This window comes from Triticum aestivum, chromosome 3A (assembly GCF_018294505.1).
Source record: "Triticum aestivum cultivar Chinese Spring chromosome 3A, IWGSC CS RefSeq v2.1, whole genome shotgun sequence".
Taxonomy (NCBI): domain Eukaryota; kingdom Viridiplantae; phylum Streptophyta; class Magnoliopsida; order Poales; family Poaceae; genus Triticum; species Triticum aestivum.
The window spans coordinates 1,509,253-1,581,341 of NC_057800.1; the positions used below are offsets into that span (position 1 = coordinate 1,509,253).

The 72,089-nt window shown below is 43.9% G+C and overlaps 2 protein-coding genes and 1 pseudogene across 2 annotated transcripts; 2 read left to right on the forward strand and 1 right to left on the reverse strand.

Moving 5' to 3' along the window:
- Positions 1 to 7,273: 7,273 nt before the first annotated feature.
- Positions 7,274 to 14,538, reverse strand: LOC123059753 (deoxynucleoside triphosphate triphosphohydrolase SAMHD1 homolog). The gene is made up of 19 exons (XM_044482243.1): positions 14,243 to 14,538; positions 12,619 to 12,656; positions 12,512 to 12,534; positions 11,981 to 12,087; positions 11,842 to 11,893; positions 11,690 to 11,774; positions 11,408 to 11,498; positions 11,095 to 11,133; positions 10,944 to 11,011; positions 10,779 to 10,841; positions 10,027 to 10,082; positions 9,847 to 9,920; positions 9,257 to 9,349; positions 9,067 to 9,168; positions 8,411 to 8,491; positions 8,212 to 8,303; positions 8,079 to 8,094; positions 7,880 to 7,990; positions 7,274 to 7,773 (listed from the first exon to the last, which is right to left on the reverse strand). The coding sequence occupies exons 1-19, from the start codon at positions 14,399 to 14,401 to the stop codon at positions 7,669 to 7,671; spliced, it is 1,455 nt and encodes a 484-aa protein (XP_044338178.1). The 5' UTR covers positions 14,402 to 14,538; the 3' UTR covers positions 7,274 to 7,668.
- A 7,571-nt stretch (positions 14,539 to 22,109) lies between these two features.
- LOC123057408 (zinc finger protein 2-like) lies at positions 22,110 to 22,537 on the forward strand (annotated as a pseudogene).
- Positions 22,538 to 33,083: 10,546 nt separating this feature from the next.
- Positions 33,084 to 33,802, forward strand: LOC123057409 (probable transcriptional regulator RABBIT EARS). The gene has a single exon (XM_044480402.1). The coding sequence runs from the start codon at positions 33,192 to 33,194 to the stop codon at positions 33,621 to 33,623; it is 432 nt and encodes a 143-aa protein (XP_044336337.1). The 5' UTR covers positions 33,084 to 33,191; the 3' UTR covers positions 33,624 to 33,802.
- The last annotated feature ends 38,287 nt before the right edge of the window (positions 33,803 to 72,089 follow it).

Sequence of the window (72,089 nt, forward strand, 5' to 3'; positions counted from 1 at the left end):
GGCAAAAAAGGACACGATGGTCGGAGACATGACCTTTGCCTAACAGTTCTGAACTCCTGCCAAAACTGAACACAACATATATATACCAAGCATCTTGCCAGCTAGTAGACCAGCTAGTAGACCATCATTTGTCAGGCCAAATTGAGGCCAAACAGAAAACCAATGTGGGCATGGCACAAAGTCCATGACCCAGAACAGGAGACATACCAAGCACTAAATGAGGACAGAAACAGAAAATAGTTAAACTGTTAGGCATTATGTGTCACAGGTACTGCTACAGTTTTAAATAAGAAGATAAAAAAGAAAGCTGATGTACAAAACCTCAAAACAATGCAAAGTGCTGTGGGCTAAAAAACAATTACAGTAGACTAAAAACAGGAATCATTATCTTCTATATGAAGCTGAACTAGGCAGACTGAACTGATTTTGATTTTCAAGTTCCAAAGTACCATCAAAACCATTGGTTTACGTATCAAGGTTCAGTATGGACTTTTTACTTATGAAATGATTCCCCACCCCTAGCAAACAACTATCTTCAGACAACCTTCTAGCATCTGTCCATAAACCCAACAGGCACAATGTTGTGCCTGTTAACCACGTACTGATTTAATCCAACAGCAGTTCATACTATTTCCTAGTCTTAACTCCTAACTGAAAGTCTGAAACAGATTATCAAAAGTTCGGAACAATTACAGTAGGCTAGAAAATAGGAACCTATGTGAAGCTGAACTAGGCAGACTGAACTGATTTGGGTTTTCAAATTCCAAAGTCTTCCACTAGCAGCATATCGTATTAAAGCACAGTAGCATCAAAACGAATAGTTCCCATATCAAGGTTTAGTGTGGATTTTAAATCTGTCCATAATAGCATCAAAGAACTGATTTGATTCAACAACTTTTACTGAAAGTCTGAAACACATTAGGAAAAGTTTCAGACCACATAAACTGTTTTTCAGACTAGTAGTTTCGAATACCCAAACTTTTACTAAATTTGGAATTTGGAGGTCACCGACCTCTTCATCCCTTTTACTGTCAAAAAACTACTAATAGCACAAGTGACATGAAAATTCAGGAGTACGAGATCACAAAGGCCATGTCATGCTTGGCAATATTTGTTTACTGAAACTAAATGAACATTTTACTGGTAGTGTACTGATAGTGTAATCTAGCTATTGTACTGATATTTCTGTTTCTTTGAACATTTTACTGTCAATAAAAATGATGTACTGCTGCTTTCAGTTAATTCAAATTAGCTAAACCTTTTACTGTCAAATAGTGCTAATGTTTACTCTATGAAATAAACTACTCCTCCTCTCTTCTCTTCTTCAGTTAATTAGGAATAGTTTTAGAGGTAACTAACTGAAACTATTTATCATGTTGACAAGAGTAGCATGTGGACCTATCATGGTGATTTCATATCAAAATAGAGGAGTACTCCTGTTCATTTGGAGAACTCATACAACAATTGTTATGCATCAAACTTGGGATCAACAGCAGCAAGAATCAAGCCCAATACAGAGAGGAGAGGAGCAGCAGAAGTGGACAACGCAACGCTGACCTCGAGCTCTTGATTGGAGTGGGGGGAGGCGGCCGGCGAGGGATCTGTGGCTCCGGCGATGGTGGTGTGGATGGGGCGGCGTCCGGGCGGCGGGGTCGCGTCGAGGCGGCGGGGCAGGGTCGAGGCGGGGTCGAGGCGGCGTCGGGGGCGGGCAGGTCGAGGCGGCGGGGCAGCGGCGTTGGGGCGGGGTCGAGGCGGCGTCGGGGCGGCGGGGCAGCGTCGAGGCGGCGGGGCAGCGGCGTCGGGGCGGGGTCGAGGCGGCGTCGGGGCGGCGTCGGGGCGGCGAGGCAGCATCGAGGCGGCGGGGCAGCGGCGTCGGGAGAGGAGAGGGGAAGGGGATCGAGGGCGAGGGCGAGGGAGAGAGAGGGGATAGGGAGGGGCCGGGGAGGGAATATGGATGGGGCACGACACAATACTAATGGCGCACCACCCCTCGGTGCGCCATAAGTACATCCATACTAATGGCGCACCTCACCCTGGTGCGCCATTAGTATTTTTTTCTTATAGCAATGGCACAATACTAATGGCGCACCACCCTTCGGTGCGCCATAAGTACATCCATACTAATGGCGCACCTCACCGTGGTGCGCCATAAGTAATATTTTTTTTATAAGATAGTAATAATTTTTTTAAAAATATCATCAAACAGTAATGCCGGTGGAGCGGGGGAGGGTGCGCGGGGTGCGGGGGGTCGGCGGCGGCGGTTGAGTAGGGGAGGGGTGCGGGGGGTCGGCGGCGGCGGTTGAGTAGGGGAATCGAGGGTGCGGGGGGTCGGCGGCGGCGGCCGGTGGACCGGGGGGTGCTCGGCGGCGAGGGGGACCGGATCTGGCGAGGTGGGATAGCGATCGAGATGGAGGGGGATCGAGATCCAGTGTCCATGAAATTTAAAAATATTCATGATAGTTCAAAAAGTGCCCATAAAATACAATCGAGAAATGAAGGCTACGATTTAAATACAATCGATCTTAGCTAGCTATCTGTTCATAATCTTCTTGCCCTTCTTTTTCGCAAATGGAGTTCTTCTGTGGAACGGACGTCCTTTAGGTAGGGTGGTCCTGCTTCTTCTTGTGGTGTATGCTGCTACTTCATCATCGTCGTCATGTTCGATCCTCGGGTCGCCGTACTTGTCGAAGTCTTGCTCATTGGCTACTCCATCCATTCCGATGATCTTCCTTTTGCCTCTCCTCATGACAACACGACTGGGCTTTGACGGGTCGGTAATGAAGAAGCATTGGTCCACTTGGGAAGCCAGTACCCATGGCTCATTTTTCACGGTGACGTTTGCGCCCGCGGTTTTGGATTTGGCTTCGGGTATAACCATGGTGGTGAAATACCGGTCTTCTTTTAGGACGCTCTTGGCCCATCTGACACGGAACATCGGGACCTTCTCTCCAGCGTAGCTCAGCTCCCAGATCTCCTCGATCCTTCCGTAGTATCTGTCCTTGTCGTTACCGGTGTAGGATTCCATCGTTACCCCGGAGTTCTGATAACCATCGCTCTTCATGTCCTTGGCCTCGGTGTAGAATGTGTAGCCGTTGATATCGTACGCCTCATAGGTCATCAGGTTGTGCTCGGCGCCCTGTGACAAGGCGAATATGAGTTGTTCTTCCGCGGAAGAATCCTCATGTAAAGGGTACGACAGAAGCTTCTGCTTGAACCAACGCGTGAAACATGAGTTGTGCTCTTTGAGTATATCTCCGTCCGTCCTCTGTTGGCCTCGGTCATTGTACGTCTTCTTAATAAAGGTTTTGTGCTGTACCACCCAAGGATCGACCACGTCTATGTGTTGTAGCGCGACTAGGTTTGCTCTTTCAAAGTCGGCGAGTCGACCCTCGAAGTCGACATGCATTTCGCGACGACCCTCACGGTGACCCCATCCAGCGAGCCTGCCGAGGTGCCTGTTGACGGGCAGACCAACGGGGTTCTCGATGCCTAGATAATTCGTGCAGTAGGAGATGCACTCTTCGGTCAGAAAGCCCCTGGCTATGCTTCCCTCTGGACGTGACATGTTGCGAACGTATCCTTTGATGACACCATTCATCCTTTCGAACGGCATCATGCTGTGCAGGAACGTCGGCCCGAGTTGGATGATATCGTCCACGATATGGACCAGCAGATGCACCATAACGTCGAAGAATGCGGGCGGGAAGTACATCTCAAGCTCGCATAGTATCACCACGATCTCTTCCTGTAGCCTTCTGAGTTGCCTCACGCCAACAGACTTCCGAGAGATGACGTCGAAAAAGTTGCATAGGCCAAATAGGGTTTCACGAACGTGCGCGTCCATGATCCCACGGATTGCAACTGGAAGTATCTGCGTCATCAGCACGTGACAGTCGTGAGACTTCATCCCGCTGAACTTCAGCTTCGCTGGGTCTAGGTATCTGCTTATCTTCCCCGCGTAACCGTAAGGAAGTTTTACTCCTACGAGGCAGGTGAAAAACTGCTCGATCTCCTCCTGACTTAGAGTGAAGCACGCGGGAGGGTAGTCATTTCCGGTCTTCTTGGCCTTCTTGCCTTTGCGATGACTTTCCGTGTCCTGCTTCGCCTCATCATCATCATCATGATCATCATATATAGCGTGAAGCTTCTGCCTGATGCCCATTGATTTCAAGTCTGCCCTTGCTTTCGGCCCATCTTTGGTCCTCTCTGGCATGTTGAGCAGGGTACCAAGCAGACTCTCGCACACGTTCTTCGTGATATGCATGACATCAAGGCTGTGAGGCACACGGTGGATCTTCCAGTACGGCAAGTCCCAGAAAACAGACCTCGTTTTCCATACCTTCAGCAGCGGCTCTGGCGCCTTTCGCTTCTTTCCCGGCTCTGGCGCCTTTTGCTTCTTTCCCGGCAGTGGGCAGTCTTTCCAATTTTTCAACAGCTCGTCTATTTCCTCGCCGCTCCTCGTACGCGGGCGTCCTCGGGGTTCGGTTTCACCATCGAACAGATCCTTGCGTTTTCTCCACGGGTCATCGTCGCGAAGCCACCTTCGATGTCCCATGAACACGGTTTTCGAAGACCCGGGATCTCTATCTAGCTGGCGATACGTTGTGTCATCCATGCACCTGACGCATCCAGAAAATCCGTGGACCACCTGCCCCGCGACATATCCGTAACCGAGATAGTCGTGCACCGTCGTGAGCAGCGCGGCTCTCATAGGGAAATATTCTTTTTCTGCGGCGTCCCACGTATTGGCTGGCGTTTTCCACAGCATGTCAAGCTCCTCTTTCAGCAGCCCCAGATACAGATTGATGTCGTTCCCTGGTTGTTTCGGTCCTTCAATTAGCATACTCATGTGAATGTACTTCCTCTTCATGCACAACCAGGGGGGAAGGTTGTACATCCACACAAACACAGGCCAGGTGCTATGTGTGCTTCTCTGGCTGCCAAACGGATTGGCTCCATCGGTGCTCGCGCCCAGCGCGATGTTCCTTGGATCGTTCCCAAATTCTGGGTCTTCGAAGTTCAACGCTTGCCACTGGCTCGCATCCTTAGGGTGACTCAGCATCTTGTCCTTTTTATCTATCTTCGGATTATTTGCGTCATCTTCTCGCTTCTTCTCCTCCCTATCCGCGTGCCAACGCAGGAGCTTTGCTACCTTAGGGTCCGCGAAATACCGCTGCAGACGAGGAGTGATCGGAAAGTACCACACCACTTTTCGAGGAGCTTTCTTCCTCTTCTTGTATCGAGTGACGCCGCACACCGGACATATGGTAGACTCCGCGTGCTCGTCCGATAAATGATGCAATTGTTCATGCACACATGGTATTTCACGTGCGGTAAATCCAGAGGACACACGATTTTCTTCGCCTCCTCCAAACTGGTCGGGCACTTGTTCCCCTCGGGAAGACGTTCGTGCCAGAATGACATGTTCTCGTCGAAGCATGCGTCGGTCATTTTGTGTTTTACCTTCATCTCCAGAGCCATGAGCGTTACTTTCAGGCGGGTATCCTCGGGCCTGCATCCTTCATACAATGGAGTAACCGCGTCTAACTCAAGTTGATCCATCTTGGCTTTCTCTCGGGCGGCAGCTCTTGCGTTATCCGTCTGCTTGAGAAGCAGCTCTTGAATATGAGGGTCCTGCACCCAGCCCATCGATGGTCCAGCGTCGTCTGCTCCGCCGGCATCATCATCTTCATGATCATGCCCGTCGACTGCTCCGGCATCTTCCTCATCATCATGTCCTGCATCTTCTACATGATGACTGTGTACAGCATCACCGTCGTGATCATCTCCTGGGGATTCTTCGTCTTCTCGCCCGCCCGAGCCGCGGTGGTTGTCTTGCTGCCCTTCCTCATTTCTTGCCCGGCCCCCATGGACGACTTCGTAGTCATCTTCATCACCTTGCCACCGATAGCCATCCATGAAACCACGCAAGAGCAGGTGGTCCCGCACCTGCCCGGATTCCGGGTCCGCAATAAGGCTCTTCAGCTTGCATCTTCGACACGGACATCTTATCTCTGTCTCGTTCTTTTGAAGCATCTCGGCCTTCGCGGACCTCAAAAACCTATTCACGATGCCTTCGGTCATCATGCGGACCATGGTCGCCTGCGGGGTAGAGCAAAACGATATTTTAGAACCAAGAAAAAATTTGGCATGACTTTCCCTAAAAATAGGACCAAAAAGAATGCTTAATGCCAAAATTCTCGCCGAAACGGAAATGAATCAACATTCCAGTAAAATATTGGCAACTATCGAATTTCAAATACCGGTACACCTCCAAACACAAACACATATGCAACACCACAAACATATGCAACACCATGAACATACATAGATCTAGCTAGGCCATAAAAAGTGCATGTGCACATTGTTGTAGGGAGAACAACATAAATATAGCTTCCCCCTTACTTACCTATCAAAACAAGGTAATTTAACCACTTAAATTGAATGAATCTATGGTGGAAATGAGGTGAAAAAGAGGAGGCACCCGAGACAAGGAGGAGGTGGAGAGAATGAAGTGGGGAGAAAGTGAGTGTGGGTAGGAGAGGCTGTCCAAAATATCTTGTTGCTGCCCATTTACTAATGGCGCACCAACTCTAAATGCGCCATTAGTAATCCAGGTTACTAATGGCGCACCTCCTGGTGGTGTGCCATTAGTAGTTTTGCAAAAAAAAACTAATGGCGCACTGTCCCACAGTGCGCCATTAGTAGTTTTGCAAAAAAAGGAATAAAAAATATAATAAAAAAACAACATTAGTGGCGCACTTTCCGCAAGTGCGCCATTACTAGTTACAACTAGTAATGGCGCACTGTGTTTGGATGCGCCATTAGTATGTTTGAACAGGCGCACTAGTTAAAAAAAATTGATACTAATGGCGCACCCTGGGCCAGGTGCGCCATTAGTAGTTTCAACTCTAATAGCGTATTAGAAGGTGGTGCGCCATTATTATATACTAATGGCGCACCGCTTGTCTGGTGCGTCATTAGTGTCAATCCCATCTATAGCCCTTTTTCTAGTAGTGTTCCACAGACAGTGTATAGTATAAATTATCCTCGAATCTCAAAAGGAGAAATGTTAGCGGGTAGCGTTGCATGACCGACTCCCGCATGCGTATACACGGACTGCCCCTTCCACAGACAGTGTATAGTATAAATTATCCTCGAATCTCGAAAGGAGAATTGTAAGGGTGAGATGAAACTTTGTACAGACTGATAGATGGCAGAGGATCAAATTTCTTTTAAATTCAAACAGAAGAACAAAAATAAGCCTCTTAGCTGAAAGAGATTCTATGTGTGTGATATATATTCACCATTGTGTAACTGGTAGCAATGTCGTCATCATCATCATGCATATAGGTGGTAAGGGTAAGCATAGGGTAACAGGGGAGGGAGTGCATGCCAAAATCACAATGCACCTGGTAGCCATCCTGTGTCAGTCAGCACCTACATATGCCGCCCAGAGTAAAATTCCCCCCCTTTTCCGTGCATCAAAACTGTACAATTCACCAGTGAGTGTGTCGTCCTTCCCTTGCCTACGCAGACCGACTTCCTAGCTAAAACCAACTGACTCTAGTAAGTAGTAGTAGTAGTATATATGTATATGTCCACCCTCCATGTCGTTTGTTTCGTTTCCTACTCTGCCTGCCTGCCTGTGGTATGCCGCAGCTAGAGCTAGTTGAACCTGCGCTTCTTCTTGGTGGGCGTGTCATGCACCTGCGTCTTCTCCCCGTACATCCTCATCTGCAGGTTCTCAAACGCCTCCGACACCGCGTCCACCTGCCACCCACCACCAAGGTTTTCAGGTTATTCAACCAAAATGGAACCAGTGTGTCTGTGTACGCGCGCTAGTAGCAACTGCCTGCATGTCTTCTTCTTCACTTACCAGCTCCGGCTTCTTGGCGTACACCCTCACGATCCTGTCCTGGTTGCACACAGGCAGCAGGTGGCTGACGCGTTCGTCCGTGATCGGGAACTTCTCTTCGCATCCGAAATCCTGGCGTCACCACAATTCTACTTAGACCATTGCCAAGGCATAATAACAACCATACATATCCAAGATAGGAAGGAGGTTTTGTACATACCTTGAAGAACTTGATGCTGTGGAACGGCCGCCATTATGCGTTTATAAAAGGGGGAAAAGGGGCGACTAGTTAGAAGTAGAGCTTGGAAGATAAATAACAGGCTGGGACTCATGGATGTAAAAGCATCAAAAACCTTTCCAGCGGGTTGTCCTTCCCACGCGTCAAGTCAATCTTCACATTGCTGACCGCCACGTCTTCCTCCTTAAGCAGCACCTTTGAAGTTATCTGAAGACACACAGGGAAAATTAGAAACAGAGAGCTTGCATAGTTAGTTTCAGGGAGGTCAGATAGTAGCAACCGACGCAAAATGAGTCAAGAGGGGAGACATGAACCTGTGAGCAAACTATGTCCTGTGCAGTTATATTCTTGAAATGGTCCAGTTTATCCTTTGGAACAGAATATTGATTGCAGAACTGCAACTCAAAAGAAAATTTAACTGAATCAACACATGCAAGACCACATCATAACATGAGATGCTGCTCATAACGTAAGTATGGTACAGAACAATATTAGAATCGCCTTGGCGTGAAAAGTCAAGTAATCTAGTGCAATATTGCAAAATTATCACACCCCAAAAATGTTCCTAAAAGAAAAATAGTAATAACATGTATGGACGTTACTATAGTCATCCAGCGCTACACTCACCTAAACACCTTCCCATTATTAATTTTAAGAGGCACCAACTCACTTATAAAGCCAAACCAGTCACTGTATCTGCCAACTCAACGCAAGACACACAAATAACACTATAAGCAAAACCTTGACTGAATCGACACGCAGAAACCGGTAACAGTTGCTCGAAACATTCAACAGGATACCGAGTTACCTGTCATATCGAGCTACACATTGAAAAACATTCAAATAATATTGCACGTGCATAACCGTAAGATCCACAGTTTGAGCACAAATAGCTGTGAGAACTGAGAAGCATGTAACAGAAGAGGAGACAAAATAATAGAACAGTATTACGACTGGAAAGAACTGCTACCTTGTAGAGCTCCCTTCGGCGGATACGTTGAATGATTTCCTTTGCTTTCTTCAGTTCATCGTTGGGAGCAGTTTCGATGCTTTTGACGATTGTGTCATCTAACTGGAAATCCCAGAGTTGTACAAGTAAGAGGGATAGACCAACAAAAGAAACATTAATGTAACAAAAATAACATTATCTGACACCAAACCTTCCAAAAGTCCTCTGGATCATCTGCATGCAAAGATATTCCCAAGTATTCATTAGCTTCAACAAGTGCATCCACAAGCATCAGTTCAACAGCCTATAACGATTGAAGACTGTTAGAAACAGTTCCATTTATATAGAAAGAAAGCAATGCACAGGAGACTGCAGATAACTGGAACTGGCAACGTGTTTTTGCAGGCATAATAGCTAACATTATAATTGGTGATGCAACTTAAAGGACATACATAAAGAAGAGGCAATATACAGGAGTGCAGATTTTTGGTGCATACACATTTATCAGTATAAATTGGTGAAGCAACTTAAGTACATCCAAAAATGAGATCACGACAGCACAATCATTTCATTTAAACATGAGACCTTTGAGAGCTTCATCTAAAAACCCTACTATGATTATCTTCTACAATACCCTATACGACAACAGTTAACACTGTTGACAGGAAGTCTCAGTGTAATGTAACACAGTCGTATGGACTTACTTATGGGTTTTCTCTTGATGTAACCATGATATTTTGTAATGTAAATAAGGCAATACTGTGCTGGAGTTGGAAAACCCTGAGTATAAAGAACATGTACCTTTACTTTGGCATGGGTATAGACAGTCCGATGCAGATCAGCACGTGTTGTGAACAATTTATGGATGCTCAGATCTGTAATTCCAAGTGGAGTATACCAGGTCACGTATTAGATACTTACAGAAAAAAAATGGCAATGGAGAAAAAATGGCAATAGATGTCTGTTATATAGTAGACCTACAGTCTTTGGCAGGGTAGCATATTTCATCACCCATCACTCGCATACCTTCTAAAAGCCTGCATGAAAAATGGCAATGAACCACATGGTATGATAATTATCATGGTAATAAATGTTAAAAAGACCTCAAGTGAATTTCCCCAAAGAAGACAAGACAGCAATTAGCTTGAGTTTGGTGGCAAGTCGCAAATTTAACACCTTCACAGCGCAACTATTTCAAACGTTCAGCCACAATGATTAATGCATGTCTCACATAAAAGCTTGAAAAGATAATGTTTGTTTGATCTTAGAAGGCCCTGTATGAACCAGCTAATTATATGAAAACACACTTTTACCTACTGAAAAGCAATACCAAGACAGCGCTATCTTATCAAAGGGAAAGTAAAACATCGTGAAAGAACAGGGTCTAAGTTTTCCGTGTTACTTTTCTGTATTTTATTATCTTCTAAGAGATCAACGTCTAGCCAAAGATATGGACAAGTTCTCTCCAAATACTCATGATCACAAAATCACATTGGCATTCTTGTCAGGACATAAATGTTGCCAACAGTGTATCTGACATTCTTTCATCATCATAATCATATCCTCAATTATGTTAACATTCCTAAACTTCCATTGCGGATCTACGTAATTATCTGGCATTGTCAGTTTGCCCAACAGTGCAGATCTTGGAATGCCTGTGTTCATATTCTCAACTAGGTCATAGGGGCACAATTGGGCAAAAGAAATTTGGCACGTTTGATGGCAAAATATACCTCCAGTGCTGGAAATTGCTGCCAATACCACATGCTCTGCAATCACGGTCAATGTAGTCGAACCTGCATCATTACTCTAGGTTATGCCATAACCAGATGATGGTAGAGAGATAATGGTAGACTTATAGACGAAATTTGGAAGCACGATACAAAGAAGGCCCTTACTTGTCAACATCTATACCGTTGCGCCCATTAGCAACAATGTCGTAAAGGAAACGCTTCTCCTTCACACCCTGTGAAGAACCAATCTACATTTAATCAATCTATTTCAATCGAAATGGGTGATTAAAATAGCAGGAGAGAACAATATACATACTTCTGCTGTGGAGACGTCAGAGCTTGCAACTATCATTTCCTGTAGAAATTTTTGAAGGAGAAGGGTAAGAATTTAATAACTTAGAACAGCAGACTGTGCTGTACTATTACAAGCTATGCAGGATACCCTACAAATGAACATCATGCCTGACTGCTCCAGGTTTTTCATTTCATATTTTTATAACAGTACTACCTAGAGATGGCAGGTTGCACAATGAACTGAATTCTGTATGACACGTAAGTAAAATCGCTTCAAAATTGGAATGATAACTAAGTTGGTGCCACCACAAGTTCTTATATGAAATGCAGTTTACCTTGATAACTTTCAGATAATCAGGTTCAATATCTATTGCGTGTTTATCAACAATGCTGTCCAGAAGCAGTGCAGACATATGTTCATGGGACCTGAATAAGCAAGTGAGATTTTATTTATTAAAATGTTAAAGCAAAATCTCCAGATAACTTTAAAAGATTAACAGGCATATGGAAAGACAGACAAGTGGATGAATAATCATTAACCATGCAATGTTAATATGCTCACACGCGTGGCACCTTGACAACTAAAACAAAATGTTGGAGTTGGAAAAGAGAATCACCATGTTGATCCTGGATGAACACGAGGAAGAAACTCATGCTCAAACAGATGACTGAAGGGGCCATGTCCAATGTCATGTAAGAGACCTGAACAGAATTATCACAAAGATCATTAACAAGCAAAACTTGTTGAGACACGGTTGAGAACACCAACCTGCAAGTTTCACAGTTTGCACATCAATGCGGTCAATGCCAAGCTCGTTTCCCTGTTGAGTGAAAAAAATGCATAAGCTTCTGCATTATAAGTAAACTGTCACTTGCCAGTATATAAGACAGTGCTCCATGGTACAAACCTGGTACTTCTGAAGATTGTTCATAGCCTCCCCAGCAAGTCTATAAACACCTAATGAATGTTCAAAACGTGTGTGGACAGCCCCGGGAAACACCAGATATGTAAGGCCTGAAAAGCATACAGAGCATGTTACACAAACATCAATGAACTGTAAATTTCATCAGAGTTGGATTACCCATAAAAGAAGCTCACAGCACTCTTCATTTTAGATTTTTTTTTTAAGATCATCTAAATCGTACTCCCTCCGTCCGGAATTACTTGTCGCAGAAATGGATGCATCTAGAACTAAAATACGTCTAGATACATCCATTTCCGCGACAAGTAAATCGAGACGGAGGGAGTATACAGTAAACACTGTTGCACAAAGAAGTCCATGGTCGCCTGACAAATTTGAAGTAGCAATGCACTTTCACTGTTCACTAGCACACAAAAAAACATAGGATATGGGACTCCATTTAGATTTCTGACACTCCCAGCAAGATAGAATGCAAAGTTCCCAATATGGTTTCTCTAGCAAGGGAAGAAAACTCACCAAGCTGTTTCAGATCCCGCAACCTGGATGAAATGAAAACATAATTAGGCCATCTAGAAAGTTAAATAGGCAAATGTGCAGCAATAATTTGGGAAAACTCAAGTCACCTCTGAAATTCCTCTGTATCCACAAATTCACGGGCCAACTGCACATCAGAGGAAGTAATTGTTATTGAAGAAAAGTGAATAGCTTAAGGAACAGAAACTATCAGAGAAAGTGACTCTTATTACAGATGATGAATAGTTGGGAGTAGAAATTATGTAAAGCTTCTATTTCTCAGTAGACATACAGAAAATTAAATTAGTAATAAAAGTTGAACTATTTTTCCATATATATGAAATAGACAATTAGTGTGATCATTATATACTGACTGATGACTGACCACGCATCCAAGTTACACAAAGCAATTATTCATTCATAAAAAGAAACAGCAGGTGCAGTGTTCTACTTGTAACGCATGGCAGAGCACTGAAGCTCAAAATGGAAAACCACTTGGCCAACAGCAAGAAGACGAGGGCAGTTATGAATGATCATTTAATACTGTAGGACACAAGAGAACTCCCAACAGAATCCTCAGTGGTTGAACACATTTAAGTTTGAAATAAAAGGAATATACATATATGCAGCATGAGATCCTGTTACTAATTGGTTGCAAGACTGAAGATGGTCCAATGCTAGTGCCATCAGAACTGAGTTACTCAAATTCAGGATACTGGAATGTGAAAACGGTATGCAGATTACTACTATCCAATATTATGTAACTTGAATACGACCTAGTTAGTGGAGACACATTAGGACGGACGTTACGAATTGCCATAAGCAGAGCAGCAGCTACACCAGGCAGCAGTAACTGTAGTGAGGTAGAATAAACGAGTACAAAGAGTAGCCAAGCCAAAAATAGCCATGAAGTGCAATGCTGAAACAGTCCTTTTGGTGCATCATCACTAAACTGGTAGTAGCATGCTCCATGTTCCATTACTTGGGGGACGCACGTTACAGCCCAAGCACTAATAATGGATAAACAGGCCAATCAAAGCATAATACGTTTATTTAATTATTAACCCCATAATAACTATTATAATACCCATCGCTCTCTCAAGGTTGACCCCGGTCATACTCAGGTCAGGCAACAACAATATTCCCATTCTCCGGTGGAGGAAACAGAAACAGGTCATACATTAGCACAAGCAAGCGTGGAAAAGGTCCAGCCACCGAATTTTAAACACTGCCGGGCACATGGCGCAGGCACCGAATTTTAAAACGGAAGGGCACATGGGCAGTAGTACTTCCTGGCTAGTAATAAGCAGTTGATACGCCACAACAACACAAACATACAGCCGAAAATCTGAAGAGGAAAAACAGCAGGTAATCAGGTGGACGGGGACTTGCGCCGTCGTTGCTGTTTGGTCCCGTGGTGGAGCACCATTTCCACGGGACTGAAATCGGACTGAATCGCAGCGCCCGACGATGACAAACAGACAGACATAAGGAAACGCATACTCGTCGGGGGAAAAAAAAACTCGGACCGCTCGCGGGCGCGGAGGAGCGAGCGGTGCGATGAAGGCCCGAAACGAATCGAATCGCCGACCAACCCGAAACCGACGGATTGCTCGCCCAAACCACCGGAGCGAACCCCACAACCACAACCAACCAATCGATAAGGCAGCCAGCCGAGCCGCCGCAACAAAACAAGAGCGAGCAGGAGGAAGGGGAAGCAGTGGAATCGCTCACGGGGTCGAGGGAGATGTTGCCGTGGAGGTTGTCGAAGACCTGCTTGGTGGAGCCGCGGTCGTAGTCGCCGTACAGGTACCTGCCCGCCGCCGCCACCGGCAGCACGGACACCGCCACCGGCCGCTCCCCCTCCGCCGCCGGGGCGCAGTACTCGCCCATCTCCTCCGCGGTTCGCGGAACCCCCGCCGCTTGGCTCGCGGAAGGAAGGTTCGAGGCGGCGTTTGGTTGTGGGGTTGGAGGAGGGGATGGGAGAAAGGCAAACTGCAAAGACGATTGATTGATTAATATTTAATAGCAGCAGCGCTGGCCAGAGATTGGGAGGTTTACATTAGTAGATATGGAAGGTTTACATTAGTAGATCGGATTAGATTATGAGCGGGTCGCGCTGGCTGGGACGTGGGCCCGGCGCGCGTCCGGCCCCACGCGTCGGCGGGTGGCCAGGTGTGAGGACGCGTGACGCCGTCGCACGGGGAACGCACCGGCGTACACTCCACTCCCAAGGGAATGCCTTATTAGCCTAGGCGTAACGCCAAGAATATTCCACTCTCTTTTTTTTTTTTTTTGCGAGGAAGAATATTCCACTTCCTGTTGATGATGCTACTACTCAGGTACTACTTCCTGTTGTAGGTTATGAATGCTGGGCAATGCTAACTCGCAACCGTTTGGGATAGCAAACAAACGCCATTTTCCACGCAGTTTTAGTTGGACGTGAGATCAAATGGTGGCGGTTTCTGAAGAAAAAATGTCATGCGTCGCCATCCATATTAGGGTGCATGGATGTTTGGTCCCTAGCCCCGTCGGTCCTTTCTTCATCTCCTCGTTGCGACAAAACTAATGGTCGGGCTAAACCTGTGCACTGGTGAATGAAGGCGGCATTGAGGAGGTCTCTTCTCTAATAGGCCTTCGCTCTGGCACCTGCCGGCGATGAGATGTGATCTACATGTGATTTTTTCCAAAGTTATGCGATTTTTTACATTGCATTATTTTTTTTAATATCACCAACATACTTTTTAAATGTGTGTACATTTTATAATACAATCAATTTTTTTAATCAAATGAAGATTATTTACAAATTACATGAACAATTATGTACATTATGTGGCCTATTTTAATGCACAGTCAGCCTTTTTTTTTGAAAACTTAGTAAAGTAATTACAAAAATATGTATATTGATAACATTCTGAAAAATAATAAAATATCAAAATGAAAAAAGGACAAAGCAAACCAGTCACTTCCAACTATGGCAGGCCATTTAGGCTGGCCCTAAGTCGAGCGGTTCTACCATCTCACAACAGGCGAGACATAGGCGCTCCCAAGCCAAGTGTTTGTTAGCATTTATTTCTTGGAGGGTCTATTTATCACTTGTAGCGAGATATACAGGGTTGGTCGATTAGTGTCTTCTTATTTGCTTCTACGCTAGGCTCATTATTTTCTTTATGTTTTTACATTTTAATTTTTTTGATTTCTCATGTACTAAAAATGTTCTGATTTTTGGGTCAGTTTTCTCTCATTTCCGCGAGAGTGTTTTTTTTTCACATTTTAAATGTATATCTACATAGGAATTTACTTTACATAATTTTGAAAAATGTTCACGGTGCATTAAAAAGATATTAATGGAATGCGAAAGTTTGTTCATGCAGTTTACTAAAATGTTCATACAATTAAAAAGAATTCTCATGGAACTTCAAAAATACTCAAATATTTCAAAATATGTTCATAACATTTCTTAAAAAAATGATCATAAATGTAAAAGAGGACACTTCTAGAAAACCAACCATAGCACACGCAGTTCATTCAAACATTTTGAAATATGTTCATGACATTTCTAAAAAAGACTTGAAAATATAAAAAATGACAACGTTTTCACATTCTACGCTCTCCTTTTATTATGAGCGGATAATTGAGAGCATCATCTATATCAAGACCCTCACAACCTGGATTGGACCTGAAGGGATTCCAAGGAATAACTTCACATGCGACCTCACTAGAATTGATATGCCTCCTTCAGATTCAAGAGCCTTTATGAACCAACCATAGCATATGACCCTTATTTACCTCCAGATATTCCATGGACAAGAAGCTCTCAAACCCAATTTTTCTGATAAAACTTATTTGCTTGTCACTTAGAAGCTTCATAATTGGCGGAAGGAGGTTAACAATTTTTCAACACGCATGAAGCATTTTTCAAAAAAGCCGTGAATACTTCAAAAAATATGTGATGTTTTTGAAGTGTTATGAGCGTTTTTGAAATGTCAAAAACTTTATTTGACTGCTGTGAAACATTTTTTTTTGAAATTATGCGAGCAAACTTTTATGATATATAAACATTTAAAAAAATCACAAACATACTTTTGAGACGCATGTACATTTTTAGAATATGATGAATGATTTTTTGCATAAAATTAAATTTATTTAGAAATTACTTGAACAATTACTTACATTATGTGAAAATTTTGTATTACACAGTCAGCCTTTTTTTCTTCCAAAACTTAGTAAAGTAATTTAAAGACATTTATATTTATAATATTTTTAAAAAAACCTATAAAAATGGACGAAATAAACAAACGAAGCCACCCAACCGCTTCCAACTTGGTTGGGCCATTTAGAGCGTCCCGAATTCGAGCTGTTCTACCATCCCGCAGCAGTCGAGCTGTTCTACCATCTCTGTTTAGAAAAAAAGTATATAGTTCACGAACAAACAAACAAATAGACAATCACTCAAAAAAGCGGGCCGTAAACACCTGTCAGTAAATATAATACTCCCTCCGTCCCAGAAACTACACTAGTGTCAAAAAGGTTCTTATATTATGGAACAGAGGGAGTAGAAATCAACTTACACTGCACATGGGTAGTGAAGCACGTGAGAAGAAGCACCGACAGTATGATTGGTGCAAGGGAACGGCTCCCAGATATAGGAAGCGGTAGGATTCCATTCACGCATCCATCCATCAAGCAGTGCAGTGACTGGCGCAACGTCAATCTAGCTGCCTGCCATGAGCCATCACTGTATGCAGATACTCCTTGAACCATCATGCACTCAGGTCGGACATGACATGCACCACTCAGGCTTGCATGGATCACTACCAAACTGTTGCAGCGGTACTGGAACATCTGTAGCCACGATCGATCCATGTTCACCAATGGATCTACGTGCAGCTGGCTATAAACCTCCCGCGCCGCACCTCAGCTCAGCTCGCTATGTCTATGCTAGAGTGAAAGCCATACACCGTGGCACCGAGCAACCAAGCTTCCCCTAGCTTCTTCTTCGGCAGACTGATGGAGGCTCAAGCTGCCCCTGCTTCTCTAGACCTGTCTCTGGCACTGGGCACCATGCCACAACCGTTACCACCACCAGCAGCTCCATCTCGCTCTCTTCACGCTGCTGGAGATGCCGTTTCTAGCCCTCCTGCTGGCGCCGGTTGGAAGGTCTTCTCCTGCCTCTTCTGCGAGAAGAAGTTCCTCAAGTCGCAGGCGCTGGGCGGCCACCAAAACGCGCACAGGAAGGACAGGGGCGCCAGCCTCTACCTCCCAGCTGCTGACCACCCCTGGCCGCCGAACACCGCAACGGCTCATCCTGAGATCGGCGACGAGAAGCAGCTTGATCTCAGTCTTAAGCTTTAGCTAGCGCGTACGTACGTTTTCTCCTATTTAACTAGCTAGTGTGTGTGCATGTGTTTATATGCACTAGACATCTCTGGTATGTACTGTACGTATGTATATATGAGAGAATGCTGCCCAGTTTGCAAATGTGAATGTACCCATGGGAAAAACCTTCCGTTCACTGTTATAAAATATCTTGGATATTTCAATACAAAGTACATATGGACAAAAATGAGTGAACAAACACACTAAAACCTGTGTACATACATCTAATTTACAAAAAAGTTAGAACATCTTTATAGTAAATGGAGGGAGTATATGTCATGTAACAAACCCCCATTTAAGAAAAACAAATCTCAGACCATGTTTGTGATTACTACGTTAGTTATTAAAATGAAAATATACTACTTTGCAGTAAAAACCCATTATACACATGAAAAAAAGTGCTCCCTCTAATCATTATTTTCACCTATAAAACGGCGCTTATCGAAAAAGGCAAGGTGATACGAAACTAATAATTAGGCCAGGATGTAGGTGACGTGCTGACACAATGTTTTCTTTTCATATATTAAACAATCAAGAATTAACCCTTTGCCCATATTTCCTTGCAAACATCATCATTACTTGTCACAACTAAGGCATCTAGAGTGCTAGGTTGGCAACCTACTCTTAGCTCTGCCTGTGATTTAGAATTGCCAACAGAAACATGTTATACAGTGAAGAGCAAGCACTCTCCACATTATATCATGGATGCAACATAATCTTTTTCTTTTGTAGCTAGAACCTCTTTTCACATGTAATTTATCGAATCATATGCCCCACTACATTAAGATCCTTTTCTATTGTTTTCCCGTGTAAAAAGTGACGTTATTTTTAGTGTTATCTCTAGAAGTAAAATATTCACATTCCTCCAGTCATGCAACGATTAAATTCAAAAGGTTTGCTTAATCTATGTTGTCTAAGATTTGTTACGTCTAAGTTGATGCCTTGAGCCATGTTGAGATTCACGAGGGATGGCGAGAATATTTTCTTTTCTTTCTATGAGAAAGGGTGTGATGAGTTAAGAATATTAGCTTAGAGGGATACGGACGTTGATATGTACTTAAAATAATTCAGTCAACTTACACATACCCGGACCAAAATTCTAACTAGAAAACATATAAGAGATGATGATATCTAAGTACAATAAGAAAACTATTTTATGTTTACCGTCATCGGACCATCTCCTCGTAGAAAAGAAGGCAAAACTCTTTCTTTTTATTTCCCTGCCTTCAAAATTTCGTTTTATTATTGTTGAGTATCGTCAAATCAAATCAAGCAACTATCATTAATATTTTTGCTTCGTTTAGAAAGGACCGAGGCCATCTTGCACTATTGTGCATGTCATAAAACACAGTAGGTAGATCAAATATAATAGCCGATTCATGCCCCCCCCACCCCCCCGCGCGCGCGACTTGTTTCCCTCGGGCATTCAGACCATTTTCTCTACTCTGATGCCATTTTAGATGCGGTACCCCTGAGATGTGTTCTTGTCTGACAGAGGACACTTATATATGACCTCTCTTTCCTAGATGAACCATAAAGCAACAACGAGTAAAACAAACAGTTAATCGGAGTTAAACTACAATAAAAAATTAAGCTAACACCCATAAAATAACCCAAATTCCATCATGTTATTCCTACATAACTAAATTCATAATCCCTACCAACTTATTTCTGCCAACATGCAACAATCATCTCAACATGCAACCATGCATGGAAATTTTCGTTCTATTAGACTACTTATATTTACCATACAACAATTAAATACAATAAACAAACTATATTTCTAGTTTCGGTATTCATACTATCAATCCAAATATTAGTATTCCAACAACCAAATTAGTTGAGATATAATGGAATCAATTTCCACATCCACACGCATGTATCGTCTGATAACATGATCCTTGAACATTTGCCGGGGTCAATAAAGAATAAACTACTCCCTCTGTTTACAAATATAAGACGTTTTTTGGGGTCTAAAAAGTCTTATATTTTGAGATAGAGGTACACTATGGAATGAGCCAGCATTGTCGTATGTCCAGGAGGGCAAGATCCAGCGAGCACTGCACGCACAATGGACGGATGCTGGTAGTTTCTCTTAGAGAAAGTACGATGTACACTATTGACGGAGACTTGAGCAGATCTATAGGTATATATGCCAGCTGAAGTGAAGTGTCTGTCATGGCCTGCATGCCCACACAGGCCGGGCCATAAAATAATATTGAGAGCTCGCCAGGACGTATGAACTGACGAGGACACGTCTGATCAGTGCATCTGGTTTTGGCCATGTATAGCCTTGCTTGTTATGTGCCGACATAGGTACATGAATAAACGGTTGTGCCCTTGGCCCCAAGAGGACAAAGGCAATGAACCATGTTGGTACTTTTTTTATTTGGTTAATAAGATGGCCGTATGCATCGTTCTGATGCAGAGGCCGGGGAATCCCCATTTTCAAAAAAAAGAGGACAAAGGCAATATCACCTATATGACACTGATGTTGAAGAAGATCCTAATCTGATGGTGACCTCTGTGTGGTCTACAATTTGAAAAGTACAAGTGGTATGTATGTCCGCCTGCGTGTCAACAATTCGTGTACTTGGGGGAGGTTAATTAGTCATGCGTCGTGTAGCTAGGATCATGTTGCCTGTTGTATGTTGTATGCATAATTAGTTTTCCTTATCAAAAAAGCATAATTAGTTTTGTCTGCACTCGCACATGTTTAGGTTTTCTTGTTATGTGCCGACATGTCGCACATGTAGCTAGCTTCGGTCCATGCCCCCTCGATTCCCCTAGCTAGATTGAAGAGGACAAAGAGAAGAACGTTTTTATGCTACTTATTAAGGTGAACATCCTAATCCAATGGGGTACTTTGTTGGGCTACAACTAGGTTTGTTTCCTTGGTGTGTGCCGGCATGTGCCGACTAGATTGAGGAGGACAAATAGAAGAGAGTTATTATGGTAGTGATGATGAAGATGGTGCGGCCGTATAACCGGCCTAGACGTGCGTGTGAATGTATTTCTGATTCATCACGGTAATGGCGCTACGGTACATTACTATAGACCCACTGATCGATATTTCACCGGCAAATTTTTTTTGTACTAAGTTTGCCAAAAGGAATCTTGATTCGGTGGAATTTATTTGGTCAAGCGACACCCATTTAAAGTTAGATGTGGCTATACTTTTAGGACTGATTACCTTGTCATAGATCACAACTAGTAGCGATTCATGCAACCTCCATGAACGGCCACCGTACCCTCCCCCTCCCCTCCAAAGCTTCGTCGTGTTTACCAATGTTTTCTCAAGGATTTGGAAGAACCACATCACGGAAGTATTTCACAGTTACCACCTCCCTCGCCACCGTTGACCCTGAAACATTGACGACAACGAGGTTAAATTTGACACTGTTGCTACTCCCGCTATCTTAATGAACCTATCCTCTGTTGGAATAGCCTAGTTTTGGGTGCCATGGAAGCGTTTCTGGTTTAGCTGCCATGGAGCCGTTATCGTTGCCGTGGCAGCACTTTAATTCAGTTAGCGTTTCCTTTGGTTCTGTGTGTAGTCAAGCCCACGAGACGCGCTGTGTGCGATCCGCGGACTATTTGTAGGGAGTCGTTGGCTAAGTACTTGGTCATGTGGGATGGCACGAACCGGAACGAGTGCGTAGGCCGTGGCATGATTTAGTTCTGTTGAGAAATAAAAGGAGCAAAACAGAAAAGACAGCAACACTTTGCGCCGCAAAAATTCCTCTCTCATGAGCTGAAATCCATGGTTGAGAGGCGAAAATCGACATCCTCAAGAGCAGGATCCAAGTTTCGTCGTGAGTCGATCGGCCTCGCAAACCTAGACCATGTTTTAAAAGATTGTATTCGCTTGATCCGGCCTTAATATTTGGTCTAGTGGAAACATAGTTCAGGTTTGCCACACTTCTGACCTGTCGACAAAAGAATAAGGATCAACAACCCACGATGATCGATAGACAAGAATCACCAACAAACTGTTACTACCTCTGTAGCCATGATCTGCCTCGACGTCCCTCTCATGGGCTGGTGTTCCTCTGTGGTTGGCTATGGCTGGTGCCCCTCGCAATAGTGCGGCTCCCAGATTTAGCAAGTGGCACGCTTCCATCTATAAACTCCTCACTCCACACCATGACTAGCCGTAGGCTAGAGAGTGAAAGAAAGCCACACGAGAAGCTGGGCTGGCCTCCTGCAAATATCTCTCTCAATGGAGGCTGCCCATGGCGCAGCAGCATCTATGGACCTGTCCCTGACGCTGGCCCCCATGCCACCACCAGCACCTCCATCCTCCTCTGCTTCGGCTGCAGCAGACGCCGCTGCCGGCGACAGCGGCTACGGCCATGGCCATGGTGGTGGCGGCCGCGAAGAGAGATCATCGAGGCGGCTGTTCTCGTGCCTTTTCTGCGAGAAGAAGTTCCTCAAGTCGCAGGCGCTGGGCGGCCACCAGAACGCGGCAACGCGCATAGGAAGCAGAGGATCGGCAGCTGGAACGCACACCTCTACCTCCAATCCGACCACGACGACCGGCCGGCCACCACGGTGGCAATGGCGCCAGCGAGATGGCCAAAGGCGCGCCTTGACGACGACGTCGAGAAGCAGATGCAGCAGCAGCTTGATCTCAACCTTAAACTTTAATTAGCTAACTCGTGTGTATCCCTTATCTTTGGCATCCATTTATGTATCAAGATCCGTGCAAACACATTTGTCTTTTTTGTTTCTCCCAAATGACACAACATATGAACTTCAAATTTTGCAAAACAACAACACATTCTAACTACAATATAGGAAAAAAACTTTCAGATTTTTTCATGCATTTCAAATACTTGAAATAATATTTTTATTTAAAGAAAATCTCATTTTGTATATTTATATCAGATCAAAAAATCTGAAAGTTTTTTCACACATTGATGTTCTAATGTTTGTTCGGTCTGCAAAGTTTGAAGTTCATATGTTGTTTCATTTTCGAGAAACAAACAAAAAAAATCTTCTTGTTGTTAGTTAGTTGGAGAGTACGGATCTCAAAGTAAGGCTGGAGGGTTGAGGATAAGAGGTTCCATGTAGCCTGAGCTACGAAGAAACTTTGTGTTACTACTATCTTACTTTCAATCTTCTTATCCTGTGGGAACCAGCTACCCAATCTTCGTACTGTACTGTATATATACTTTAGTTTGTACTACCACGGTCTTCCCCTAAGTCTAAGGTTAGATATTTATAACCACGATGGGCTAATTTCATTCCTATACGTCCGCTGATGCGTATCCGAGAGTCTGAGGGCTCATTTGTTAGTGTACATTTTTTTTTGCAACTCAGTTAGTGTACATAGTCGTATCCCTCAAATAGTATGCATGAAATCTCAAGACTTTTCTTGAATTTTTTAAAGTAAAATTTGTTAGTGTACATAGTCTTTGTCTCAGAAAAGGAAAGATTTTCTTCACCCCAGGCCATGATAAGGGCAACTTCAATGCCGTGCTTCAAAACGCCTCTAAACATTCAGACATTAAGGTCCAAACACTTGTTATCCAACATCGTGCATCAAATGTCCGCAAATTGGTTCAAATGTCTGAATTCCTACAAATCAAAAACAACCTTGTGGGAGGTTTGGGGGAGTCTAGATGCCCGCTACGAAAGACTCCGACACACCATGCCCACTCAAAACCCCTTTTCCAGATCCCTTTTCCCCACTCGGTCCCTTCCCCTTGCTTTGTATCCATACACACCAAGATCGCCGCTGCCGCTATACCACTCTGGCCGCTAGCCAGTTCTTGCCGGACCTCCAGTTCTCCACCCAGTTGCCTTGTACTTCGCCGTTGTTCCACCCTGGATCTGGCCGCAACCCAGGTATCCCCTGCCTTGCGGACGCCATCCATGACTGACACTACCTAGTCAGTGGTCAACTCGATCAAAACCACCTGACTTAGTGAAAACCGTGAGGAGGGTTGATTTTTAGACCGCGTGATTAGTTCAGGGTCAAAAGCACGGTGTAGGATGACCGGTTTTGAAATTTGGGGTTTAATTCTAAAACAAGCTTATAGTTCAGGGTTGTAATGTGGATTTTTAGTAGTGGAAACATATATAGTTGAGATGTGGTTTTGCCATGCTTTTGACCTTTCCATAACAGAATAAGGATCAACAAATGCATGATATCGACAAGAATGACCACCAAGCTGTCACCACCTCTGTAGGCATGATGTACCTCGACGTCCTTCTGGGATCGTGTTCCGCGTGATTTGCTATATCGGTGGGTGGACCTTAGCAAGTGGTTCGCTTCCATCTATAAACATCTCACCCATGGCCAGCAGTAGGCTAGAGAGTGAAAGCCACAGTGGAAGCCGAGCTGACCTGCAAATATCTCCCCATCTTCTCCAACGGAGGATCCCCATGACGCATCATCTTGTTTAGAGCATCTCAAGCCGTTCGCCCCTCCAGGGGCTAGAAAAAAGCACCGTCTGGGGGTGAATCGGCGGTAACTTCGGCGTGGGGGCGATCGGGTACCCAGCCGCTGCCCCAGGTCGCCCCAGAAGCCCTTTTTTGAAAATGAAATCGGCCAAACACGACACAAAATTCGTCCAAACTCGAGGGTTTCTATTCATATTTAGACAAAAACTTAAAAACATAAACTAAAACTAACTAAAAACGACATTACTACACCGCCGCCCGCCTTCTACAAGCCGAGGAGCTTATAGAACCGGGTGTAGTTGACGCCGCCGCCGTCGTCGTCGTTGTTATCGTCGCCACCGCCGTCCCTGCTGCACCCCTGACCAGCGTTGCCGATTCCCGAGGGGTTGGACGGCCCGTGCGCCCCTCGTCGTCGCTGTCGAGGATGACGACGCCGCCCTCCTCGCGTTCGGGGCGCCGAGCTTTGATCTCCTCGAAGGCCCGATGCTGGCCGCTCCATCTGCTCACGGACGTATTCCGCCTTCGCCCACTTGAGGGCGGTCTCGTCCTCGGCAGCCATGGCCTTGTGCTCCTTCACGGAGAGCAAACCCGGCTCGGTCTTCGGCCTGACGAGGCAGTAGGAAGAAGGAGAGGGGCGGCCGCCCTCGTTGATGACGAGGGCGCCGCCGCGGGTGCAGTGCCCAAGTGGCGTCTCCTGCGGCTCTGGCTTGATGGGGTGGAGCGTCGATGAACCGGAGGAAAGAAAGCCCAAGCCCGATGATGAGGAGGTCGCCGTCTCCATTCGCCGCGGCTTCGAGGAACTACCGCGGCGGCGAGAGAAGGACATGAGTGTTGGGTACTCCAGGCGTGGCGTATTGCCGGCCTTGATGTGCTCGTGGACGGCTTCGAGGGTGCGGCCGGGCATGCCCCACCGTTCGCGCCGCTCGTCAGAGTTGAGGCGGCCGCGGGGCAGGACGGCGTTTGTGGAGACGACCTGGTTGGCGTGGCGGCGGTGGAAGTACATCGTCCACAGCGTGTGGCAGTCGGCGGCGTACCTCGCCTCGTTCCGCTTCTTCTCCGACAACGACAACTAGATGCGCGCTATCTTGGCGCGCTGTTCAGCACTGGTGGGCGCTGGGGCGCCACTGGCGCTCAGCCTCCACGAGCCCGGCCTGCCGCATGTCCGGGGCGCCGGTTAGTCGGCCTCGTAGAGGAGGCACGCCTCGTCCTCATCCGTTGCCTGGGAAGCACTCGGCCATTGCCTATCGACGGTGGAGAGAGGGAGAGAGAGGGGCATCGAAGAAGTTGGCGGCGCGAGGGGGCGCGAGGGGTGTCGGTGGCGAGGGCTTGTGCGTTCAATGGCAAGGGAGGTCGGCTTTTATAGCCGTGGGTGGGCGGTGAGAGGGCTGCTGCCATGTGCCGCATGGCGGGAGAGGGCGGGACGTGTGTCATCGCGGCTTCACTGCGCAGCCCGTGAGGCATCAATGGAAGGCTGACCGGCGCGATAGCGCGGCAGCCTTGGCATTGATTCCTGCAGGAATCGAGGCGATGAGGACGACGCAGATGGCGAGTCGCTGACTCGGCGGGCCCATTTCATTTCGCGCAAAAAAATGTTTCTCCCGGCGCCTCTGGGCGGCCCCAGCGCGCCGGGTTCGGCCTGGGTCCGCCAGCGCCAAAATCGGCCCGAGACGATGAAATGGGGGCTTCTAGGGACGCGACTGGGCCGAATTTTCGATGCTGGCGACAAAAATGGGCCTGGGGGAGGGGGGGGGGGGGGCTTGTCGGGGGCGTGGCTGGAGATGCTCTTAGACCATTCCCTTACGCTGGCCTCCATGCCTCCACCATCACCAGCAGCGCCGCCTCCTTCCTCCTCTATTTGGACTTCAACAGACATCGCTGCTGGCGACAACGACTATGGCCATGATCATGGTGGTGGCGACGGTGGTGAAGCGAGAACATCGAGGCAACTGTTCTCATGCCTCTTTTGCGAGAAGAAGTTCCTCGAGTCGCAGGCCATAAGAAGGAGAGGGTCGGAAGCTGGAACACCCAACTCTATCAATAAGTCGACCATGACTACCTGCCGGCCACCGTAACGACTAGGGCGCTGGCCAAATGGCCAAACAAGCGCATTCACGACAACGGCGAGAAGCATATGATGTTGCTGCTGCAGTTTGATCTTAACCTTGGCCTCGATAGCTGGTGTGTAAGTGTTTTTTTAAAAAGGAGGATAGCCCTGGCCTCGGCATCAGGATAATGCAGGCAGCCATATATTACTAAAAGTGCAAAATCCAGCAGCCGAACACTATCAACCCGGAAATAAATCGAAAAACAAACCCTGAGACCGTATACCTCGCGATAGTACCTCCCCCAGATAGCCACTAATCCCTATGATACAAGACACAACATAAATGAAAATATACAACTCCTAGGCTACGCCTTCAAGAAGGAATCACCGCACGTGCGCCGACGATGGCGAGTCCACCACAAGGTTGAACTCCGGATTCTCATCCCTAAAGCCAAGCTTCAGTCCACCACCTTCAGCAAGGATACGACACAGCGCGCGACGACATAGTTTGATCAGAGATCTTTTGTTTCCACCGGAGTGCATAAACTCATCGCTGAAACCGTCTGTATCATCCGCCCTTATCTGTCTACCAACATCTTGGTAGCCGGATACCTCTGGAGGAGATAACAGAAGACAAAGACGTCTCATACCACCTGCCTCCCGCTACAGTCGCACTACCTTCGATCCGACAGCAACAGGCTAAACATGACACCTCCGCTAGAGCCACGGTGCATCAGCTGCCGGTAGCAGGCATGACTTGATGTCTCCATATAAGACACCGTGCGTAGCACCCGCCGGTAGCGCATCCACCCAACGACAGGCACCGTCCGACGACTCCGAAAGAGGCACATGTGTCACCCGTCGAGCAGCATCTAACCCGATCTGTTGATGGAAGAGACATCCCATACAACCACCAGCCACAGAAGGCCGTCACCACCTCAAGATCCAGACTCCCCCAAACGACCCCGGAGTCTGCTGTGGTTGAAGAGGGGCTGCCGCCCCGATTTCGGACGCTACAGGGAGCACCCACCGTCGCGCCCGCCGTTGTCATCACCCATACAACATAAACCACAACTGCGATCCCGCATCATGCGCTGTCGACGCCGGAGGAAGCTCCAGCCGCCATGAGCGTCCTGCAACATCCCCGGGTGCGGGATCCCAAGATCCGCTGCCACAGGCGCCGCCAGGAGGACCCACAATCTGGCCCGTCATCCCAGGCAGAGGAGACTCCACCACCGCCATGTTCGGATCCAGGCCGAAGTCGCTGCCGCGTCCGGCAAGACCGCATCCGGGCCGGACGCTGCTGCCGCCACCGGGAACGCCCAGCCCCACCTCCATCCTCTCGCTATCTCACCCCGCATCACTACAAACGCCTCCAGCAGGAGCCACCGCGCCGCCATGGATCGAGGAAGAGGTCGTACCTCCGCGGATCTGACGCCCTTGTCACCGTACATTCCGGAAAGGAGGAGCAGCCCTCAGCCGCCGCTGTCGAATACATGGGCTCTGCTCGGCGCTGTCCCCTGACAGCGGTGGAGGGGAAGGAGGGATGGGATCGAGGCGGCTGGGGGTTGCCCCCCCCTCCCCCCCTCCCCGATCGCCCTGGAGGGGCGAGCGGCGAAGGTGTACGGGTGATATCGTAAAGAAAAGGCCGTGTAAGTGTTTACTATCGTCCTTTTAATCTTCTTATTACTTATTCTCCTTGAACTACTTAGCTAGTGTGTGTGTGTGAGAGAGAGAGAGCACTAGACCTACAAACCTACTCCACTTAGCTACTCACTACTCACATGCATACGTAAGTATATACGCGGATCCGGATGGAGGTACATACGCATGTTTGTACTGCACTGTACATATACTTTGGTCTGTACCACCTACGGTCTTCCCCTAATTCCAAGGTTATACCATGGTCAACAAAAGTATAGTGTTTTTGTCTCATTAATCTGTTGGATATATGTTCGCAAAAAGAAAGAAAAATCCGTGCTCAAGTTTTGCATCTTTTGCTTCCATGGTCATCATGAAGCTGCTCGTTTAATTGTGTAGTGTTTTTGTCATTGGTTGCTGAGTTTTTAGGGACCTGCAATTCCCCTTTTCCCATCCTGCGCGAGGTTGGGCTTTCTATACTACTGTTCTGTTTGAGGGTGGAATTGTCAGCTAGTAGTGATGCGGTCTGATCCTGGTTTAGATGGCTTTCCTTGTCGATGTATGAACTATTTATCAATTTCAATCAAATTGGGAGCCAGGCTTTTTCATAGAAGAAAAATGTTTTTGCGCCTATCTGTAAGTCTTTTTTTCAGCACTTTCACGCACCATAATGTTTTTCTTCAAATGTTAGTTTATACAGAAAGCCTATAGCTCGTAAAGAAGAGCAATTTTAACATGTTCCCTTTTATCTCTCTTTTGACATGGCATGTAAGAGGGAGCATGTTAAAAAAACCTCCCCAAACAACAGAACGAGGCCACCTACGGACGGGCATGTATTTTTACTATCCTAGGTGGCTTCCTTTAGAAAAGAACCAGGCTACCTTCTACAGGATAGCATCCTAAACTCTCCTCAAACAGCCGAGCAACCCGCCCGATCACTGATCGGTCACGAAATTTCGTCCCGGTTGGGTGTCGCTTACATGCCTCAAACGTCCGGGCAGACCGGCACCCCTCATATCCAGCCCAAATATGGGGCGGATATGCGAGCGCCTGGGTGCACCCGCTATGTCGGACCCGGCCCACGCTGGCCCACCCGACCTCACATATATTCCCCCTCATCCGCTCACCGGATCACACCTAGCCACTTTACTTCAATCCCCCCCTCCCCCACTCCCCCCCGCCACCCAAGCTCATCTCCAGCGGTCTCCGGTGTCTCTGGCATGGCGGGCAGGGGATCTGAATCCTTCACCTCTAGATCCATCGACTCCGAGCTCATCCCACGTGGTCCCAAGGAGGAGATGGCTGTCCGGCTTGCACTCCGCCGCTCCCGGGAGGAGGCCCGCGCCCGGCAGCGCTTGGACTCCTTCATCGGGAATCCATTGCATCCACCCAAATGGCGCATGGCGCTATGTGTGTCGTAGCAGCCTCGCCGAAGGCGGTGCGATCGGTTTGGCGTCCAAACACGGCAGTAGACGCGCAACCCCTCCGTTGGAGCGCCGAGCATCGGGACGCACCATGGGCCTCATCTGACGAGAACATGGCACAACATGCACGCTATGCGAGGCAGCAGGCGTGGGAGGTGGCGGCAGCCCTCGCGGCGGTGGACGTCGGCGAGGCGGAGTCACATTCTTCTGCATCGTGGTGGATGTCGCCGGCTCGTCCCAGGACGAATCCATCATCGATCTAATGTCCACCGGCACCGTTCAGGTTTCGTGCTCCGACGAGGAAGAGTAGGGCATGGGAGACGCCGACGCCTTGAGTCCTGTGAGCCGGCTCATGTTCCATGCCCTACTCTACCTTGCCGGCGACCGGATCAGCACTCTAAGGAGCGCAACCGGCTGCCGGACATGGCCACAGCAGAACCGGGCGAGCTTCGGTTAGATTAGATTTCATGTTGCATGTAATAATATGAATTTGAGATTTCTAATTTGAGATGTCCGATTGTAAAATCAAATATTTAAGGCGTGACCAGTCACTGTGCGTAGATGTGCCCGATCGCGTCCGCGGGATTTTGAGGGGTGGGATTTAAGGCGCCTGGTTGTCGATGCTGTCAAAAGGACTTAGAGCATCTCTAGTGGTTAGTGTATCCCATAGTCTAAGCCAGATATAGACCATCAGAGGCCAACAAACGTCTCCAGCGGCTGGTGTATGGCGTGGTCTAAATTTTAGACATCCATCAGACTAGCTACACATCGTCTATATTTGGACTACCGAGCGAGGATGTCCAAACGAGAGATGCTCCTCGTGAGCTCTCTCCCGTGCCAATCCGGAGCTGTTGGAGACGAGAAGGACACCCGCGCCACGTTCAAAATGTAGCCGTTGGAAATATAAACTACCAAATTTAGACAATCCACTGAAAAACCGAAGTTGTCTAAAATGAATTTTTTTACACCATTGTGTATGTGAAGATATAAACTACCAAATTTAGACAAGCCACTAGAGATGCTGTTATATTTTGGGAGGGAGTAGTATCATGCATGAATCCATTGCTAGCGCTGATAAAATAAGTAGATGAGCCAGCAGTGCTGCCGTACGTCCAGCGGTCCAGGAGGCCAAGATCGAGCACTGTATGCATAGTTGATGCATAGTACTTTTCTTAGAAAGGACGATGTATACTGTAGACTGAGACTTGAGCTAGCTGAAGTTGAGTGTGTGTCTTGGCATGCATGACGGGACAGGCCGAGTCATAATTCAGACCTTGTCAGGACGTACGAACCGACGACGACACAACTGATCACTACGTTTGTGGAGGCGCGCCTTTTGGCCATGTATAGATTGAACGAAGAGAACAAAAAGAGAAGACTTATATATTGCTAATGATGTTGATGAAGATCCTATTACAGTGGTGCGATTTTGTCCGGACTACAATTTGAAAAGTATAAGCAACCTAGTCATACGTGTCGAGATTTTGATGGTACCTCACAATCTTTTTTCTGTTCGGAAAAGGCTCGGGTCTATTATAAAGTTCACCAACACTACAATGCATCCCAAACATTATAAAGATTGCATTGAGGTCCTTGGATCTGAGCGACCACTATTGCTGCTAGAACGAGTCGCTGCCATGTTCTTGTCGATGCTTTCTTACTAGAGCCGGTTTCTCCTTTTCAATGACAGTCGAGAAGTTTTTGTGCACGTGCGCCTAAGGTCCAACACCTCGGTGTCATACTTGTCGCCATTGAATCCTTGAGTTGATCCGAAGCGTCTGACACATTGTTGTCAGAGTAATGACTCCACCATGTCATGTTACTACCAACGTGATCCACGTCCCATAGCTATATTTTTTATTATAAGTCTGCTAAAATAAAAAATCAGATGTGAGTAGCTTCTCAGTAAAAAAAATATTTTAGACAAGCAACACATAGCAAAGCTTGGCTAGCTAGATAAGCATGTTAGTTCAAATTTTAATGTAAGATCAGGTTGTATGTTCTAACAATCTGATACTGCTTTACTAACTATAAAAAAAATGAATAACTGGCAGTTATTGGCAAATATTTCCTGTTTCAAATCAGACTAGATTTTTGTGATATAATGTAATCTATAATTGTTCGGAGGTGGATTTGAACCACTCACTCCCTTTTGATTTCAAGTCCAAGAGGCCCGGAGAAAGAGGATTCGTAATTCCATGCACACTGCTACACAAAATGGATTGATCCGCTAAACACCCACACAATCTCGATTTGGCACAACTACACTTTCCACCTCTACTCCTTCCTTTGGATCAGATATGAAATTCAAACATAATTAAATTTGTCGAAATGCATCACTTACATCATGTCATGTTCATTTTTCTTCTTGTAACTTTGGACGTGTTCGTTCTATTTGCATCTTGTTATGCACATGCCAAGTATGTACTCAATCTTTTTAGTATCGTCTCAACGCGGTGTTTGAATCAACAAAATCTTTTTCAGAAAAAGTGCATCGCTTGAATCAAACATCTGCCCAAGTTATTGATGTGGTGATGCCACCCCAAGTATGAGGGTGAAAGCAAGTGCGGTGAAATACGAGTCATATGTGATAACCCGGAGGACATAACAAGATACGTGTAAGTGCGCCTCAGAGGAGGAAACAGTGGGAGAAATGTATATAGCATACCATCATTAAGTATGCTCTTAGATAGCTAAAATGATTGTGTGTATATAGATCGTTCTTGAATCGTGTATGAACGAAACTAGAGTATGTGTTGCTGCGAGAATTGGCTGCAATATATTTTACTGAGATTTAGTTGCATGATCTGAAAATATATATGATTATATTGTACTGATTATGGTATATTGGTAAACAAATGAATCGATGAAAATAATTAGCCTTTTCCCATGCTCGATGTTGCATATTGAGGTGTGTCTCTTCCTATGCATGGTAGCTTGTTGAGGTTCATGTTTGCAATTATGTTATTGGGATGCAATGCTAGTTGTTGCAGAAGTTCAAAGGTCGTCGACCAAGAACTCCAATAACTAAATAAAAAGGTGCACGACCACCATCGACCCCCAACCTGCAAGCAATTGTAGTTCTGGTCTATGTCATGCACAGAGTTATGACCGGTGCATACAACCTTCGTCGAGAGCTCCAGGAACTCACCGTCACGCCTCCAGCCCTACCCCTCCAATATTCGGCACCACCATGATCACCGGCACCATCTAGAGCATCTGGAACATCCATCACAGCAATGTTAATTCTTAGAGGTGAACACCGCCTCGCCATCGTGGCCCGGAAACATCGAGCCAACGTTATGATTTGTTGCTACTCCCAATATCTTTGTCAATCTATCCTCGAGACTTGGATTTGAAGTTTCGGCACGACTAACCCAACCCCCTTTTTTGGTAAATCAGCAAGCTCTTGATCAGGCCATAATCATTGGTGTAGCGGAAACATAGTTCAGGTGAGGTTTTGACCTTTCAACAATTGAATAAGGATCAACAAAGCACTATGGTGATAGACAAGAATCACAACCAAACTGTTACCACCTCTGTAGCCATGATCTGCCTCGACGTCCTTCTCATGGGCTGGTGTTCCTCTGTGGTTGGCTATAGCCGGTAGGCTCCTCTGCAATAATGCGGCTCCCAGATTTAGCAAGTGGTACGCTTCCATCTATAAACTCCTCATTCATTCTACACGCAGGCAGCTAGCTAGTCTAGAGAGTGAAAGCCAATAGTACAGGAGAAGCAGAGCTGGCCGGCAAATATCTTCCACCGGCCGGCCCTCTCTTCTCCGATGGATCAGGCTCCCCATGGGGCAGCCGCTTCACTAGACCTGTCCCTGACCCTGGCCCCCGTGACACCGCCATCACCAGCAGCACCCCCATCCTCCTCCTTTTGGGCTGAAGGAGACGCCGCTGCCGGCCACGGCGGCCATGGTGGCCATGCCGGCGAAGGGAGATCGAGGCGGCTGTTCTCGTGCCTCTTCTGCGACAAGAAGTTCCTCAAGTCTCAGGCGTTGGGGGGCCACCAGAATGTGCACAAGAAGGAGCGGGCCGGCAGCTGGAACCCCCACCTCTACCTCCAATCCGACCACGGCGACCGGCCGGCCACCGCGGCAGCACAGGCGCCTGCGAGATGGCCAAACACGCGCCTTGACGACGGCGAGAAGCAGTTGCAGCAGCAGCAGCAGCTTGATCTCAAGTTCTCAACCTCAAGCTTTAATTAGCTAACTCGTGTGTACGTTTTTACTTTTTTTTTGCGGGGTGTATGTACGTTTTTACTATCTTCCTTTCCATCTTCTTATCCACCTTAAACTAGCTAGTGTGTGCGCGCGCGCACTGAACGTATTCGGATGTTCGTTCTGTACTGTACATATACTTTGGTTCTTAGTATTACCTATGGTCTTCCCTTGTCTCCGAGTTTTCTCTCTCGGAAAGGATTCACATGTATTACTCCCTTCGATCCGTATTAATTTTCATTAATTTAGTATGAATTGTTGCTGATTTCGTACAAAGTTGTACTAAATTAACAACGATTAATACGGATCTGAGAGACTATAAAAGTTCATTATAAAAACAAAGTACCTGTAACATAAGAAAAATTACATCAAGGTTGTTTTGACATCAACCCCGAGGTTACTCACAACAAAATCTGTCTCCTTGATTTCTCGTATATATGTTCGCAAAAAGAAAGAGAAAAGAAAACCCGTGATCAAGTTTCGCAGCTTTTATTTCCATGGTCATTGTGATTTTTTTTTTGTGAAGTTATGGTCATTGTGAAACTGGACGTTGTGTTGTGTTCTTGTCATTTATTGCTGGTTTGTGTGTCGAGTAAGCTGCGTGTGGTTGGTTGTGTAGCTATCAGGCAGTTTGGTGATGTTTGAGGATGAGACTGTCACCTGGTAGTGCCGTGGTCCGAACCAGATTTAGATGCTCCTAGGACTTCCATGTTGATGTGGATGAACTATTTATCATTTTCAATGGAATTGGGAGCTGCCTTCCTTTTAACAAAAAAAAATTGCACCTTTTATCCGTATTTTGGCGCTTTTCCCCACCTTAATTACATTATGAATTTATATACATGCATTCAGGTAGTACTCCCTCTGTAAAATAAAATAAAATATAGAAGCGCCTTTAGTGATCTACTAATCTAAACGTTCTTATATGCCTTTACGGAGGGATTACGTCAGTTCTTCAGGTTGTCTCAGCCGCAATAAAAATAATTAGCAAGAAGAAATCTAACATGATCTAGCACCCCTCTCTAATTTTATCTAGCAACCGCCCCGAGGTTACAAGCAGAATCACGAGTGTAACAATCAAATGAAATGCATGAAGCCTCAAGACTATTCTCATTGACTCGGAAATGAAAGACTTTTCTTCACCAAAGGCTGCTTGAACATCATGCCTGCATGGACCGTGCATGCAAAGCCGTACGACATGTCTGTAGCTCCTATGGACTGCTGGACCGCAAGATGCTTGATGTCTACTAGTGGTTGGGGCGCGCCGCTTGAGAGGGAGTTGTGCGCACATTTTCATTTAAAAGAACTAGATGACACCTCGCGCGTTGCTGCGGGAATTTATAGCACTGCATATGGATAAAATTTGTAATGAAAATTAGTGTATGAGAACCTTTAATTGAATTTGCACTACTAAATTGACTTTTTAAACCTTTATGGAATGATATGATTAGCCAGATTCCAAAGAAAATTCAAGACAATTTGTGTACTACCATAGTATCTCTCCACATTTCCTTAATTGGAATGCACCGCTAACACGGAACAGAATAATTTGAGAGAATAACACGGAACAGAATAATTTGAGAGAATAGTCTATTAGAAGTGCATCACAGTAAAAAAAACAAAGAAATTTCATCTTAATTTGTGAGTCTTCAGATGTAATGCACCCAAATGGGTATTTGGTTGCAACATATGTCCATCATGATCCATTTTTGAGAGAATAACCAAAGGTGTACAAAATGGCATAGGTCCTGAGTAGGACAGCATTTTTTTTTTGAAACGGAGTAGGACAGCATATACACTTCATTTTGTCACACCTTTTTCAATAGGCTGCTAGCCATCATAGAACAATTAAACCAAATGATGATCATAACGGGTCATATTTGATACTCTCAGCAAGGACAAACCTTTTAGGCTATGCGCGTCATTAAACCAGAACAATCATGTATTGATAGGTAACCACATATCAAGAGATGCTACAGGTTTGGAGACATAATATCCTAAGTGTTTAGCCCTACAGAAGATTATTTGATTGTAGTTATACATGCACATGCTTGAAACTAAACATCAGTTACTATTCCAGCATCTATCTCCAAACAAAATAATTAGAGCTCCCTTGCCTCATTCTTTTGGATGCAATGCATGTGCCCCCAAATGCCTATCAGCAAACAAACAAAACATTCCATTTTGAACACCTGCAATAGAAGGACAATGTTAGTCACATGCATAATGGTACCACTAGAGTACATACTGAAATAATAGTGCCACCGAAATAATAGTGCCACGAAAGAACATACTGACGATGAACTACACTATGCCATATGCTCTAATTCTACAAATCAATCAAAGGATGCAATAAAAATATCAATATGATTTATACTAATATGCGTGTGAGAGAGATGCAGACTATAGTTGCAGGTAGTACATGGTACTCCCTCCGTCCTTTAAAGAGTGTACTTCCAAGTTTCTTGGAAAGTCAAACTTTTTTATATTTGACCGTGTTTATATAATAATACATCAACATTTATGCCATCAAATTAGTAGCATTAGATTCGTGATAAAATATACTTTCATTATATACCTATTTGATTTCACAAACATTGATATATTTTTGCACAAACTCGGTCAAACTTTGAGATAGTTTGACCCTCCAATAAAGTTGGAAGTACACTCTTTAAAGGACGGAGGGAGTAAGTTTCATCTGTTTATTCCTTCAAGAACGGTAAAAACAAAAATGATTTTTTCACCATCTATTGCTTCTAAGCAAGATCAGGGAGATGAACAAGATCCATCGTATTTTGACACATGCTTGCCAGCAGTGCTCGAGTTAGAGAGGATTATAGGTGAGAGAGAAATACCGGACTTGCTGACGTGGAGGATGTGGCCGAAGATGGGACAAAGCTTTCTTCTAGAAATAAGGTTTCATAGTAGTTCGCCCGATACACAAACAGATCTTCAAACTGAAGCAAACTCAATTTTTTTGTTCATATCTAAGGAGATACGGAGTAGATATGAAGGAGAGCCCCACCCTTGGTGCAGCAGATGATGGAGGAGGATGCCGATGGTGGTACGTCTGGCCTACCTGGATCTCTGGTCGACGCCGGAGTGCGTGGCTTGAGGCAACGGAGCCAATGGGGCTTGATTCATTGGCAACGCGGTGCAGGGCTCGGTTCAACTACGAAGATTACAGGGGCTTGGGTCGGCAACAACGCGCGGGTCTCCGCCACTCCGGCGGCGACGACTCACAAAGAATTGGCCGGCAGCGACACCTCCCCAGCAACGCCACCATCGCTCCTAAAGGTGAGGTGTTTCAATTTGGTTGATCTACAATGGATGGCTATATATTTTTGAAGTGAATCCAGACCGAGGGGTTGATTTATTTTTGGGAGTGGAGCAGGACGCAGAAGATGAAGAGAAAGAGAAAATAGGGAGGAAAGGACACGGAATGCAAGGAAAGTGGGATGGAGATGATAATACAATCAGAAATAAATGTTACGGGTGAGATTGGGAAGGCATGATCCAATTCAGCCATAATTAACTGCATGCATGGGTTTAGGCAATAGTAATTCACAGCCATAATTCATGCGCTTGGATGTATTGCGTGCTCGCTTGGCACTAATGGCGGCTGTGTGGCCCGTGCCTGGCCGAGAGATAGAGAGAAATCGTTTTTATATGTGAGGATCTATTTGATGACATGGACAACTTGCAACGACGTGGCACATTGCTGATGTGGATAGTGTGCATGGTGAGAGAGTAGAAAGTAGTGGGGAGCAACTTCTTAAGAATGGTAGATATATGGAGTCCTCACCCCTATGTAGAAAAATAAGTAAAAAAAGAAAAGAAAAAAATCACCAATGCAACCTACCAGCGAGCGCCACTTTGCGTAGCCCTTCATTAAAAAATATGTGGGATCATCATCTCCATATAAAAAGAAAAAATATTTAAAATTTTTCTCTCTTCATTTAAAAATAATATCACAAAAGCTTTTTCACCGCGGCCAACCAGCTTGCGCCACGTGGCATAGCTGGTTGGCCGCCTTTCACGCGACACTTAATGGGTTTAATTAATATGACTGACATGTGTGCGGTTGATGACCCACAAGTATAGGGGATCTATCGTAATCCTTTCGATAAGTAAGAGTGTCGAACCCAACAAGGAGCAGAAGGAAATGATAAGTGGTTTTCAGCAAGGTATTCTCTGCAAGTACTGAAATAAGTGGTAACGGATAGTTTTGTGATAAGATAATTTGTAACGAGCAACAAGTAACAAAAGTAAATAAAGTGCAGCAAGGTGGCCCAATCCTTTTTGTAGCAAAGGACACGCCTGGACAAACTCTTATATAAGGAAAAGTCCTCCCGAGGACACATGGGAATATCTTAAGCTAGTTTTCATCACGTTCATATGATTCGCGTTCGGTACTTTGATAATTTGACATGTGGGTGGACCGGTGCTTGGGTGCTGTTCTTACTTGAACAAGCATCCCACTTATGATTAACCTCTATTGCAAGCATCCGCAACTACAACAAAAGTATTAAGGTAAAGCTAACCATAGCATGAAACATATGGATCCCAATCAGCCCCTTACGAAGTAACGCATAAACTAGGGTTTAAGCTTCTGTCACTCTAGCAACCCATCATCTAATTATTACTTCTCAATGCCTTCCTCTAGGCCCAAATAATGGTGAAGTGTTATGTAGTCGACGTTCACATAACACCACTAGAAGCTGGACAACATACATCTCATCAAAATATCGAATGAATACCAAATTCACATGACTACTAATAGCAAGACTTCTCTCTTGTCCTCAGGAACAAACGTAACTACTCACAAAGCATATTCATGTTCATAATCAGAGGGGTAATAATATGCATAAAGGATCTGAACATATGATCTTCCACCAATTAAACCAACTAGCATCAACTACAAGGAGTAATTAACACTACTAGCAACCTACTAGCACCAATCCCGGACTTGGAGACAAGAATTGGATACAAGAGATGAGCTAGGGTTTTGAGATGAGATGGTGCTGATGAAGATGTTGATGGAGATTGCCCTCTTCCGATGAGAGGAGCGTTGGTGATGACGATGGCGATGATCTCCCCCTCCGGGAGGGAAGTTTCCCCGGCAGAACAGCTCTGCCGGAGCCCTAGATTGGTTCCGCCAAGGTTCCGCCTCGTGGCGGCGGAGTTTCGTCCCGAAAGGTTGCTTCTTATTTTTTTTCTTGACGCATATAGCAGAACATGGTCATCAGAGAGCCACCAGGGGGCCCACGAGGTTGGGGGGCGCGCCCTAGGGGGGGGCGCTCCACACCCTCGTGGAAAGGGTGTGGCCCCCGTCTTCATCTTTGGCGAAGATTTTTCATTATTTATTATAAGGTATTCCGTGGAGTTTCAGGACTTTTGGAGTTGTGCAGAATAGGTCTTTAATATTTGCTTCTTTTCCAGCTCAGAATTCCAGCTGCCGGCATTCTCCCACCTTATGTAAACCTTGTAAAATAAGAGAGAATAGCCATAAGTATTGTGACATAATGTGAAATAACAACCCATAATGCAATAAATATCGATATAAAAGCATGATGCAAAATGGACGTATCAACTCCCCCAAGGTTAGACCTCGCTTGTCCTCAAGCGAAAGCCGATAACAATAAATATGTCCCCGTGTTTAGAGGTAGAGGCGTCGATAAAAATAAAATACGGACATGATGGCATCATGATTATTCTCATAACAGCAACATATATAGATATTGTCATATGATTACTTATGTTCAAGTGATGATCTATTCACAATGCAAAAGTATGAATCAGAAACCTTATTGAGAACCAACAAACTATAACCTCAATCATTGAAGCAATTGCAATTTATCATAACATCAGAAAGAGTCTATGTCAGAGCTAAAAAGCAAGCCCACATACTCAACTATCATCTAGTCCTTCATAGTTTCTAACACTCACGCAATACTTGTGGTTACAGAGTTCTAATCGGACACAGAGAAAGATAGGGGCTCATAGTTTCGCCCCACAACCTTTTACCTCGAGGGTAATGTCAACAATAATAACTCATGCCCCCTTACATCCAATTATATATATATATATATATATATATATATATATATATATATATATATATATATATGAAACTTGCATAAGGTAGAAGATAATAATAAAAGATAGACCCTTCGCAGAGGGAAGCGGAGGTTGCCATGCGCTTTTATGGTTGGATGCACAAAATCTTAATGCGAAAGAACGTCACTTTATATTGCCTCTTGTGATATGAAGCTTTATTATGCAGTCTGTCGCTTTTATTGCTTCCACATCACAAGATCGTATAAAGCTTATTTCTCCCACACTACTCATACATATTTAGAGCAATTTTTATTGCTTTGCACTGATGACAACTTACTTGAAGGATCTTACTCAATCCATAGGTAGATATGGTGGACTCTCATGGCAAAACTGGTTTAAAGGTATTTGGAAGCACAAGTAGTATCTCTACTTGGTGCTGAGAATTTGGCTAGCATGAGGGGGAAAGGCAAGATCAACATGTTGGATGATCCATGAAAACATACTTTATCTCAGATATAAGAAAACATAACCCATTACGTTGTCTTCCTTGTCCAACATCAACTCTTTAGCATGTCATATTTTAATGAGTGCTCCCAATCATAAAAGATGTCAATGATAATATATTTATATGTGAAACCTCTCTTTCCTTATTACTTCCTACTCCCTCCATTTTTATTTAGTGCGCATATAGCTTTGGTCCAAAGGCAAACTTTAAAAACTTTGGACCAAGTTTATATACAAAAATAATGAAGAGATACAATAACTAAATCAATCAACATTTTAGATTTCATTATTAAATTGGACTTTCACATCGTATAGATTTTATTATGATAAATGTTATATGTTTTTCTATAAACTTGTCAACTTTTACCGAAGTTTGGACTTCAGTGCAACTCTAATATGCAGATTAAATAAAATGGAGGGAGTATTTAATTGCAATGATGACCAAAGTATTGTCTGCCAACTCCCAACAACTTTTAAATCATCACTCTTTCTATGTGAAGGTCATTACTATCAATAAGATCAATATGAACTTTTGTTTCCTTTTATTCTTTTTCTCTTTTCTTTATTCACCCAAGATCATGAAAAAAAATCAAGCCCTTGACTCAACACTAATCTTTATTATATAGCTCATGGGACTCGATTACATAGAAGGATCATAAGGCAAACACTCAAACTAGATCATGTCATAAACTTTATTCTACTAGATCAAAATACTGCTAATAGGATCGAACTAAGGAAAATGGTAAAGATAGGAGTTGTGATTGTGATACGATACCGGGGCACCTCCCCCAAGCTTGGCTGTTGCCAAGGGGAGTGCCCATACCCATGTGATTATATCTCCTTGGTTGGTGAAAAAGGTGGAGGTGCTGTTGACTTAGTTGATGGCATAGACTTCTCCCTTAGTTTATGCTTGAGGACGGCATTTTGATCCCTCAGATCATCAATCTCCCACTCCAGGGTTAATATCTTTTTGCATAGGTCCTGTTTATTTTCCTGCAAGAGATGAAAAGGGATGAACTCAAATTTTGGTTTCTTTACCCTATCAAGGAGACTTGACTTTTTGAACTCCACGTGCATATCCCCAGGTTGAGGTAATGGGGCTTCATCTTCATCTGAGCTCGTCTCCTCCTTCCCATTGGGTTCATAGTCCTCTTCTTCCTCCGTGGTCCAACCATCGTACTCCACATCTCCATAGACCTTAGGATTAGCTAAGTAATCATCCACATAGCTTTCTCCTTCCGAATCCCAGGAAGACATGTTGATCTAATCTGCAGCGGAATAGCTCGAAACAAAAACAGAGGATAATTACGTGATACGGGAGTCAAAACTTTCGGGAGAATATATAGTGAATTTTTACCAACCAAAATACGTATCGTGCAAGAAAACGGAGTCCGAAAGACACACGAGGTGCTCACGAGGTAGGGGGGGCACCCTCCACCCTCGTGGGGCCCTCGTGTCCTTCCCGGACTGCTACTTAATTTTCTATTTTTCTAAATATTCCAAAACGGAGAAATATTGCCTTAAAAATTGTTTTGGAGTCGGTTTACTTACCGTACCACATACCTATTCCTTTTCGGAGTCTGAAATGTTCTGGAAAGTGTCCCTTATGTATTCCTCCGGGGTTACGATATCAATAATATTGGTTTCAATATTTATGGGATTACCTGAGATATAATGTTTAATTCTCTGACCGTTTACCACCTTCGGATTTGTGCCTTCGAAGTTGTTGATTTTTATGGCACCGGAACGATAGACCTCCTCGACAACATAGGGGCCTTCCCATTTAGAGAGAAGTTTTCCTGCAAAAAATCTTAAACGAGAGTTGTATATAGCAATACATAATCACCTACATTAAACTCACGCTTTTGTATCCTTTTGTCATGCCATCTTTTAACCTTTTCTTTAAACAACTTGGCATTTTCATAAGCTTGGGTTCTCCATTCATCAAGTGAGCTAATATCAAATAACCTCTTTTCACCGGCAAGTTTGAAATCATAGTTGAGCTCTTTGATAGCCCAATATGCCTTATGTTCTAGTTCGAGAGGTAAGTGGCATGGTTTTCCATATACCATTTTATACGGAGACATACCCATAGGATTTTTATATGCAGTTCTATAGGCCCATAATGCATCATCAAGTTTCTTGGACCAATTCTTTCTAGTCTTTTGCAAAATTAATTTGAGTTCTCTATTACTCAATTCTACTTGACCACTAGACTGTGGGTGATACGGAGATGCAATTCTATGATTGACGTCATATTTAGCAAGCATTTTACGGAAAGCACCAAAAATAAAATGTAAACCACCATCAGTCATTAAATATCTAGGGACTCCAAACCTCAGAAAAATAACTTCTTTAATCATTTTAATAGAAGTGTTATGATCAGCACTACTAGTTGGAATAGCTTCTACCCACTTAGTAACGTAATCAGCAGCAACTAAAATATGTGTATATCCATTAGAGGCAGGAAAAGGTCCCATATAATCAAAGCCCCAAACATCAAACAATTCAATAACAAGTGAATAATTCATAGGCATTTCTTGACGTCTACTAATATTACCAATTCTTTGACATTCATCACAAGATAGGACAAACTTACGGGCATCCTTGAAGAGAGTAGGCCAATAAAAACCTGATTGCAATACCTTATGTGCAGTTCTATCTCCCACGTGGTGTCCTCCATAAGTTTCGGAGTGGCACTTGCGTAGGATCTGTTCCTGTTCATACTCAGGTACACAACGTCTAATAACACCATCTACTCCTTCTTTATAAAGATGTGGGTCATCCCAAAAGTAATGTCTCAAATCATAGAAGAACTTTTACTTTTGTTGGTATGTGAAGCTAGGTGGTATAAATTTAGCAACTATGTAATTAGCATAATCAGCATACCAAGGGGTACTACGAGAAGTACTTATGACATTTAATTGTTCATCAGGAAAGCTATCATCAATAGGTAGTGGGTCATCAAGAACATTCTCTAACCTAGATAGGTTGTCTGCAACGGGGTTCTCAGCTCCTCTTCTATCAACAATATGCAAATCAAATTCTTGTAGCAAGAGAACCCATCTAATAAGTCTAGGTTTAGCATCTTTCTTCTCCATAAGATATTTAATAGCAGCATGATCAGTGTGGATAGTTACTTTAGAATCAACAATATAAGGTCTGAACTTATCACAAGCAAATACAACTGCTAAAAGTTCTTTTTCAGTAGTAGCATAATTTCTTTGAGCATTGTCTAGAGTCTTACTAGCATAATGGATAACATTTAATTTCTTATCAACTCTTTGCCCTAGAACAACACCTATAGCATAATCGCTAGCATCACACATAATTTCAAAGGGTAAATTCCAATCAGGTGGCTGAACAATAGGTGCAGAGACTAATGCTTTCTTAAGTATTTCAAATGCTTCTACACAATCCTCATCAAAGACAAATGGTATATCTTTTTGTAATAAATTAGTAAGAGGCCGAGAAATTTTTGAGAAGTCCTTAATGAACCTCCTATAAAATCCGGCGTGACCAAGGAAACTTCTTATACCTTTGATGTCCTTGGGACATGGCATCTTTTCAATAGCATCAACCTTGGCTTTATCAACTTCAATACCTCTTTCAGAAACTTTATGCCCCAAGACAATACCTTCATTAACCATAAAGTGACACTTTTCCCAATTCAAGACAAGATTAGTTTCTTCACATCTCTGCAAACTCGATCAAGATTGCTCAAGCAATCATCAAAAGAAGATCCATAACGGAAAAGTCGTCCATGAAAACCTCACAAATCTTTTCACAAAGCAGAGAGAATATATGCCATTATGCATTCTTTGAAAGTAGCCAGGTGCATTACATTAACCAAAGCCATACGTCTATAAGAAATGTACCAAAGGGCATGTAAAAGTGTCTTTGATTGATCTTTAGGCCGATACAGGTATTTGAGAGATACCAGAATAACCATCTAGGAAAGCAGTAATGTGTATAGTTTGCCATAATATTTCTTAGTAGCCTATTTAATCTTGCGGCAATCCAATTGACCATCCTATTATCCTATAATAATTCTTGTGAGAAATAATTCCATCTTTATCATTAGGGACAATAGTAATACCCTTTCTTCTTAGGGACATAATGAATGGCTTACCCACTGTATCAGGCCAATGGGATAAATTATCCTGCCTCCGAAGCTTTAGTATTTTCTTTTCTTACCACTTCTTTCATTTTGGGATTCAGACGTCGTTGAGGATCACAAACTGGTTTGGCATCTGCTTCCAAATTTATTTTATGTTGACATAAAGTGGGACTAATGCCCTTAAGATCATCAAGAGTATATCCAATAACACTAATAATAATAGGATATAGCTTCTTTTCAATAATCTTTCTTCTTCATGCCCTGAAAGGTTAGCACTAATAATAACATGATATATCTTCTTTTCATCAAGATAAGCATATTTAAGATTATCAGGTAACGGTTTAAGCTCAAGCACGGGATCACCCTTAGGTGGAGGGGGATCCCCTAGGATTTCAACAGGCAAATTGTGTTTCGGAATAGGTTCCTGTTTAAAGAATACTTCATCTATTTCCCTTCTTTCATTCATAAACATATCATTCTCATGGTCTAGCAAATATTGTTCTAAAGGATCGCTAGGACGTATGGCAATAGAAGCAAGACCAATAATTTCATCCTTACTAGGCAATTCTTCTTCATAGTGTTGTTTACTAAATTTAGAGAAATTAAACTCATGAGTCATATCATCTAAGCCGACAGTAACAACATCCCTTGTGCAATCTATGGTAGCATTAACAGTATTCAAGAAGGGTCTACCAAATATAATGGGACAAAAGCTATCTTGTGGGGAACCAAGAACAAGAAAATCAGTAGGATATTTATTTTTCCCACACAAGACTTCAACATCTCTAACAATTCCCATAGGTGAAATAGTATCTCTATTAGCAAGTTTAATAGTAACATCAATTTCTTCTAACTCAACAGGTGCAATGTCATGCATAATTTCTTTGTATAAGTCAATAGGTATTGCACTAGCACTAGCACCCATATCACATAAGCCATGATAACAATGATCTCCTATTTTAACAGAAATAACAGGCATGCCTACCACAGGTCTAGGTTTATCTGTATCACGGGGTTTAGCAATTCTAGCAGTTTCATTACATAAGTAAATAACATGCCCATCTATATTATCAGACAAGAGATCTTTAACAATAGCAACATTAGGTTCAACTTTAACTTGCTCAGGAGGTGTATATGTTTTAATAATACTTTTACGAACCACAGTTGAAGCTTTAGCATGATCCTTTATCCTAACAGGAAAAGTTGGTTTCTCAACATAACAACTAGGAACAATAGGATTATTATAAGTGACAGTCTTTTCTTCAACTTTAATAGGTGCAGCTACTTTTACTTCTATGGGAGGATGATATTTAAACCACTTCTCCTTAGGGAGATCAACATAAGTAGCAAAAGATTCACAAAAAGAAGCTACTATCTCATAATCAAGTCCATATTTAGTGCTAAATTTACGAAAAATATTGGTATTCATAAAAGATTTAACACAATCAAACTTAGTTGTCATACCTAACTCCTTACCTTTGTCGAGATCCCAATCTTCAGAGTTGCGTTTAATTGTATCCAATAAATCCCATCTAAATCCAATAGTCTTCATCATAAAAGAGCCAGCACAAGAAGTATCGAGCATGGTGCGATTATTTTCAGAAAGCCGAGCATAAAAATTTTGAAGGATCATTTCTCTTGGAGCTCATGATTGGGGCATGAATATAACATTGATTTAAGCCTCCCCCAAGCTTGAGCGATGCTTTCTCCTTCGCGAGGCCAAAAATTATATATATAATTGCGGTCACGATGAACAAGATGCATAGGGTAATACTTTTGATGAAATTCCAATTTCAATCTTCTATAGTTCCATGATCTCGTATCATCACATAGCCTATACCATGTCAATGTGTCTCCCTTCAAAGATAAAGGGAAGACCTTCTTCTTAGCAACATCATCGGGTATACCTGCAAGCTTAAATAATCCACAAACTTCATCCACATATATTAGGTGTTCATCAGGATGCTTTGTTCCATCTCCTGTAGAAGGATTAGCTAGCAGTTTTTCTATCATACCCGAAGGATACTCATAAGGAATTTCATTTTCAATAGGTTCAGTAGGTTGAGGAGCAACTCTTTGCTCTACTGGTCGGGGTGAAGATGTTGGGGAACGTAGCAGAAATTCAAAAAATTTCCTACGTAACACCAAGATCTATCAATGGAGAGACCAGCAACGAGTAGAAAGGAGAGTGCATCTACATACCCTTGTAGATCGCTAAGCGGAAGCGTTCAAGTGAACGGGGTTGATGGAGTCGTACTCGTCGTGATTCAGATCACCGATGATCCTAGTGCCGAACGGACGGCACCTCCGCGTTCAACACACGTACAGCTCGACGATGTATCCCACGCCTTGATCCAGCAAGGAGAGAGGGAGAGGTTGAGGAAGACTCCATCCAGCAGCAGCACAACGGCGTGGTGGTGATGGAGGAGCGTGGCAATCCTGCAGGGCTTCGCCAAGCACCTACGGGAGAGGAGGAGGTGTCACGGGAGGGAGGGAGGCGCCAAGGGCTCAGGTATGGATGCCCTCCCTCCCCTCCACTATATATAGGGGCAGGGGAGAAGGGGAAGGCGCAGCCTTGCCCCCTACTCCAAGAAAGGGGTGCGGCTAAGGAGGGGGGAGGAGTCCATCCTCCCCAAGGCACCTCGGAGGTGCCTTCCCCCTTTAGGACTCTCCCCTTTTTCCTTTATCTTGGCGCATGGGCCTCTAGGGGCTGGTGCCCTTGGCCCATGTAGGCCAAGGCGCACCCCCTACAGCCCATGTGGCCCCCCGGGGCAGGTGGCCCCACCCGGTGGGCCCCCGGGACCCTTCCGGTGGTCCCGGTACAATACCGATGACCCCGAAACTTGTCCCGATGGCCGAAACAGGACTTCCTATATATAAATCTTTACCTCCGGACCATTCCGGAACTCCTCGTGACGTCCGGGATCTCATCCGGGACTCCGAACAACATTCGGTAACCACATACAAGCTTCCTTTATAACCTAGCGTCATCGAACCTTAAGTGTGTAGACCCTACGGGTTCGGGAGACATGCAGACATGACCGAGATGTTCTCCGGTCAATAACCAACAGCGGGATCTGGATACCCATGTTGGCTCCCACATGTTCCACGATGATCTCATCGGATGAACCACGATGTCAAGGACTCAATCGATCCCGTATACAATTCCCTTTGTCTAGCGGTATGGTACTTGCCCGAGATTCGATCGTCGGTATACCGATACCTTGTTCAATCTCGTTACCGGCAAGTCTCTTTACTCGTTCCGTAACACATCATCCCGTGATCAACCCCTTGGTCACATTGTGCACATTATGATGATGTCCTACCGAGTGGGCCCAGAGATACCTCTCCGTTTACACGGAGTGACAAATCCCAATCTCGATTCGTGCCAACCCAACAGACACTTTCAGAGATACCCGTAGTGTACCTTTATAGCCACCCAGTTACGTTGTGACGTTTGGCACACCCAAAGCACTCCTACGGTATCCGGGAGTTGCACAATCTCATGGTCTAAGGAAATGATACTTGACATTAGAAAAGCTTTAGCATACGAACTACATGATCTTGTGCTAGGCTTAGGATTGGGTCTTGTCCATCACATCATTCTCCTAATGATGTGATCCCGTTATCAACGACATCCAATGTCCATGGTCAGGAAACCGTAACCATCTATTGATTAACGAGCTAGTCAACTAGAGGCTTACTAGGGACATGGTGTTGTCTATGTATCCACACATGTATCTGAGTTTCCTATCAATACAATTCTAGCATGGATAATAAACGATTATCATGAACAAGGAAATATAATAATAATCAATTTATTATTGCCTCTAGGGCATATTTCCAACAGTCTCCCACTTGCACTAGAGTCAATAATCTAGTTCACATCGATATGTGATTAACACTCAAGGTCACATCCCCATGTCACTAACACCCAAAGAGTTTACTAGAGTCAATAATCTAGTTCACATTTACCATGTGATTAACACTCGATGAGTTCTGGGTTTGATCATGTTATGCTTGTGAGAGAGGTTATAGTCAACGGGTCTGAACCTTTCAGATCCGTGTGTGCTTTACAAATCTCTATGTCATCTCCTAGATGCAGCTACCACGTTCTATTTGGAGCTATTCCAAATAACTGTTCTACTTGGAGCTATTCTAAATTGTTGCTCCATTATACGTATCCGGTATCTCCACTCAGAGCTATCCGGATAGGTGTCAAGCTTGCATCGTCGTAACCTTTACGACGAACTCTTTTACCACCTCCATAATCGAGAAAATTCCTTAGTCCACTAGTTACTAAGGATAACTTTGACCGCTGTCCTGTGATCCATTCATGGATCACTCTTGTACCCCTTGACTGACTCATGGCAAGGCACACTTCAGGTGCGGTACACAGCATAGCATACTGTAGAGCCTATGTCTTAAGCATAGGGGACGACCTTCGTTCCTTTCTCTCTATTCTGCCATGGTCGAGCTTTAAGTCTTAACTTCATACCTTACAACTCAGGCAAGAACTCCTTCTTTGACTGATCCATCTTGAACACCTTCAAGATCACGTCAAGGCATGTGCTCATTTGAAAGTACTATTAAGCGTTTTGATCTATCCTTATAGATCTTGATGCTCAATGTTCAAGTAGCTTAATCCAGGTTTTCCATTGAAAACACTTTCTAAATAACCCTATATGCTTTCTAGAAATTCTACATCATTTCTGATCATCAATATGTCAACAACATATACTTATCAGAAATTCTATAGTGCTCCCACTCACTTCTTTGGAAATACAAGTTTCTCATAAACTTTGTATACACCCAAAATCTTTGATCATCATCAAAGCATACATTCCAACTCCGAGATGCTCACTCCAGTCCTCAGAGGGATTGCTGGAGCTTTGCATACTTATTAGCATATTTCAGGATAGACAAAACCTTCCGGTTGTATCACATACAACCTTTCCTCAAGAATCGTCGAGGAAACAATGTTTTGATATCCTATCTGCAAGATTTCATAAATAATGCAGTAATTGCTAATATAATTCCAACAGACTCTTAGCATCGCTACGAGTGAGAAAGTCTCATCGTAGTCAACTCCTTGAACTTGTCGAAAAACATCTCAACGACAAGTCGAGCTTTCTCAATGGTGACACTTACCATCATTGTCTGTCTTCCTTTCAAAATCCATATGTACCTAACAGCCTTACGACCATCAAGTAGTTCTTCCAAAGTCTACACTTTGTTTTCATACATGGATCCTCTCTCGGGTTTTATGGCCTTGAGCCATTTATCGGAATCCGGGCCCACCATCGCTTCTCCATAGCTCGTAGGTTCATTGTTGTCCAGCAACATGACTTCCAAGACAGGATTACTATACCACTCTGAAGTAGTACGTATCCTTGTCACCCTACGAGGTTCGGTAGTGACTTGATCCGAAACTTCATGATCACTATCATAAGCTTCCACTTCAATTGGTGTAAGTGCCACAGGAACAACTTCCTGTGCCCTGCTACACACTTGTTGAAGTGACGGTTCAATAACCTCATCAAGTCTCCACCATCCTCCCACTCAATTCTTTCGAGAGAAACTTTTCCTCGAGAAAGGACCCGATTCAAGAAACAATCCCTATTGCTTTCGGATCTGAGACAGGAGGTATACCCAACTGTTTTGGGTGTCCTATGAAGATGCATTTTATCCGCTTTGGGTTTGAGCTTATCAGCCTGAAACCTTTCCATATAAGCATCGCAGCCCCAAACTTCTAAGAAATGACAGCTTAGGTTTCTCTAAACCATAGTTCATACGGTGTCGTCTCATCGGAATTACGTGGTGCCCTATTTAAAGTGAATGTGGTTGTCTCTAATGCCTAACCCATGAACGATAGTGGTAATTCGATAAGAGACATCATGGCACGCACCATATCCAATAGGGTGCAACTATGATGTTCGGACACACCATCACACTATGGTGTTCCAGGCTGTATCAGTTGTGAAACAATTTCCACAATGTCTTAATTCTGTGCCAAACTCGTGATTCAGATATTCATCTCTATGATCATATCATAGATCTTTTATCCTCTTGTCACAATGATCTTCTACTTCACTCTGAAATTACTTGAACCATTCAATAATTCAGACTTGTGTTTCATCAAGTAAATATTCTCAACATCTACTCGAATCATCTGTGAAGTAAGATCATAACGATATTCACTGCATGCCTCAGCACTCATTGGATTGGACACATCAAAAATGTGTTACTTCCAACAAGTTGCTATCTTGTTCCATCTTACTGAAACCGAGGCTTTTCAGTCATCTTGCCCATGTGGTATGATTTGCATATCTCAAGTGATTCAAAATCAAGTGAGTTCAAACGGTCCATTTGCATGGAGTTTCTTCATGCATATATACCAATAGACATGGTTCGCATGTCTCAAACTTTTCAAAAACGAGTGAGTCCAAAGATCCATCAACATGGAGCTTCTTCATGCGTTTTATACCATTATGACTTACGTGGCAGTGCCACAAGTAGGTGGTACTATCATTACTATCTTTTGGCATGAACATGTGTATCACCACGATCGAGATTTAATAAACCATTCATTTTAGGTGTAAGACCATTGAAGGTATTATTCAAATAAACAGAGTAACCATTATTCTCCTTAAATGAATAACCGTATTGCGATAGACGTAATCCAATCATGTCTATGCTCAACGCAAACACCAAATAACAATTATTTAGGTTTAACACCAATCTCTTTGGTAGAGGGAGCGTGCGATGCTTGATCATATCAAGCTTGGAAAAACTTCCAACACATATCGTCAGCTCACCTTTAGCTAGTCTCCGTTTATTCCGTAGCCTTTTGTTTCTAGTTACTAACACTTAGCAACCGAACCGGTATCTAATACCCTGGTGCTACTAGGAGTACTAGTAAAGTACACATTAACATAATGTATATCCAATATACTTCTATCGACCTTGCCAGCCTTCTTATCTACCAAGTATCTAGGGTAATTCTGCTCTAGTGGTTGTTCCCCTTATTACAGAAGCACTTAGTCTCGGGTTTGGGTTTTACCTTGGGTTTCTTCACTAGAGCAGCAGCTGATTTGCCGTTTCATGAAGTATCCCTTCTTGCCCTTGCCCTTCTTGAAACTAGTGGTTTCACCAACCATCAACAATTGATGCTCCTTCTTGATTTCTACTTTCGCGGTGTCAAACATCGCGAGTATCTCAAGGATCATCATATCTATCCCTGATATGTTATAGTTCATCACGAAGCTCTAACAGCTTGGTGGCAATTACTTTGGAGAACCATCACTGTCTTATCTGGAAGATTAACTCCCACTCGATTCAAATGATTGTTGTACTCAGACAATCTGAGCACAAGCTCAATAATTGAGCTTTTATCCTTAGTTTGCAGGTTAAGAAAGTATCGGAGGTCTTATACCTCTTGACATGCACGAGCCTGAAATCCCAATTTCAGCCCTCGGAACATCTCATATGTTCTGCGATGTTTCAAAAACGTCTTTGGTGCCTCAACTCTAAACATTTAACTGAACTATCACGTAGTTATCAAAACGTGTATGTTCGATGTTCGAAACATCCACAAACGACGTTTGGGGTTCAGCACACTATGCAGTGCATTAAGGACATAAGCTATCTACTGTCTGCATAATTGCTACTTTCAACTTTCAACTAATTTTTCTCTAGGAACATATCTAAACAGTAGAACTATAGCGTGAGCTACGACATAATTTGCAAAATCCTTTTGACTATGTTCAGGATAATTAAGTTCATTTTATGAACTCCCACTCAGATAGACATCCCTCTAGTCATCCAAGTGATTACATGATCCGAGTCAAACTAGGCCGTGTCCGATCATCACGTGAGACGGACTAGTCATCATCGGTGAACATCTTCATGTTGATCGTATCTTCTATACGACTCATGTTCGACCTTTCGGTCTCCGTGTTCCGAGGCCATGTCTGTACATGCTAGGCTCGTCAAGTTAACCCTAAGTGTTTCGCGTGTGTTCCGAGGCCATGTCTGTACATGCTAGGCTCGTCAACACCCGTTGTATTTGAACGTCTGAATAAAACACCCGATCATCACGTGATGTTTTGAAACAGCGAACTGTCGCAACGGTGCACAGTTAGGGGAGAACACTTCTTGAAATTGTTGTAAGGGATCATCTTATTTACTACCGTCGTTCTAAGCAAATAAGATGTATAAACATGATAAACATCACATGCAATCAAATAGTGACATGATATGGCCATCATCACTTTGCTCCTTTTGATCTCCATCTTCGGGGCTCCATGATCATCATCGTCACCGGCATGACACCATGATCTCCATCATCATGATCTCCATCATCGTGTCTTCATGAAGTTGCCTCGCCAACTATTACTTCTACTACTATGGCTAACGGTTAGCAATAAAGTAAAGTAATTACATGACGTTTAAGTTGACACGCAGGTCACAAATAAATAAAGACAACTCCTATGGCTCCTGCCGGTTGTCATACTCATCGACATGCAAGTCGTGATTCCTATTACAAGAACATGATCAATCTCATACAACGCATATCATTCATCACATTCTTGTTGGCCATATCACATCACAAAGCATACCCTGCAAAAACAAGTTAGACGTCCTCTAATTGTTGTTTGCATGTTTTACGTGGCTGCTATGGGTTTCTAGCAAGAACGTTTCTTACCTACGCATGAACCACAACGTGATATGACAATTGCTATTTACCCTTCATAAGGACCCTTTTCATCGAATCCGATCCGACTAAAGTGGGAGAGACAGACACCCGCCAGCCACCTTATGCAACTAGTGCATGTTTGTCGGTGGAACCGGTCTCACGTAAGCGTACGTGTAAGGTTGGTCCGGGCCGCTTCATCCCACGATGCCGCCGAATCAAGATAAGACTAGTAACGGCAAGCATATTGAACAATATCGACGCCCACAACTACTTTGTGTTCTACTCGTGCAAAGAATCTACGCAATAGACCTAGCTCATGATGCCACTGTTGGGGAACGTAGCAGAAATTCAAAAAATTTCCTACGTAACACCAAGATCTATCTATGGAGAGACCAGCAACGAGTAGAAAGGAGAGTGCATCTACATACCCTTGTAGATCGCTAAGCGGAAGCGTTCAAGTGAACGGGGTTGATGGAGTCGTACTCGTCGTGATTCAGATCACCGATGATCCTAGTGCCGAACGGACGGCACCTCCGCGTTCAACACACGTACAGCTCAACGATGTCTCCCACGCCTTGATCCAGCAAGGAGAGAGGGAGAGGTTGAGGAAGACTCCATCCAGCAGCAGCACAACGGCGTGGTGGTGATGGAGGAGCGTGGCAATCCTGCAGGGCTTCGCCAAGCACCTACGGGAGAGGAGGAGGTGTCACGGGAGGGAGGGAGGCGCCAAGGGCTCAGGTATGGATGCCCTCCCTCCCCTCCACTATATATAGGGGCAGGGGAGAGGGGGAGGCGCAGCCTTGCCCCCTACTCCAAGAAAGGGGTGCGGCTAAGGAGGGGGGAGGAGTCCATCCTCCCCAAGGCACCTCGGAGGTGCCTTCCCCCTTTAGGACTCTCCCCTTTTTCCTTTATCTTGGCGCATGGGCCTCTAGGGGCTGGTGCCCTTGGCCCATGTAGGCCAAGGCGCACCCCCTACAGCCCATGTGGCCCCCCGGGGCAGGTGGCCCCACCCGGTGGGCCCCCGGGACCCTTCCGGTGGTCCCGGTACAATACCGATGACCCGAAACTTGTCCCGATGGCCGAAACAGGACTTCCTATATATAAATCTTTACCTCCGGACCATTCCGGAACTCCTCGTGACGTCCGGGATCTCATCCGGGACTCCGAACAACATTCGGTAACCACATACAAGCTTCCTTTATAACCCTAGCGTCATCGAACCTTAAGTGTGTAGACCCTACGGGTTCGGGAGACATGCAGACATGACCGAGATGTTCTCCGGTCAATAACCAACAGCGGGATCTGGATACCCATGTTGGCTCCCACATGTTCCACGATGATCTCATCGGATGAACCACGATGTCAAGGACTCAATCGATCCCGTATACAATTCCCTTTGTCTAGCGGTATGGTACTTGCCCGAGATTCGATCGTCGGTATACCGATACCTTGTTCAATCTCGTTACCGGCAAGTCTCTTTACTCGTTCCGTAACACATCATCCCGTGATCAACCCCTTGGTCACATTGTGCACATTATGATGATGTCCTACCGAGTGGGCCCAGAGATACCTCTCCGTTTACACGGAGTGACAAATCCCAATCTCGATTCGTGCCAACCCAACAGACACTTTCAGAGATACCCGTAGTGTACCTTTATAGCCACCCAGTTACGTTGTGACGTTTGGCACACCCAAAGCACTCCTACGGTATCCGGGAGTTGCACAATCTCATGGTCTAAGGAAATGATACTTGACATTAGAAAAGCTTTAGCATACGAACTACATGATCTTGTGCTAGGCTTAGGATTGGGTCTTGTCCATCACATCATTCTCCTAATGATGTGATCCCGTTATCAACGACATCCAATGTCCATGGTCAGGAAACCGTAACCATCTATTGATTAACGAGCTAGTCAACTAGAGGCTTACTAGGGACATGGTGTTGTCTATGTATCCACACATGTATCTGAGTTTCCTATCAATACAATTCTAGCATGGATAATAAACGATTATCATGAACAAGGAAATATAATAATAATCAATTTATTATTGCCTCTAGGGCATATTTCCAACAGAAGATACCCCGAACAAGCCCCTCAGAGGATTACTTTCCATAGTAACAAGTGACAGTAAATTTCAGCACACTTTATAAATTTTTCCTTACCAGATTCCACCTACCAAAGGCGCTTCACTCCCCGGCAATGGCGCCATAAAAGAGTCTTGATGACCCACAAGTATAGGGGGTCTATCGTAGTTCTTTCGATAAGTAAGAGTGTCGAACCCAACGAGGAGCAGAAGGAAATGATAAGCAGTTTTCAGCAAGGTATTCTCTGCAAGTACTGAAATAAGTGGTAACAGATAGTTTTGTGATAAGATAATTTGTAACGAGCAACAAGTAAAATAAATAAATAAAGTGCAGCAAGGTGGCACAATCCTTTTTGTAGCAAAGGACAAGCCTAGAAAAACTCTTATATAAGGAAAAGCGCTCCCGAGGACACATGGAATATCGTCAAGCTAGTTTTCATCACGTTCATATGATTCGCGTTCGGTACTTTGATAATTTGACATGTGGGTGGACCGGTGCTTGGGTGCTGTTCTTACTTGAACTCGCATCCCACTTATGATTAACCTCTATTGCAAGCATCCGCAACTACAACAAAAGTATTAAGGTAAACCTAACCATAGCATGAAACATATGGATCCAAATCAGCCCCTTACGAAGCAACGCATAAACTAGGATTTAAGCTTCTGCCACTCTAGCAACCCATCATCTAATTATTACTTCCCAATGCCTTCCTCTAGGCCCAAATAATGGTGAAGTGTTATGTAGTTGACGTTCACATACCACCACTAGAGGCTAGACAACATACATCTCATCAAAATATCGGACGAATAACAAATTCACATGACTACTAATAGCAAGACTTCTCCCTTGTCCTCAGGAACAAACGTAACTACTCACAAAGCATATTCATGTTCATAATCAGAGGGGTAATAATATGCATAAAGGATCTGAACATATGATCTTCCACCAATTAAACCAACTAGCATCAACTACAAGGAGTAATTAACACTACTAGCAACCTACTAGCACCAATCCCGGACTTGGAGACAAGAATTGGATACAAGAGATGAACTAGGGTTTTGAGATGAGATGGTGCTGATGAAGATGTTGATGGAGATTGCCCTCTCCCGATGAGAGGAGCGTTGGTGATGTCGATGGCGATGATTTCCCCCTCCGGGAGGGAAGTTTCCTCGGCAGAACAGCTCTGCCGGAGCCCTAGATTGGTTTCGCCAAGGTTCCGCTTCATGGCGGCAGAGTTTCGTCCCAAAAGGTTGCTTCTTATTTTTTTCTCGATGAAAGACTTCATGTAGCAGAAGATGGTCATCAGAGAGCCACCAGGGGGCCCACGAGGTAGGGGGCGCGCCCTAGGGGGGCGCCCCCACCCTCGTGGAAAGGGTGTGGGCCCCCTGGTCAATCAAATTGGGAGCCAGGCTTTTTCATAGAAGAAAAATGTTTTTGCGCCTATCTGTATGTCTTTTTTTTCAGCACTTTCACGCACCATAATGTTTTTCTTCAAACGTTAGTTTATACAGAAAGCCTATAGCTCGTAAAGAAGAGCAATTTTAACATGTTCCCTCTTATCTCTCTTTTGACATGGCATGTAAGAGGGAGCATGTTAAAAAACCCTCCCCAAACAACAGAACGAGGCCACCTACGGACGGGCATGTATTTTTACTATCCTAGGTGGCTTCGTTTAGAAAAGAACCAGGCTACCTTCTGCAGGATAGCATCCTAAACTCTCCTCAAACGGCCGAGCGACCCGCCCGATCACTGATCGGTCACGAAATTTCATCCCGGTTGGGTGTCGCTTACATGCCTCAAACGTCCGGGCAGACCAGCACCCCTCATATCCAGCCCAAATATGGGGCGGATATGCGAGCGCCTGGGTGCGCCCGCTATGTCGGACCCGGCCCACGCTGGCCCACCCGACCTCACATATATTCCCCCTCATCCGCTCACCGGATCAAACCTAGCCACTTTACTTCAATCCCCCCTCCCCCACTCCCCCCCGCCACCCAAGCTCATCTCCAGCGGTCTCCGGCGTCTCTGGCATGGCGGGCAGGGGATCTGAATCCTTCACCTCTAGATCCATCGACTCCGCGCTCATCCCACGTGGTCCCAAGGAGGAGATGGCTGTCCGGCTTGCACTCCCAAGGAGGGGATTTTTCATTATTTATTATAAGGTATTCCGTGGAGTTTCAGGAATTTTGGAGTTTCAGGATTTTTCATTATTTAGTTCGCATATTAGCTTTGGTCAAAGTCAAACTTTAAAAACTTTGACCAAGTTTATATACAAAAATATTAAGATATACAATAACAAGTCAACAACATTAGATTTATTATTAAATGTACTTTCACATCGTATAGATTTATTATGATAAATGTCTATATTGTTTTCTATAAACTTGGTCAAACTTTACGAAGTTTGACTTCAGTCAACTCTAATATGCTGAGTAAATAAAAACGGAGGGAGTATTAATTGCAACGATGACCAAAGCTATGTCTGCCAACTCCCAACAACTTTTAATCATCACACTCTTTCTATGTGAAGTCATTACTATCAATAAGATCAATATGAACTTTTGTTTCCTTTTATTCTTTTTCTCTTTTCTTTTATTCACCCAAGATCATAAAAAGAAAATCAAGCCCTTGACTCAACACTAATCTTTATTATATAGCTCATGGACTCGATTACATAGAAAGATCATAAGGCAAAACTCAAAACTAGATCATGCCATAAACTTTATTCTACTAGATCAAAATACTGCTAATAGGATCGAACTAAGGAAAATGGTAAAGATAGGAGTTGTGGTTGTGATACGATACCGGGGCACCTCCCCCAAGCTTGGATGTTGCCAAGGGGAGTGCCCATACCCATGTGATTATATCTCCTTGGTTGGTGAAAAAGGTGGAGGTGCTGTTGACTTAGTTGATGGCATAGACTTCTCCCTTAGTTTATGCTTGAGGACGGCATTTTGATCCCTCAGATCATCAATCTCCCACTCCAGGGTTAATATCTTTTTGCATAGGTCCTGTTTATTTTCCTGCAAGAGATGAAAAGGGCTAAACTCAAATTTTGGTTTCTTTACCCTATCAGGGAGACTTGACTTTTTGAACTCCACGTGCATATCCCCAGGTTGAGGTAATGGGGCTTCATCTTCATCTGAGCTCGTCTCCTCCTTCCCATTGGGTTCATAGTCCTCTTCTTCCTCCGTGGTCCAACCATCGCACTCCACATCTCCATAGTCCTTAGGATTAGCTAAGTAATCATCCACATAGCTTTCTCCTTCCGAATCCCGGGAAGACATGTTGATCTAATCTGCAGCGGAATAGCTCGAAACAAAAACAGAGGATAATTGCGTGATACGGGAGTCAAAACTTTCGGGAGAATATATAGTGAATTTTTACCAACCAAAATACGTATCGTGCAAGAAAACGGAGTCCGGAAGGCACACGAGGTGCTCACGAGATAGGGGGGGGGGGCGCCCTCCACCCTCGTGGGGCCCTCGTGTCCTTCCCGGACTGCTACTTAATTTTCTATTTTTCTAAATATTCCAAAACGGAGAAATATTGCCTTAAAAATTGTTTTGGAGTCGGTTTACTTACCGTACCACATACCTATTCCTTTTCGGAGTCTGAAACGTTCTGGAAAGTGTCCCTTATGTATTCCTCCGGGGTTACGATATCAATAATATTGGTTTCAATATTTATGGGATTACCTGAGATATAATGTTTAATTCTCTGACCGTTTACCACCTTCGGATTTGTGCCTTCGAAGTTGTTGATTTTTATGGGACCGGAACGATAGACCTCCTCGACAACATAGGGGCCTTCCCATTTAGAGAGAAGTTTTCCTGCAAAAAATCTTAAAAGAGAGTTGTATATATAGCAATACATAATCACCTACATTAAACTCACGCTTTTGTATCCTTTTGTCATGCCATCTTTTAACCTTTTCTTTAAACAACTTGGCATTTTCATAAGCTTGGGTTCTCCATTCATCAAGTGAGCTAATATCAAATAACCTCTTTTCACCGGCAAGTTTGAAATCATAGTTGAGCTCTTTGATAGCCCAATATGCCTTATGTTCTAGTTCGAGAGGTAAGTGGCATGGTTTTCCATATACCATTTTATACGGAGACATACCCATAGGATTTTTATATGCAGTTCTATAGGCCCATAATGCATCATCAAGTTTCTTGGACCAATTCTTTCTAGTCTTTTGCAAAATTAATTTGAGTTCTCTATTACTCAATTCTACTTGACCACTAGACTGTGGGTGATACGGAGATGCAATTCTATGATTGACGTCATATTTAGCAAGCATTTTACGGAAAGCACCAAAAATAAAATGTAAACCACCATCAGTCATTAAATATCTAGGGACTCCAAACCTCAGAAAAATAACTTCTTTAATCATTTTAATAGAAGTGTTATGATCAGCACTACTAGTTGGAATAGCTTCTACCCACTTAGTAACGTAATCAGCAGCAACTAAAATATGTGTATATCCATTAGAGGCAGGAAAAGGTCCCATATAATCAAAGCCCCAAACATCAAACAATTCAATAACAAGTGAATAATTCATAGGCATTTCTTGACGTCTACTAATATTACCAATTCTTTGACATTCATCACAAGATAGGACAAACTTACGGGCATCCTTGAAGAGAGTAGGCCAATAAAAACCTGATTGCAATACCTTATGTGCAGTTCTATCTCCCACGTGGTGTCCTCCATAAGTTTCGGAGTGGCACTTGCGTAGGATCTGTTCCTGTTCATACTCAGGTACACAACGTCTAATAACACCATCTACTCCTTCTTTATAAAGATGTGGGTCATCCCAAAAGTAATGTCTCAAATCATAGAAGAACTTTTACTTTTGTTGGTATGTGAAGCTAGGTGGTATAAATTTAGCAACTATGTAATTAGCATAATCAGCATACCAAGGGGTACTACGAGAAGTACTTATGACATTTAATTGTTCATCAGGAAAGCTATCATCAATAGGTAGTGGGTCATCAAGAACATTCTCTAACCTAGATAGGTTGTCTGCAACGGGGTTCTCAGCTCCTCTTCTATCAACAATATGCAAATCAAATTCTTGTAGCAAGAGAACCCATCTAATAAGTCTAGGTTTAGCATCTTTCTTCTCCATAAGATATTTAATAGCAGCATGATCAGTGTGGATAGTTACTTTAGAATCAACAATATAAGGTCTGAACTTATCACAAGCAAATACAACTGCTAAAAGTTCTTTTTCAGTAGTAGCATAATTTCTTTGAGCATTGTCTAGAGTCTTACTAGCATAATGGATAACATTTAATTTCTTATCAACTCTTTGCCCTAGAACAGCACCTATAGCATAATCGCTAGCATCACACATAATTTCAAAGGGTAAATTCCAATCAGGTGGCTGAACAATAGGTGCAGAGACTAATGCTTTCTTAAGTATTTCAAATGCTTCTACACAATCCTCATCAAAGACAAATGGTATATCTTTTTGTAATAAATTAGTAAGAGGCCGAGAAATTTTTGAGAAGTCCTTAATGAACCTCCTATAAAATCCGGCGTGACCAAGGAAACTTCTTATACCTTTGATGTCCTTGGGACATGGCATCTTTTCAATAGCATCAACCTTGGCTTTATCAACTTCAATACCTCTTTCAGAAACTTTATGCCCCAAGACAATACCTTCATTAACCATAAAGTGGCACTTTTCCCAATTCAAGACAAGATTAGTTTCTTCACATCTCTGCAAAACTCGATCAAGATTGCTCAAGCAATCATCAAAAAGAAGATCCATAGACGGAAAAGTCGTCCATGAAAACCTCACAAATCTTTTCACAAAAGTCAGAGAATATAGCCATTATGCATCTTTGAAAGGTAGCAGGTGCATTACATAAACCAAAAGGCATACGTCTATAAGCAAAAGTACCAAAAGGGCATGTAAAAGTAGTCTTTGATTGATCTTTAGCCGACACAGGTATTTGAGAGAAACCAGAATAACCATCTAGAAAGCAGTAATGTGTATGTTTGCATAATATTTCTTAGTAGCCTTATTTAATTTGCGGAAATCAATTACCATCCTATAACCTATAATAATTCTTTGTGGAATCAATTCATCTTTATCATTAGGAACAATAGTAATACCTTTCTTCTTAGGGACATAATGAATAGGACTTACCCACTGACTATCAGCAATGGGATAAATTATACCTGCCTCCAGAAGCTTTAGTATTTCTTTTCTTACCACTTCTTTCATTTTGGGATTCAGACGTCGTTGAGGATCACAAACTGGTTTGGCATCTGCTTCCAAATTTATTTTATGTTGACATAAAGTGGGACTAATGCCCTTAAGATCATCAAGAGTATATCCAATAACACTAATAATAATAGGATATAGCTTCTTTTCAATAATCTTTCTTCTTCATGCCCTGAAAGGTTAGCACTAATAATAACATGATATATCTTCTTTTCATCAAGATAAGCATATTTAAGATTATCAGGTAACGGTTTAAGCTCAAACACGGGATCACCCTTAGGTGGAGGGGGATCCCCTAGGATTTCAACAGGCAAATTGTGTTTCGGAATAGGTTCCTGTTTAAAGAATACTTCATCTATTTCCCTTCTTTCATTCATAAACATATCATTCTCATGGTCTAGCAAATATTGTTCTAAAGGATCGCTAGGACGTATGGCAATAGAAGCAAGACCAATAATTTCATCCTTACTAGGCAATTCTTCTTCATAGTGTTGTTTACTAAATTTAGAGAAATTAAACTCATGAGTCATATCATCTAAGCCGACAGTAACAACATCCCTTGTGCAATCTATGGTAGCATTAATAGTATTCAAGAAGGGTCTACCAAATATAATGGGACAAAAGCTATCTTGTGGGGAACCAAGAACAAGAAAATCAGTAGGATATTTATTTTTCCCACACAAGACTTCAACATCTCTAACAATTCCCATAGGTGAAATAGTATCTCTATTAGCAAGTTTAATAGTAACATCAATTTCTTCTAACTCAACAGGTGCAATGTCATGCATAATTTCTTTGTATAAGTCAATAGGTATTGCACTAGCACTAGCACCCATATCACATAAGCCATGATAACAATGATCTCCTATTTTAACAGAAATAACAGGCATGCCTACCACAGGTCTAGGTTTATCTGTATCACGGGGTTTAGCAATTCTAGCAGTTTCATTACATAAGTAAATAACATGCCCATCTATATTATCAGACAAGAGATCTTTAACAATAGCAACATTAGGTTCAACTTTAACTTGCTCAGGAGGTGTATATGTTTTAATAATACTTTTACGAACCACAGTTGAAGCTTTAGCATGATCCTTTATCCTAACAGGAAAAGTTGGTTTCTCAACATAACAACTAGGAACAATAGGATTATTATAAGTGACAGTCTTTTCTTCAACTTTAATAGGTGCAGCTACTTTTACTTCTATGGGAGGATGATATTTAAACCACTTCTCCTTAGGGAGATCAACATAAGTAGCAAAAGATTCACAAAAAGAAGCTACTATCTCATAATCAAGTCCATATTTAGTGCTAAATTTACGAAAAATATTGGTATTCATAAAAGATTTAACACAATCAAACTTAGTTGTCATACCTAACTCCTTACCTTTGTCGAGATCCCAATCTTCAGAGTTGCGTTTAATTGTATCCAATAAATCCCATCTAAATCCAATAGTCTTCATCATAAAAGAGCCAGCACAAGAAGTATCGAGCATGGTGCGATTATTTTCAGAAAGCCGAGCATAAAAATTTTGAAGGATCATTTCTCTTGGGAGCTCATGATTGGGGCATGAATATAACATTGATTTAAGCCTCCCCCAAGCTTGAGCGATGCTTTCTCCTTCGCGAGGCCAAAAATTATATATATAATTGCGGTCACGATGAACAAGATGCATAGGGTAATACTTTTGATGAAATTCCAATTTCAATCTTCTATAGTTCCATGATCTCGTATCATCACATAGCCTATACCATGTCAATGTGTCTCCCTTCAAAGATAAAGGGAAGACCTTCTTCTTAGCAACATCATCGGGTATACCTGCAAGCTTAAATAATCCACAAACTTCATCCACATATATTAGGTGTTCATCAGGATGCTTTGTTCCATCTCCTGTAGAAGGATTAGCTAGCAGTTTTTCTATCATACCCGAAGGATACTCATAAGGAATTTCATTTTCAATAGGTTCAGTAGGTTGAGGAGCAACTCTTTGCTCTACTGGTCGGGGTGAAGATGTTGGGGAACGTAGCAGAAATTCAAAAAATTTCCTACGTAACACCAAGATCTATCAATGGAGAGACCAGCAACGAGTAGAAAGGAGAGTGCATCTACATACCCTTGTAGATCGCTAAGCGGAAGCTTTCAAGTGAACGGGGTTGATGGAGTCGTACTCGTCGTGATTCAGATCACCGATGATCCTAGTGCCGAACGGACGGCACCTCCGTGTTCAACACACGTACAGCTCGACGATGTCTCCCACGCCTTGATCCAGCAAGGAGAGAGGGAGAGGTTGAGGAAGACTCCATCCAGCAGCAGCACAACGGCGTGGTGGTGATGGAGGAGCGTGGCAATCCTGCAGGGCTTCGCCAAGCACCTACGGGAGAGGAGGAGGTGTCACGGGAGGGAGGGAGGCGCCAAGGGCTCAGGTATGGATGCCCTCCCTCCCCTCCACTATATATAGGGGCAGGGGAGAAGGGGAAGGCGCAGCCTTGCCCCCTACTCCAAGAAAGGGGTGCGGCTAAGGAGGGGGGAGGAGTCCATCCTCCCCAAGGCACCTCGGAGGTGCCTTCCCCCTTTAGGACTCTCCCCTTTTTCCTTTATCTTGGCGCATGGGCCTCTAGGGGCTGGTGCCCTTGGCCCATGTAGGCCAAGGCGCACCCCCTACAGCCCATGTGGCCCCCCGGGGCAGGTGGCCCCACCCGGTGGGCCCCCGGGACCCTTCCGGTGGTCCCGGTACAATACCGATGACCCCGAAACTTGTCCCGATGGCCGAAACAGGACTTCCTATATATAAATCTTTACCTCCGGACCATTCCGGAACTCCTCGTGACGTCCGGGATCTCATCCGGGACTCCGAACAACATTCGGTAACCACATACAAGCTTCCTTTATAACCCTAGCGTCATCGAACCTTAAGTGTGTAGACCCTACGGGTTCGGGAGACATGCAGACATGACCGAGATGTTCTCCGGTCAATAACCAACAGCGGGATCTGGATACCCATGTTGGCTCCCACATGTTCCACGATGATCTCATCGGATGAACCACGATGTCAAGGACTCAATCGATCCCGTATACAATTCCCTTTGTCTAGCGGTATGGTACTTGCCCGAGATTCGATCGTCGGTATACCGATACCTTGTTCAATCTCGTTACCGGCAAGTCTCTTTACTCGTTCCGTAACACATCATCCCGTGATCAACCCCTTGGTCACATTGTGCACATTATGATGATGTCCTACCGAGTGGGCCCAGAGATACCTCTCCGTTTACACGGAGTGACAAATCCCAATCTCGATTCGTGCCAACCCAACAGACACTTTCAGAGATACCCGTAGTGTACCTTTATAGCCACCCAGTTACGTTGTGACGTTTGGCACACCCAAAGCACTCCTACGGTATCCGGGAGTTGCACAATCTCATGGTCTAAGGAAATGATACTTGACATTAGAAAAGCTTTAGCATACGAACTACATGATCTTGTGCTAGGCTTAGGATTGGGTCTTGTCCATCACATCATTCTCCTAATGATGTGATCCCGTTATCAACGACATCCAATGTCCATGGTCAGGAAACCGTAACCATCTATTGATTAACGAGCTAGTCAACTAGAGGCTTACTAGGGACATGGTGTTGTCTATGTATCCACACATGTATCTGAGTTTCCTATCAATACAATTCTAGCATGGATAATAAACGATTATCATGAACAAGGAAATATAATAATAATCAATTTATTATTGCCTCTAGGGCATATTTCCAACAGTCTCCCACTTGCACTAGAGTCAATAATCTAGTTCACATCGATATGTGATTAACACTCAAGGTCACATCCCCATGTCACTAACACCCAAAGAGTTTACTAGAGTCAATAATCTAGTTCACATTTACCATGTGATTAACACTCGATGAGTTCTGGGTTTGATCATGTTATGCTTGTGAGAGAGGTTATAGTCAACGGGTCTGAACCTTTCAGATCCGTGTGTGCTTTACAAATCTCTATGTCATCTCCTAGATGCAGCTACCACGTTCTATTTGGAGCTATTCCAAATAACTGTTCTACTTGGAGCTATTCTAAATTGTTGCTCCATTATACGTATCCGGTATCTCCACTCAGAGCTATCCGGATAGGTGTCAAGCTTGCATCGTCGTAACCTTTACGACGAACTCTTTTACCACCTCCATAATCGAGAAAATTCCTTAGTCCACTAGTTACTAAGGATAACTTTGACCGCTGTCCTGTGATCCATTCATGGATCACTCTTGTACCCCTTGACTGACTCATGGCAAGGCACACTTCAGGTGCGGTACACAGCATAGCATACTGTAGAGCCTATGTCTTAAGCATAGGGGACGGCCTTCGTTCCTTTCTCTCTATTCTGCCATGGTCGAGCTTTAAGTCTTAACTTCATACCTTACAACTCAGGCAAGAACTCCTTCTTTGACTGATCCATCTTGAACACCTTCAAGATCACGTCAAGGCATGTGCTCATTTGAAAGTACTATTAAGCGTTTTGATCTATCCTTATAGATCTTGATGCTCAATGTTCAAGTAGCTTAATCCAGGTTTTCCATTGAAAACACTTTCTAAATAACCCTATATGCTTTCTAGAAATTCTACATCATTTCTGATCATCAATATGTCAACAACATATACTTATCAGAAATTCTATAGTGCTCCCACTCACTTCTTTGGAAATACAAGTTTCTCATAAACTTTGTATACACCCAAAATCTTTGATCATCATCAAAGCATACATTCCAACTCCGAGATGCTCACTCCAGTCCTCAGAGGGATTGCTGGAGCTTTGCATACTTATTAGCATATTTCAGGATAGACAAAACCTTCCGGTTGTATCACATACAACCTTTCCTCAAGAATCGTCGAGGAAACAATGTTTTGATATCCTATCTGCAAGATTTCATAAATAATGCCGTAATTGCTAATATAATTCCAACAGACTCTTAGCATCGCTACGAGTGAGAAAGTCTCATCGTAGTCAACTCCTTGAACTTGTCGAAAAACATCTCAACGACAAGTCGAGCTTTCTCAATGGTGACACTTACCATCATTGTCTGTCTTCCTTTCAAAATCCATATGTACCTAACAGCCTTACGACCATCAAGTAGTTCTTCCAAAGTCTACACTTTGTTTTCATACATGGATCCTCTCTCGGGTTTTATGGCCTTGAGCCATTTATCGGAATCCGGGCCCACCATCGCTTCTCCATAGCTCGTAGGTTCATTGTTGTCCAGCAACATGACTTCCAAGACAGGATTACTATACCACTCTGAAGTAGTACGTATCCTTGTCACCCTACGAGGTTCGGTAGTGACTTGATCCGAAACTTCATGATCACTATCATAAGCTTCCACTTCAATTGGTGTAAGTGCCACAGGAACAACTTCCTGTGCCCTGCTACACACTTGTTGAAGTGACGGTTCAATAACCTCATCAAGTCTCCACCATCCTCCCACTCAATTCTTTCGAGAGAAACTTTTCCTCGAGAAAGGACCCGATTCAAGAAACAATCCCTATTGCTTTCGGATCTGAGACAGGAGGTATACCCAACTGTTTTGGGTGTCCTATGAAGATGCATTTTATCCGCTTTGGGTTTGAGCTTATCAGCCTGAAACCTTTCCATATAAGCATCGCAGCCCCAAACTTCTAAGAAATGACAGCTTAGGTTTCTCTAAACCATAGTTCATACGGTGTCGTCTCATCGGAATTACGTGGTGCCCTATTTAAAGTGAATGTGGTTGTCTCTAATGCCTAACCCATGAACGATAGTGGTAATTCGATAAGAGACATCATGGTACGCACCATATCCAATAGGGTGCAACTATGATGTTCGGACACACCATCACACTATGGTGTTCCAGGCTGTATCAGTTGTGAAACAATTTCCACAATGTCTTAATTCTGTGCCAAACTCGTGATTCAGATATTCATCTCTATGATCATATCATAGATCTTTTATCCTCTTGTCACAATGATCTTCTACTTCACTCTGAAATTACTTGAACCATTCAATAATTCAGACTTGTGTTTCATCAAGTAAATATTCTCAACATCTACTCGAATCATCTGTGAAGTAAGATCATAACGATATTCACTGCATGCCTCAGCACTCATTGGATTGGACACATCAAAAATGTGTTACTTCCAACAAGTTGCTATCTTGTTCCATCTTACTGAAACCGAGGCTTTTCAGTCATCTTGCCCATGTGGTATGATTTGCATATCTCAAGTGATTCAAAATCAAGTGAGTTCAAACGGTCCATTTGCATGGAGTTTCTTCATGCATATATACCAATAGACATGGTTCGCATGTCTCAAACTTTTCAAAAACGAGTGAGTCCAAAGATCCATCAACATGGAGCTTCTTCATGCGTTTTATACCATTATGACTTACGTGGCAGTGCCACAAGTAGGTGGTACTATCATTACTATCTTTTGGCATGAACATGTGTATCACCACGATCGAGATTTAATAAACCATTCATTTTAGGTGTAAGACCATTGAAGGTATTATTCAAATAAACAGAGTAACCATTATTCTCCTTAAATGAATAACCGTATTGCGATAGACGTAATCCAATCATGTCTATGCTCAACGCAAACACCAAATAACAATTATTTAGGTTTAACACCAATCTCTTTGGTAGAGGGAGCGTGCGATGCTTGATCATATCAAGCTTGGAAAAACTTCCAACACATATCGTCAGCTCACCTTTAGCTAGTCTCCGTTTATTCCGTAGCCTTTTGTTTCTAGTTACTAACACTTAGCAACCGAACCGGTATCTAATACCCTGGTGCTACTAGGAGTACTAGTAAAGTACACATTAACATAATGTATATCCAATATACTTCTATCGACCTTGCCAGCCTTCTTATCTACCAAGTATCTAGGGTAATTCTGCTCTAGTGGTTGTTCCCCTTATTACAGAAGCACTTAGTCTCGGGTTTGGATTTTACCTTGGGTTTCTTCACTAGAGCAGCAGCTGATTTGCCGTTTCATGAAGTATCCCTTCTTGCCCTTGCCCTTCTTGAAACTAGTGGTTTCACCAACCATCAACAATTGATGCTCCTTCTTGATTTCTACTTTCGCGGTGTCAAACATCGCGAGTATCTCAAGGATCATCATATCTATCCCTGATATGTTATAGTTCATCACGAAGCTCTAACAGCTTGGTGGCAATTACTTTGGAGAACCATCACTGTCTTATCTGGAAGATTAACTCCCACTCGATTCAAATGATTGTTGTACTCAGACAATCTGAGCACAAGCTCAATAATTGAGCTTTTCTCCTTAGTTTGCAGGTTAAGAAAGTATCGGAGGTCTTATACCTCTTGACATGGGCACGAGCCTGAAATCCCAATTTCAGCCCTCGAAACATCTCATATGTTCTGCGATGTTTCAAAAACGTCTTTGGTGCCTCAACTCTAAACATTTAACTGAACTATCACGTAGTTATCAAAACGTGTATGTTCGATGTTCGAAACATCCACAAACGACATTTGGGGTTCAGCACACTATGCAGTGCATTAAGGACATAAGCTATCTACTGTCTGCATAATTGCTACTTTCAACTTTCAACTAATTTTTCTCTAGGAACATATCTAAACAGTAGAACTATAGCGTGAGCTACGACATAATTTGCAAAATCCTTTTGACTATGTTCAGGATAATTAAGTTCATTTTATGAACTCCCACTCAGATAGACATCCCTCTAGTCATCCAAGTGATTACATGATCCGAGTCAAACTAGGCCGTGTCCGATCATCACGTGAGACGGACTAGTCATCATCGGTGAACATCTTCATGTTGATCGTATCTTCTATACGACTCATGTTCGACCTTTCGGTCTCCGTGTTCCGAGGCCATGTCTGTACATGCTAGGCTCGTCAAGTTAACCCTAAGTGTTTCGCGTGTGTTCCGAGGCCATGTCTGTACATGCTAGGCTCGTCAACACCCGTTGTATTTGAACGTCTGAATAAAACACCCTATCATCACGTGATGTTTTGAAACAGCGAACTGTCGCAACGGTGCACAGTTAGGGGAGAACACTTCTTGAAATTGTTGTAAGGGATCATCTTATTTACTACCGTCGTTCTAAGCAAATAAGATGTATAAACATGATAAACATCACATGCAATCAAATAGTGACATGATATGGCCATCATCACTTTGCTCCTTTTGATCTCCATCTTCGGGGCTCCATGATCATCATCGTCACCGGCATGACACTATGATCTCCATCATCATGATCTCCATCATCGTGTCTTCATGAAGTTGCCTCGCCAACTATTACTTCTACTACTATGGCTAACGGTTAGCAATAAAGTAAAGTAATTACATGACGTTTAAGTAGACACGCAGGTCACAAATAAATAAAGACAACTCCTATGGCTCCTGCCGGTTGTCATACTCATCGACATGCAAGTCGTGATTCCTATTACAAGAACATGATCAATCTCATACATCGCATATCATTCATCACATTCTTGTTGGCCATATCACATCACAAAGCATACCCTGCAAAAACAAGTTAGACGTCCTCTAATTGTTGTTTGCATGTTTTACGTGGCTGCTATGGGTTTCTAGCAAGAACGTTTCTTACCTACGCATGAACCACAACGTGATATGCCAATTGCTATTTACCCTTCATAAGGACCCTTTTCATCGAATCCGATCCGACTAAAGTGGGAGAGACAGACACCCGCCAGCCACCTTATGCAACTAGTGCATGTTTGTCGGTGGAACCGGTCTCACGTAAGCGTACGTGTAAGGTTGGTCCGGGCCACTTCATCCCACGATGCCGCCGAATCAAGATAAGACTAGTAACGGCAAGCATATTGAACAATATCGACGCCCACAACTACTTTGTGTTCTACTCGTGCAAAGAATCTACGCAATAGACCTAGCTCATGATGCCACTGTTGGGGAACGTAGCAGAAATTCAAAAAATTTCCTACGTAACACCAAGATCTATCTATGGAGAGACCAGCAACGAGTAGAAAGGAGAGTGCATCTACATACCCTTGTAGATCGCTAAGCGGAAGCGTTCAAGTGAACGGGGTTGATGGAGTCGTACTCGTCGTGATTCAGATCACCGATGATCCTAGTGTCGAACGGACGACACCTCCGCGTTCAACACACGTACAGCTCAACGATGTCTCCCACGCCTTGATCCAGCAAGGAGAGAGGGAGAGGTTGAGGAAGACTCCATCCAGCAGCAGCACAACGGCGTGGTGGTGATGGAGGAGCGTGGCAATCCTGCAGGGCTTCGCCAAGCACCTACGGGAGAGGAGGAGGTGTCACGGGAGGGAGGGAGGCGCCAAGGGCTCAGGTATGGATGCCCTCCCTCCCCTCCACTATATATAGGGGCAGGGGAGAAGGGGAAGGCGCAGCCTTGCCCCCTACTCCAAGAAAGGGGTGCGGCTAAGGAGGGGGGAGGAGTCCATCCTCCCCAAGGCACCTCGGAGGTGCCTTCCCCCTTTAGGACTCTCCCCTTTTTCCTTTATCTTGGCGCATGGGCCTCTAGGGGCTGGTGCCCTTGGCCCATGTAGGCCAAGGCGCACCCCCTACAGCCCATGTGGCCCCCCGGGGCAGGTGGCCCCACCCGGTGGGCCCCCGGGACCCTTCCGGTGGTCCCGGTACAATACCGATGATCCCGAAACTTGTCCCAGTGGCCGAAACAGGACTTCCTATATATAAATCTTTACCTCCGGACCATTCCGGAACTCCTCGTGACGTCCGGGATCTCATCCGGGACTCCGAACAACATTCGGTAACCACATACAAGCTTCCTTTATAACCCTAGCGTCATCGAACCTTAAGTGTGTAGACCCTACGGGTTCGGGAGACATGCAGACATGACCGAGATGTTCTCCGGTCAATAACCAACAGCGGGATCTGGATACCCATGTTGGCTCCCACATGTTCCACGATGATCTCATCGGATGAACCACGATGTCAAGGACTCAATCGATCCCGTATACAATTCCCTTTGTCTAGCGGTATGGTACTTGCCCGAGATTCGATCGTCGGTATACCGATACCTTGTTCAATCTCGTTACCGGCAAGTCTCTTTACTCGTTCCGTAACACATCATCCCGTGATCAACCCCTTGGTCACATTGTGCACATTATGATGATGTCCTACCGAGTGGGCCCAGAGATACCTCTCCGTTTACACGGAGTGACAAATCCCAATCTCGATTCGTGCCAACCCAACAGACACTTTCAGAGATACCCGTAGTGTACCTTTATAGCCACCCAGTTACGTTGTGACGTTTGGCACACCCAAAGCACTCCTACGGTATCCAGGAGTTGCACAATCTCATGGTCTAAGGAAATGATACTTGACATTAGAAAAGCTTTAGCATACGAACTACATGATCTTGTGCTAGGCTTAGGATTGGGTCTTGTCCATCACATCATTCTCCTAATGATGTGATCCCGTTATCAACGACATCCAATGTCCATGGTCAGGAAACCGTAACCATCTATTGATTAACGAGCTAGTCAACTAGAGGCTTACTAGGGACATGGTGTTGTCTATGTATCCACACATGTATCTGAGTTTCCTATCAATACAATTCTAGCATGGATAATAAACGATTATCATGAACAAGGAAATATAATAATAATCAATTTATTATTGCCTCTAGGGCATATTTCCAACAGAAGATACCCCGAACAAGCCCCTCAGAGGATTACTTTCCATAGTAACAAGTGA

Excerpts from the sequence above, each read along its gene's own strand:
- LOC123059753 (XM_044482243.1), bottom strand. The coding sequence starts at position 14,401 with ATGGGCGAGTACTGCGCCCCGGCGGCGGAGGGGGAGCGGCCGGTGGCG. Across the intron at positions 9,169-9,256 it reads ATCCAGAGGACTTTTGGAAG|TTAGATGACACAATCGTCAA; the intron begins GTTTGGTGTCAG and ends TGGGATTTCCAG. Across the intron at positions 8,492-9,066 it reads GCCGAAGGGAGCTCTACAAG|TTCTGCAATCAATATTCTGT; the intron begins GTAGCAGTTCTT and ends TTTGAGTTGCAG.
- LOC123057409 (XM_044480402.1), top strand. The coding sequence starts at position 33,192 with ATGGATCAGGCTCCCCATGGGGCAGCCGCTTCACTAGACCTGTCCCTG.